Source organism: Cricetulus griseus, chromosome 2 (genome assembly GCF_003668045.3).
Source record: "Cricetulus griseus strain 17A/GY chromosome 2, alternate assembly CriGri-PICRH-1.0, whole genome shotgun sequence".
Taxonomy (NCBI): domain Eukaryota; kingdom Metazoa; phylum Chordata; class Mammalia; order Rodentia; family Cricetidae; genus Cricetulus; species Cricetulus griseus.
The window spans coordinates 393,177,745-393,249,833 of record NC_048595.1 but is presented as its reverse complement, the minus strand read 5'-3'; the positions used below and the strand labels follow the sequence as shown (position 1 = coordinate 393,249,833).

At 42.8% G+C, this 72,089-nt stretch overlaps 1 protein-coding gene across 2 annotated transcripts; it reads left to right on the top strand.

Moving 5' to 3' along the window:
• The first annotated feature begins 27,980 nt into the window (after window positions 1–27,980).
• Slc38a2 (solute carrier family 38 member 2) lies at window positions 27,981–41,276 on the top strand. Of its 2 annotated transcripts, XM_027396390.2 has the most exons (16): window positions 27,981–28,303; window positions 28,863–29,067; window positions 29,400–29,481; window positions 29,629–29,744; window positions 32,135–32,208; window positions 32,334–32,426; window positions 32,550–32,631; window positions 34,069–34,151; window positions 34,578–34,636; window positions 34,727–34,888; window positions 35,383–35,462; window positions 35,574–35,674; window positions 36,190–36,314; window positions 36,887–37,031; window positions 37,115–37,212; window positions 38,367–41,276. In XM_027396390.2, the coding sequence occupies exons 2-16, from the start codon at window positions 28,952–28,954 to the stop codon at window positions 38,463–38,465; spliced, it is 1,515 nt and encodes a 504-aa protein (XP_027252191.1). In that variant the 5' UTR covers window positions 27,981–28,303; window positions 28,863–28,951; the 3' UTR covers window positions 38,466–41,276. The 2 variants fall into 2 exon arrangements, with proteins under 2 accessions (XP_027252191.1, XP_027252192.1); XM_027396391.1 differs by lacking the exons at window positions 27,981–28,303; window positions 29,629–29,744 and having other exon boundaries at window positions 28,925–29,067.
• Window positions 41,277–72,089: the final 30,813 nt, after the last annotated feature.

The window sequence follows — 72,089 nt, the reverse complement described above, 5'->3', positions numbered from 1 at the left end:
GTTATATAGGCTGGGAAGGCCAGGATCAAGGTACCATCAGATTTAGTGTCTGTCAAGGGCTCCCCTGCTCCCTAATGGCACCTTCTTGCAGCACCCTCACATAGCAGAACAGTCAAGCATGGTCCCCAATGCCTTATAAAGGCACTCATCCAGTTCAGAAAAGCAGAAGCCCAGTGATCCAACCATGTCCTAAAGCTCTCAACTGTTAGTCTATCACATTAGGTGTTAAGTTACAACACAGGAATTTGGAAGAAACAACAGCTGAACCATAAGGGCAACTTGGGGATTGGTTTTTTTGTTTTTGTTTTTGTTTTCTCTCGTTTTCTTTTTTTCAGACAGATCTCTAGCCTAGGCCAACCTTGAGTTTCTTATCACCCTGTCTTTATCTGCTAAGAACTGAGCTGACAGACATGAGCTACCTTGCCCCAGTTATATGGTGCTAGAGCTCGAACCCAGGGTTCCTTCATGCTTAGAAAGCCCTGTACTGAGCTACGCCCCAACCTGAGCTACCCTGAGAAGCAAAGTTCTCTTGCACTTCCAGCCCAGGCAAGCTCCCAAGCCACAGGAATGACCCAGCAGATATCAACTGTCTACCCAGGCAGAACCAACCCACAGAATCCAGCTAAGGCACTGCTCTTTAAACCACTATGTATTGAATATCAATTGTTACACAATAACAGAAAAAATAAGATATACCAGAGTGATACAAACTGAAAAAAATTGAATAAAACAAATAAATCATACTACAAAATCTGACAATTCTTGACACAAAATTCCTTTATCTTTGAAAGGCAGGTATAGACAAACATTTCCACTTCTCAAACACTGGCACATGAAGATGCTGTTATTAACCTAACAAACACTGAGGCAGGCAGGCAAGTGGGTAGACATCAGGGTTAGGCCTTCTAAGCCACAGGCATGATGCTAACAAAGAAGGTGTTTGGACAAGGAAAATCAAAATGTGGTCTTGAAGAGGAGATAGAACGCAAATCACTGTTGCCCACTCACCACAGTAACTGGAACTGTGCAAATTTTAAAATATAAATAAAACCTTAGACACAATCCCAAGCCCCGATAGGCTGTACAAAAGCTGAAGGCTATACAGATATACTTAGACCCATACTTTCTAACACATTCTCAAGAGTCCATTGGAATACATTCCACAACATAAACAATGGACTAACGATGGAAAAATACTATTACTGGTTCAATTATTTCTATCTTAAGACTTCTGTAGAATGCCTGGACAAACTTTTCCAATTGGTAACTTTGGCCTCCTTGTTCTTGATGACTTTCTGCTTCTTTGACATAGCTACCTGAAAGCACTTTTAAACAGACACCCTCAAGAATATTCCCACATTTTGCTGGGTGGTAGTGGTGCACACCTTTAATCTCAGCACTGTGGAGGCAGAGGCAGGCAGATCTCTGTAAGTTGGAGGCCAGCCTGGTCTACAGATCGAGTTCCAGGACAGCCAGAGATACATAGACAAACCCTGTCTTGGTGAAAAAAAAGAATATTCCCACATTTTAAGATCTTTGAAGTTAGACACATATTGTATAGCTTCCTGTCTTCTATTCTCAATAAACATCTGTTGACTGAAGAACCTTCTCTAAGCCCTGCAGGAAGTTTTCCAGCTGTCCAGGAGTGATTCAAACCGTGTTTTCTACTGCCCAGACTATGAACACCAAGTGTGTATTTAACCTGAAATTTGTACATAACAAAACACTTAGGAAAGGCGCCAGACTCTTCCTGTAGACTCACTAGGGGTACACCAATCAGGTGTCTGGGGTGTCGTTTTATGTCTGTGTCTATTTAGGCCCATGTTGAATATTCCTAAAAGAACAGGTACCATGTGACACACTGCATAAACCCTCAGCAGCCCCCACACTGGGCCCTGAGCCTGTCCTGGGCATGTGGGTATTTTCCTCAGTACTCCTGTCCCGTTCCTCCAGCACAGCACTTCTGTTTCCTTCCAAAACTTGATCTCAGTGAAGATGAGACCTCACCTTGGGAAATGTTAGCACCCTCATCAGAATTGTTTTTCAAAATTTTTAGTTCTGCTGTGAACCGAAGGAGCTGAAGGCTCTTCTGTTCAAAGTGCTTGAAGGTTTGACATTTAAATTTATCTTAAAATAGTTTTTGCATGAAAAACCAAGAAAGGGAGGATTATGGTTTGTACCTTGGCCTGAACTTTTATATGAGTGGGACACAAACAGTGGCAGTGTTGAAGCTGACTGCAGGATTTGCTGGCTTTGATTAGGGCAAGAGCAGTCCAGGGTCCAAATAAACACATAATTCATACGACAATTTCTAGCTTTTACCTAACCCTCCACCCCACCCCCACCCCATCCAATCAGCATATCTGGAAATGTTCCTAAAGTCATTTTACTCTTCAGAATGACTGATTCTCCTCATACCCTGCCTGAATATTTCCACAAAGGAAGAAGACTTTGGGGAAGCAAAGATTGGAAAGGCCAGCGAATCCACCTGAGCAATTTTTCTGCAAAGGGATGACATGAAGTAACTTTCACTCTGAAAAGTTTTGGGGGTGGAGGGCTCCTGAATCATAGGAGTATCAGAATGATGGCTCTGAAAATATCTCATTTATACATATTCAAACACTCTATGCTTTTGTTGTTACTATTAGATTTTTCAATGCAGGGCTTTGCTGTGTAGCCTGAGCTGTCCTAGAACTCACTCAGTAGACCAGGTTGGCCTCAAACTCAAAGATCTCCCTGCCTCTGCCTCCCAAGTGCTAGCATTAAAGGTGTGTGCCACCATGCCTAGCTCAATATTTTTTCAAAAATACCATTTAATCTAAACTTTAATGTTTAAAGCATACTGAGGTGTCATCTAAATAAACTCCATTACAGGTATTGCTTCCATCTCTTAAAGTACCCTCTCCCTCCACCTGTATCAATGAATCTTTTTAATAATGCCTCCCGCTATAATTGGGAGATGGAACTGACTACTAGCCAGGATATAACAAGCTAGTCTTCAGAGACTACATCTGTGCAAATGAAGACACCTGCCACTTAGAATGAACACCCTGGCTAGCAGATTTTAAGAATGTATCATAAATTGAGCAACTGCCTGAGATATGGCAAAGCCCCACGCCCCAGTGATGCCATTTGACAAATGCAGTGGCAACCCTCACCATACCATAGAGTTGTGTTCAGGCTAAACCCCTACACCTCTTCTCTCAGAGCTCCCTCCGAGAGTGAACAAAATAGGCTCCTCAGCCCCGTGTCTCTGTGTGTGTGTCCACATTTTCCTATGTAGAAATTTCTAGATGCAAATTTTAACCAAACACTCCAACATACACAACTAAAGAAAGCAGAGTGGTTGCAGAGGCAGCCCATGTTTGTCTGTCTGTGTCCACATTTTCCTATGTTGAATATAGAAATTTCTAGATGCAAATCTTAACCAAAATGCCAACATCAACAACTAGAGAAATCAGAGTGGCTGTAGAAGCAGCCCAGAGGTGCTGTAAGGATTTCTAGCTCATCAAGTCTCTAGTTAGGGGCAGTGACCATAAGCAGCACATAAACTCTGCTTCTCCCCATTGCTAAAGAACATAAGGAAAGTGTGGAGTCAAGTCACTTTAAGGTAAGGGTGGAGGAAGGAAGCACTGAGGAGAGTAGCATTCCCACTGCTCTGCTGATGCTCCAAGGCCCTTAATCAGCAAAAGGAGAGATGAGACCATCTGTGCTTTACACATACCTGGAGCCCCCTCCATCTGGTGAAGGCAACCCTGTGCAACTTCACAGGCTGTGGTACCAGGAGTTCCAATGCAGAGAAGAGACGGAGAAAGACAGTAAGTCTTAAGGGTCTTTGGAAATAAAATGCCCCTTTCCTGTTTCCTTGCTCCAACCTGACAATTGTGAAAGGACTCAGAAAGGGATAAACTGGGTTGAATTTCCTGCTCTATCACTTACCAGCAGGTGAACCTTTGTTAGTGAGCCAATATTTTAAAAGCCTTGGGATAATGTCAAGGTATTGCTTACTTTAGCAAAACGAGGTGGTGAGGTGAAGAACAGAGCTGGGGAGAACATGTCTGTCTGTGTGTGTGGCTTGAAGAGGGAGGCCTAGCCGTTAATGCAGCATACGAGGGGCATGTAGCACATAGAAAAGCCATCTGTACTTCAGCTCTCAAATACATCCACTGTGGCCCCTTAGGCCACATGGAAAAGACACTCATGTCTGTCTAAACACAGGCCTTGAACTCCATACCCAGCCTCCCCCCTGAGACATGGGTGAACTGCCCATATTCCCATCTAGAAGCAATCCTGCCCTTGCACCATACAGCCTGCCCTTGCTCTAGCAACTATTCTCCTGTTCTTATAACATCACATTGTTATTCTCTAGTAGTTCATCCCAATAAACAAATGTGCTGCAATAATTGTTCATTTGAATAGAACTCTCCTGATTTACATATTCCTCCAGCCACTACCCCTTTCTCTTCCTTTTTAAAGAAAAACTTGATAAAAGTGTAGACTCCAGGTGTGCCAGTCCAGCTCCTCCCATTCCTTCTGGAAGACATCCTAACCAGCCTTCACCCACATTACTTCATGGAAATGTTCTTGTTCTAGACACCCAATGATGACTTCCATGTTGCTACCTCTTGGAGTCAGTTCTTGGGCCTCTTCTGGCTCCATTCAGCAGACCCTAGTCCACTTGGTCACAACCTCGTTTTTAAATCATTCAGTCCCTGTAGCTGGAGAGATGCCTTAGCAGTTAAGAGCACTTAGTGCTCTTGCAGAGGACTCAAATGCAGTCCCCACAACCACACTGGGCAGTTCACAACTGTGCCACTTGTTCTGGTGCGCTCTTCTGGCTTCCATGGGCACCTACACACATATGCACAGCATACCCACACACATACATGTAGTAAAAATAAACCTTTTTAAAAATACAAAAAAAATCTAAAGAAGCATAACTGCAAGGGAAATTAGGGACACTGAGAGACAACAGAACTATGAACACTATTTTCTTTGTATAACTCTACTTGGCACAGAAAGAGACACAGTGGCAGAGGGCTTAGATGCCTGCTAAGATAGAGTGTCACTTTCCACTTAAAATAATACATTTCAAGTAAGGGTAAGAAAATGTTCACAGGCTACTGTGTCTACTTGAATATTCAGAGTTCTGAAATCCTGTCTCATAGGTCTACAGCCCTAATGAAGAGGTCTTAACTGCTTTGGCCATGCTTCCAAGACTGCACAGTTAGGGCTTTCAAAACTCAATAGCCAGGACTGGAGAAATGGCTCAGTGGTTAAGAACACTGGCTGGGCCCGGTGGTGGTGACACACACCTTTAATCCCAATACTCAGGAGGCAGAGGCAGGGGGATCTCTGTGAGTTCAAGGCCAGCCTGTTCTACAGACAGGACAGCCTAAGCTATACAGAGAAACCTTGTCTCAAAAAACCGAGAGGGAGAGAGAGAGAGAGAGAGAGAGAGAGAGAGAGAGAGAGAGAGAGAATATTGGCTGTTCTTCCAGAGGACCTGTATTCAACTCACAGCACCTACATAGCAGCTTACAACTGTCTGTAACTCCAGTTCCAGGGGATCTGATACTCTCATAGAGACATGCATGCAGGCAAAGTACCAATGTCTATAAAATAAAAATAAATAATTCATTAAAAACGCTCAATAGCCTCCACTGACATGTAGAACTTTTCATTTCTTCCTTCTCCCAAAATTTTCAAGCTTGTTTCTTATTATATCCTCCATGAGATGATGCATGAATGCATTTTGTTTCCTCAGTGGAAATATAGCCGTTACACTGAAAATCACCTGGTGGTACTTGGAAGCAGAAACAAAGATGCTGTTGCCAAGGTAACCACACATTTTCCCAGTGTTAGGAAGAGCTACCATGTTTCCTATGCTCGAGGGAATACATATTATAAAAAGATTGGCTTAGTGCAGATGAATATTTACTACTTATAAAGAATACCATTTCTTTATAGACCTGTGAAATGTATTTATATTATTCATATGCCTGACAAAAACATCTTATCTTTTCAGCGCATCAAATCTCATCTTTCTTTGCCAACAAAATTGAATGTATCCAGTAATAACTACTATTTTCTGCTATCCAAAATATATCAATACATCTCATTTTATACATTAGAAGACATTAAATATTCAATTAGCACTTACTGTTTAAAGAAAGACCATCATGAATTCTATGTAGAAATGCATTCACAGGATGTATTCATCAGTTATGAAAACTCTTCCTTCACAGTAAAGTCTGAGAAATAGAGGCTAACCTTCTGAGATCTCAAAGGTTTCCCTGGAGTTTACAGACCCTTAGGGTAGCCAGGGACTGCAACAGCAAGAAGAAGCAGTCCCACAACACAGGGAACAAAGCAGAAGGCAGGACACTCACCCAAACATCCTTCCTCCCTCCCTCCCTGCTTCCTTTCTTCCTTTCTTCCTCATCTATGTACTGAGTTTCTCTGCACTGGACACTGTGACAATGCTGGATGTTTCTGTAGGGAGCATGTAGAAATCAGGGCTCAGCAGTAAGAAGCAGGCACTGTAGTGGGCTCATCTTTTCTTCAATTTCACTAAACTTTATTTTTGCAGATGTTGGTGCCGGTGAAATGCTCACTAGGGAGAGGCAGAGATTTGTTTCTATGCTACATTATTGTTCTCTCTCTCTCTCTCTCTCTCTCTCTCTCTCTCTCTCTCTTTCTGTGTGTGTGTGTGTGTGTGTGTGTAAGAGAGAGAGAGAGAGATTTGAGCTGAAACCCCTAAGGATTTAATATCATTACAAAGATTCTCAAAATAGGTAGAGACAAATTATTGATATTTCTCATGTTAGGTCACACTACTGTACAACACATAACTAAGTGATCAAAAGCTGTTTTAAAATTCCAGCACATGTGTAGAGTCACATCTATTTTTTTTAACCAATAAAAGTGAAAAGTCTTGTTCTCTTTCTATAGCCTTTGGAGAACACAATATGTGGGTCTGTAAACCTTGTCTTCCAATTTGTAAAAGCAGAGAAAATCATCATAGCCATCCCAAAAGATTGTATGTTTAAGTTGGTAATACATTTGAAAGAGGCTTTATATAAATGTTTGAAAGCTGTGGCGGGGGCTGTGATGGCAAATGCTTTTAATCACAGTACTTGGGAGGCAGAGACAAGTGGATCTACAGAGCAAGTTCCAGGACAGGCTCCAAAGCTACAGAGAGAGAAACCCTGTCTCAACAAACAAAAAATCAAAAGTTTCAAAGCTGGGTGTAGTGAGTGGCACATGCCTGTCATACCTGCATACAGGAGGCTGAAGCAAGATGATTTTTGTGTTTCAGTCTAGCCTGGGCTATATAATGAGACCCTGTCATAATAATTAATTAACTAATTGATTTTTTTTAAGTTTGATAATTGGAACAAGTGTTATTAGAGGTACAGTTATATCATGTGTCCTGGTGAGGGTTTTGTTTTGTTTGCTTATTTGTTTTTATCACCTTCTCATATGCTAGAGTCATGTGGAAGAAGCAGCCTCAGTTGAGAAAATGTCTCCATCACACTCACCTGTAGGCAAGTCTATGGGACATTTTCTTGATTGAGGATTGACTCGAGAGGGCCCAGCTCCCTGTGGGTGGTGCCACTTCTGGGCAGGTGGTCCTGTGTTACACAAAAAAAAAGCAAGCTGAGCAAGTCAGAAAGCATCTCTCTGTGGTCTCTGCTTCAGTTCCTTCCTCCAGACCCCTGCCCTGACTTTCCTTGTAATGGACTATAAGATATAAATGAAATTAACCCTTCCCTGCCTAAGTTGTGCTTGGGCATGTTTTTTTTGTTTTTTTGTTTTGTTTTGTTTTTTTGTTTTTTTGTTTTTTTGTTTTTCGAGACAGGGTTTCTCTGTGGCTTTGGACGCTGTCCTGGAACTAACTCTTGTAGACCAGGCTGGTCTCGAACTCACAGAGATCCTCCTGCCTCTGCCTCCTGAGTGCTGGGATTAAAGGCATGAGCCACTAACACCTAGGGCATGGTGTTTATCACAGCAATGGAAAGCAAGCCAGAACACTGTGAGTAACTAGAACAGCAAGATTCATGCTACCCATTTCAGAATGAGCAGGATTTCACAGAAATATGACTTTGAGCTAAAAGGACCTACTCTGCTCCCTTTCTTATAAATTAAATGGCTTAATCAGACTCCAACAGAAGTCCTAGGCTAGGGGATAAGCATAAATAATAATTGTCATCATTGGATTCAGTGACAAAATGCAACCAGCTCTTTTTCAGATCAGTGTTTATGACTGGGCAAAATAAACAGTGCTAACCCCTGAGCTGTGGCACCCGATTAAGTGTGGTGTCTCACTCATCAAGTCCTGGGTGGGGGGAACGCCAGGAATCCAGTCTGCACCCCCCCTTGCCATTCCTGGACGCTGGGATGGATGGGGCTTTGTGAGCCAGGAAGAAAGGTACCTTCTGAACAAAAGTCTCCAGCACAAAGCTAATTGTCACAGACCATTGGGCCAGCCTAGCTCCTGGGAGTGGGGGTGAGGGTAACTAAAGAAAATCCACACTTTTTTATTCCCCGCAAATGCAGCACAATCCACACATAGAGTACAGTCCTTCTAGCCAGAGACAACAAAGTCTTCTCTCCACTGAAAATACTATGAATAACTTGTTTGACAGTAAGCCACCCATTCCCCAAGCTGCCCACCATGCTGAGTCTCAAGTCAACGTCAAAGCCTACCAGTGCTATACGTTCCCCACCCTCTTATTCTCCAGCAGAGGCTCCAAGGATAATTCATTCCAAAGACCAGTTTTGACTTCTCTTAACTTTCAATCACTATATGTTATATGGCTGTAACACCTCTGACATGCCAAAGACAAATTCTGAATCTTTTTTTTTTTAATTTATTTACACTAAGAGTCATATACAGCAAAGAGCTGAATGTCTGGTTTGTTCAGGCAGACCCTCACTATGTAGCCACAGGATGGCTATGAAAGTGCCATCTGTCCACCTCCCCTTCTCTAGGGTGTCTAGAGTCACCAGTACACACCACCACAGCCAGATCTAGGCACATTCTTTACTAACACAAGCTTAAACATCCTCAAGACTTAGTACCCATTCTTTGCATTTGTGAAACTGAAGCACACAACTAAAGACAGGTAGCAGCAGGTATCAACTCCAGACCTAGAGCCTTGCATATCTATGTGTCTTGCTGTAGGGACCCCTCTAGACCCCTCTAGTTGCAATGAACAAGTGCCACTGAAGACTGCATTATCTAGTACTCCTCCTTGAAGTCACATGTTAACATCATATGAAAGAACATACTAGGATATGATATTGCCAATTAAAATACTTAAATACTTAAAGATCAGTTAAAAACATTCACATTTTATTCACCAGAAAACAGAATTTCTTCAGACAAATCTGAATTATTTGAAAGCAAAGCAAAATATACTCTCTCTCTCTCTCTCTCTCTCTCTCTCTCTCTCTCTCGTATACATGCACACATGCTCACATGTAGTCACACAGACTCTCACACTGTAGGCCCAAGCAATTGCAAACATCCCATATTCACAAAAATGTAAATAATCACAAGAGGCATCCACCACCTTTGGTCCTGAAGCTACAAAGCTCATGAAGGCAAATGTTTTAATCTTCTCTCAAGGAGGTTCTTTACTAATACCTACCCATGAGACTGACTCTTTATAATCACAGTGACTACTTCCTCTTAGATACAAAAACTAACTTTTCTAAATTCAGTTTCCAGGATAGCAGAATGTAATCATCTAAGCCAGTTCACCACATGAACTCTTATTTATTGTCAAAGATAATGTATATGAGAATACACGTGCAGATGTGCTCATATTTTATATGGCTTCAACCAAGATCCTCTCACTTGAAGTTAACTCAAAATACTATAAATTACAGTAAGTGGAGAATTGATTTTTGTTAAGTGACTAAGGATTACTGGTGCGTTAATTAACGTTGGTCTTCCCCCAAATTCTGCAAATGGAAAAGCAGAAGCCCCAGGTATTTACTGATAGAGCATCTGGAATTACTTTCTTCTGGAAATGTTGTATAATGAGGTGTTCACACAGCCAACCACGGTTCACCCCCTACTGCAGTGTGTGTGTGTGTCCTGAACCTCACCCTTTTTCAGTAGTGAGTTCAAATACCAGAACAGCTTGTCCAGGGATCGTCTTGACAGGAATGTGCTCATCTTCGAAACCTGGAAACCAAAATATGCTCATCCCTAGGAAAGACAGATCGTGCAGATACCAGGACTTGGTTGGTCATTGTTGTCACATGCCACAGGGCTGCTGGTTCTCATATTTTTACCCTCTCTCCAATATCGAACCCATCTCTTCACTGTTTGTGAAACAAAGGGCAATACAAAGGAAGTTGAAACAAGTCTTAACAAAACAGGGAGACGACCAAACTTTGGGGGAGCAGCAACCTGGAGTGGAGGAACAATTTTCACAATGGCATTGATGAGGCATGTGAATTTACTAGTGTTTATTATCAGGCCACAGTCCTCTAGTAGGAAAGGGTTTCTTTAATGGTTGAGAAGTTAGATTACGAATTCATGACACAACATGAGGGGTAAAGAGTAGACAAGAGACTGCAGCCAGCTTGTACCTCCATTCCTGCCACTAACCAGCAGTTCAACCTACAATCCATGATCTGCCTCCCTAGCCTCAAATGCATCCATTCATAATTCAGAATCCTTCCAAGTATAGCCTCTATCCAGGGACTCAGATGTTTGGGGGTTTGTTTTGGCTTGGTTTTGTTGTTGTTTAAATTTCATGAGTGTTTTGCCTGCATGTATGCATGTGCACCACAAGCATGCCTGCAAAGGTCAGAAGAGGGCATCAGATTCCCTGGAACTGGAGTTAAAAACAGTGTGAGCCACCATGTGGGGGCTGGAAACCAAACAGGAGTGCTCTTAACTGTGAGCCATCATCTCTCCAGCCCTGACTCAAAGGTTTTAGTTGAGTCTCAAATGTAGTGAGGAAGGAGCAGGGAGAGAACATCCAGTCTATTAAGGATTATACAAAGCATGAGAATACACCCTATTTCCATCTTAAAGTACTATTTGTGTTAGTGTGAGTTTATTGCTGTTTTTAAATGAATTAACTACTTCTTTCCTCAGTCTTAATTTCTAATCCAGTAAACTTTAAGAAAACCATTGAGGTCCTGAGTAATGTTGAAGAATGCAAGGGATTCCTGAGGCAGAAAGTTTGATGATTGCTAGTATAATCGTTAAAAGGACAAGTTCCAGAGCCAACTGCCAATTCAAGTCTCATTTCTGCCACTGTGTGACACTGGACACAGTCCCTTAGCCATTCTATGGTACTTAACTTAGTGCTAAGACTATCAGAGAAGTAAATATATGTATTATACTTAGAACTATAGCTACTATCCATCATTTTCTTCCCTGTCAGTCTCAGTCACCATCATTGTCCCCTTTCCCATCCCCACCTGCCCCACTGCCTACCATGTGCCTTTGTTCAGTTTGCTTGGCTTGGTCAAATCCAAGTGTTGCTACTTCTGCCATGGAGGGGGCCAAAGTCAGCATTGGTAAACAGCTACCACTTTCCTACCACTGCCCTCCAACAGTCCACTATACTTTGAATTTGTCCTTCATAGATGCTCCATCAGCAAATAACAACTAGAAAAATCAAGCCAGGCAACGTTTTTAAAAACATGCTATGTCAGATGAATTTGAATGTAGAGTAGAAAAGCTAGCCTTAGGAACAATCAATGAAACAGGAGGAAGTGGAGAGAAAATACAGGCAATTTCTTCCATTCCTTAAAGGAAAAGGTGCTATTTACCCAAAGTGCCTTCCAGTTGGAATTGGTTTTTTGTTTTGTTTTGTTTTTTGCCTTCATCTCCTTTATTAAATGTTTGACCTACTCAACAGCCCTCTTTCCATTGGTAAACAACACCAGCCATCAGCTGCTTTCTTGATGGACCAGATTCATATCATATTCATTTGATCTTGGAGGGGGGTCATGGATTTTTATGATTATTTATAATAATCAAATTATGATTATTCACAATCTCTTGAATCTATGACAAATATATATTTGGGGTGGTTCCAAGACCAGGTTTCTCTATATAACAGTCCTGGCTGACCTGGAACTTGCTCTGTAGACCAGGCTGGCCTCTGCTTCCTGAGTACCAGGATTAAAGGCCTGCACCACTACCACCTGGCTCTAATTTATATTTTAATTACTTATTTAATTCTTGCTCCTTGGCATGATCCTATTTTGTAGTTTAGAAAACTAGAGCTCAAAGAAACTAGCAAACCTACCCAAAGCTACAGAACCAAACGACAGAAGTGAAACTGAAATACTCAGGAAATTGAAGCATTTAAAGAGACAGGAGCATGGGTACACAGAGCAAAAAGCAGAATGCCCTGGTTGGGGAGGGGGGTGGAGTTACAACTAAACTAATTTTATCAGGGGGTTACCACATAAGCAAATGGGCCCTTGAGTGGAAATAACCTCCAGATTCCCCCCAGAGTCTACCACAGCCTCTGTGTTGAACCATCGAAGCTCAACCTATACATCTCAAATTACAATTTTTAAACCATTTTTAAAAAGTGTGTGTGTGAGAGAGACAGAGAGAGAGACAAAGATAGAGAAAGAGAGAGTGTGTATAAACAGGTGGAGGTCCTCTGACAACTTTCAGAAGTGGTTCTGTCCTCTACCATTCGAGTTCCAGGGATCCAACCCAAATCCTCAGGCTGGTGAGCAAACACCTTTACCCACTATGCTATGGCTATCTTGGAAATAAGAGAGATTTTTTTTAAAGAGTTATTTATTTACTTTTGGTTTTCTTAAGACAGGGTCTCACCTATGTAGCTCTGCCTTCCTGGAATTCAGTAAGTAGACCAGGCTGGACAGAACTCACAGAGATCCGCCTGCCTCTGCCTCTCAAGTGCTGGGACTAAAGTGGTGCAACACTACACCCAGCTATGTTTGTTTTTATTTTATGTGCATTGGTGTTTTGCCTGCATGTGTATCTTGGGTTGGGCATCAGATCTAGAACTGGAGTTAAGATGGATGTGAGCTACTGTGTGGGTGCTGGGAATTGAACCTAGGTCCTCTGGAAGCACAGCCAATGCTTCCATTAACTGCTGAGCCATTTCTCCAGTCCTCAGTTTTTAAAAAGGTACCCAGTATGTTTTATATTTAGACTGCTTCTGAGTAGGGTGTTTTGTAAGTTGAGAACTGTCTGCATTCATGTATGATGTCATTAAATATATATTTGGTCTGTCTAAAACTATCTGGCATTTGTCCTTTACCAACACTGCAGGGTATTTTAGTTTCTCAATATGTAAGTTTAAAAGGCACAGCCAAATCTAATGAATGTCAAACTCAAGTCCACTACAGTACTTTCAAACAGGAAAAAAAGAAAAAAGGAAGGATTAATTAGGATGAATAATCACTTGAAAAGAATACAAAGAGGAACTCTCTAAAACCATTAATCCCCCTGAATATGTTTAAATTCGAATTAACTAAAACACCACTGCTGAGGGAAAGTGTTGGTCCTTTATGAGAAAACAGGCATTGAAAGTATGAATGCAGTATTCTAAAAGGTGGTAAAGCTGAGCATTCAAACATGTTTCCCGAAGGGTGATCTATTTAAGCTAATAAACCCAGTGTGGTGGCCCACGTCTATGCCCTAGCACGCTGGAGGTAAAATCAGGGCTATCAGGAATTCAAGGTCATCCACCACAGGATGTTCAAAGCCAGCCTGGGCTATGAGACCCTTATTCAAAAAATATACATATATAAGAACAGGTGAGACAGCTCCACAGGTAAAGGTAGCTGCCACCAAGTTTCATGACCAGACTTTGACCCCCACAATCAATGTGCTGGAAGGATATAACTCCCAAAAACTGCAGTAACTAAAAGCACAAATAATCAAAGCCTGAGCAGAAATGGTATGGGATAAGTAGGGTGTTAGTGGGGGGTAGGGGAGGAGGGGAGGGAGAGGAAACTGGGATTGACATGTAAAACAATCTTGTTTCTAATTTAAATTAAAAAATGGAAAAAAGAAAGAAAAAAATCAAAGCTTGTAGGAGCACTTCATTTTCTACACAACCCCCCAATATAAGCAATACACACACACCAAATAAACTTTAACTTAAAATTTAAATAAACAATCTAACAAAATTCATAATCTTTTTATCTGTTTTTGTAACTCAATAGCTCTGCCGCATAGAACCTGAGTAAGGGAAATACTTAAAACTGTCCAGCTCTTAAAATGTGGCCAATGATAACGAAGAAATTAATTTTTATATTAGTTTTAATTCATTCATAATTAAGTCTCATAGCAATAAAAAAAATATCTGGCTGTACTGGTCTAAAGACCAATTTGTGGGTATAAGCCTTAGCTGCTGCACATAGGCTGTAGCTGAATCTCAGGCCATTAATTGGGAGATGAAATAATATTAGGTAATTGGACATACAATTTTTTTCATAAAAATTTTTTCAGAGGTAGCTTTTCTTATTTAGCAGACACCAAAAACTATCCTGGGGTTGGGGGAGGGCAGGCTGAAGCTATCCTTTAGCAATTAAGAAGCACTTACTACATTGCAGAAGACCTGGGCTGCATTCCCAGCAGCCACATGGTGGCTCATGGTGGCTCGCAACTGCCTGTACCTTTAGCTTCAGGGGAGCTCATCTCTCTTCTGGCCTCTGCCATCACTGCACACACATGGCACACACACATACACACAGGCACACACAAATACACATAAAGATCTTTAAAAACTACCATGTAAAAGAAGAGCTGTCATCTAAAAAACACAACATAGGAAGTGAGATATATACAGACTCAATATATGCGTCCCCAACATTAGCTATTTACTGCGGTAAGGATGGATAGACCCAGAGATAGTTGGATGAACAATCAGAAAACAAGGAAATGTGAAGAAAGAGGAAGTTGGGGTGGTGAGAGTCATACTGAACCAAAACTAAGCAGAGACTACGTTCGTGAGTGCAATCACCTCTTGTTTTCTGTTAGAAGTGAATGCTACATTATACCCTAACAAGATCAAGCTGATGAACTGTGTTAGCTCATCCTTTCAACAAGCATGGTTGAGCCCCATAACACCTGTCACTTCAGTACAGACAACTGTGATAAGCTCCAGGACATCAAGTGGAGGAGGAAGTGTGCCTGAAATACAGTTCCATGGACTGTACAAAAATTCTGAGGTAAAAACTTCTACAGGTGCCAGCACACAGTAGAGACTTCTAATGCAGCCTACGTCAGTCAGGAAAAGAGGCTTTCAGAAAGAAAAAAACAAAACAAAACAAAACAAAACAAAAGCAAACAACAAAAACCTATCTGCTTACTGAACCTTTCTAATATGTATGTGTCTCATGGAAATTTCCCTTTTGTTTGGCATTACATCACTGACCTTTTCAAGGGTGCTCATTTCTTGAGTACACATCAATCAATATAAATTTATTGAATGCCAAAAATCCAAGAGCTTCATTATCCTGGGTTGCTCACCATGTGCTAGAAGCTGAAGTTACCGGAAGACAAACAGATCACTGAAGAAAAATAAGTTCCCACATCAGAGACTTCAATAATCCTCCACATAAGAAAAATGTAATACTGCTTTGGAACACATGATTTCTTCACGATTTCTTTTTTAAATTGTGTGATTTTTCTATCCAAACTAAATTTAGACATCTATCCAAAACAAACTTCAGGAAGGCTAATAAAAGGAAACACACACACGTACTAAAATGTAACTTTAAATATTTCAAAGCGATTGAACCCATGAACAGGAAATCCTTTTCACTCTTTTGTTTTTGTAGTGGTGTTTTGCCTGTTTGTGTGTGTTCGCTCCACATGCATGCCTGGTGCCTCCATGGATTGGATTGGGCTGGATACAGACTTCCAGGAAACTCTTCTAGAATCATAGATTTGACAGTCTATAGTGAAAATCCGGTTGCGTTATTTACAAGCTGTATGGCCTTAGCAAGTTAGCTAACTTCTCCATGTTTCTCTTTGTGTGTGGGGGAGAGGGGGTCGAGACAGGGCTTGTCTGTGTAGCCTGGCTGTCCTGGAGCTCTGTAGACCAGGATGGCTTCCAACTCACAGAGATTGGCCTGCCTCTGCCTCTCCTGTACTGGAATTGAAGGCCTATGCCACCATGCCCAGCTTCATGTTTCTCTTTGTAATAGGTAAGTAACGAGTTAACAGCCCCTACTTTACAGTGTTGAATTAAATTTACAATAAGGGATTTGAAAGCCTGGGCGCTGTGTTGCACACCTGTGACCCCAGCAATTAGAAGTAGGAAGCAGGCTACCTGGAAAATTCAAGGATAACGAGCTATATAAGACCCTGACTTAGGAGAAAAAGAGAAACAATAATTTGAAATAGTGTCTACCCTGAGAACTAAGTATTATCTAGTCTCATTAATTACAATGCTTCTAATTCCAGGAAATTTTAAAAAAACAAATAAAATTCATAGTTCTGGGGAAGTTAGAACAAATGTGGGAAGAAGGCATCCTTTAGGTTCAGCAACTTTCGTCATTCTGTCCTTTGCTCCACTTGGGGGAGAGAAAAGGGCCTAGGGCACATCTGTGAAGAAATCTGAACTCATCAACACAACCATCTTGGAGACTTCTTCCCAGGAAAGACAAAAAAAGATTAATTTCCTAACTCAGAGGTATGTGTGTGTTGTTTGTGTTTATTTCCCTGTTCCTGTTTTTTTTTTATTCATTCCAAGACTTTAATGGAATGACTCAAAAGAAAAGCGGTTACAATTACTAGAAAGATCTAAAATGCCACCAGATGAAACAGTCACAGCATTTCTGTAATCCATGCTTCCTCCCAGATAAAGGCGGAGTGTCTACGTAATGTCTCCTCAACAAAGCGCCCTAAATCCTCACTGGGAACCATCTGGAATCACCCCGCAAAGCTTCGGGGAGTTCCTCCGGAGTCTGGGGATTTAACAGAACTACTGCAAGCGAGCGCCTGCGGGCCCCTGCTCTCTCAGGCGCACGCCCTGCACCGCACTGCTGCCCACGTCAGGACTACGAGTGCGAGCGCCTGCGGGCTACTGCTCTCTCAGGTGCACGCCCTGCACCGCACAGCTGCCCACGTAAGGACTACGAGTGCGAGCGCCTGCGGGCCCCTGCTCCCTCAGGTGCACGCCCTGCACCGTACAGCTCCCTACGTCAGGAACACGCGCGCCAGGGCCTACAAATGGGGCGGCTGCTCTATCTCCCGCCTCGGGGCGTGCCTACACCGCCCCGCGCGTCAAACTGCACCGGGCTTCGCGGCCCCGTGCGTGATTAGCCCCGTCTTCCAGGGCTCCCTAGGTTTTCTGTGTCGCTGGCTCCCCGCTGCGGCACCCAGTCCCTTGCATCCCTCCCGCCACGCACACCAGAGGAAGGCGGAATCTAGTGAGTCCCGTCACGTGGGCGCTGGGTGAGCAGAAGCGGTCTGCGCAGAGGACATCTGCGCAGTGTAGTGAGTGCCCGCGCTTCGCCGGCCTTGGCGCCCGCAGCCTGAGTGGAAAATTTTCAGGAGGCGTACTGAGGCTGCGCGGTGCTGGCCACTCCCCTTCCCTCGGGGGGCCTCCTTCCCCCACCCCCACCCCGGGGAACAGCCCCACCCCGATCGCGCGCGCTTCTGCGCAAGCCCCGCCCTCCCCGAGGAAGCGCGGCGCAGACCCCGCCTCCCGGCTCGCCCTTGACTTCCCGTGCTCCACTCGCTGGCTGGCTCGCCTCACGAGTGACTTCCTGGCTTCCTGAGGGGTGAGGAGCGGCACCCTGGCGCCTCCACCTTCGCCTGCGGGGCGCCGCGGCCGCAGCTCCGCCACCTCAGCTCCTGGATGGAGCAGGACGGAGGGAGGAGCGGTTGGGATGGGCGGCTGCGGCTTCATGAGGGGCCCCGATGGTCGCCTAAGCAGAGCTCGCCCTGATCTCACTTAACCATGAAAATTATCAGTGGTCATGTTCCCCATCCAGAAACATGGCTCACGGAGTTTGGCCCTGAGGCGGCAGTTATGAGGACCTTGACCTCCCCCACCCAGGGGTCACAAATGGGTACGCCATCCATGACATCCTTGGACTGTAAAGGGGTGTGTGGTGTACGTGGTTCCCCTTGAGAAAACAAATGAACGGTTTTAGCGATGGGTTGGTTCCGAACGGTTGACTCGGGTGAGTGTTGCTTGAATGCCTAGGCATAGGGTAGAGTGGCATTAGCTCCAGTTGTCCCCAAAGAAGTTGTACTTGATGCAGGCGTCTACATGAGACAACACTGTGCCAAAAGATTTCTGCCAAAACAGTTTCTGTGAGTAAAGATCTCAAAACCAAGCCCATGAATCCCCCCACCCCACCCCGGCCAGAATTGCAGTTATGTTAATTTTAATAAATTCTTAGCCTTGGGCAAAGAGAGATCAGGAAATTGAAGGCCAAGAAGGTAGTCCATTGTGGCCCCAAAGTAGGCCCAAAATATCGATAAATCCCTGTCCTTTCTCTTTGAACAAGAAGACTGCTCTCACATGTAAAACAAAAAAATTAGTCACATTTTGAAGAATTGTAATGACCTGAGAGTATTGGTACATTCGAATGCAGCACACTATTCAACAAAACGTACATGTTTGTAAGCACACACACTGCTTGTTTTCTTGCTTAGTTCTTTATTCTACATGTGCGCATTCTGTAAACCTGTGGACGTGTGAGAACAGGTGTGACATGGCTTTCACATTTCACTTTCTGACCCATTCACTGCTGATTAGCAGGTGTCAAAGGAGGTCCATTCTTTCCTACACCTAGCAAAATGGACCCCTGCAGGACCACTTGGAAATGTAAGTGATAGGCATTATAAAGCTGAATCAAGCCATCCCTCATCTTCAGGAAGGAGACAGAATGCTGAGACTACTAGGTCCCTAGAGTGTTTTCCAGTCTCATTAGCATTAAACATTTATACTAAAATATCTGTAATATTTCTAAATACCTAAATATTTCTAAAAAGGTCTTTTAAGGCTGTCTGGGGGCACTGGAATTTTATTCTTGTGGAGGAAAACATGAATTGCACACAAACATTGCTTACAAAAACATGGTTTCACTGTGTAAGATCCTTTTTATACATGATTGAGTTACTTGGTTCTGGTCAATGGAGTATGAAACACAACAGCAGTGCTGCAAGGCAATGTTGTCTTTCTTAACAACACTGACTCACAGAATTGACACCTCTGTCACCCCCCATGGATGTCTGCCCCTTGGTCCCCAAAACCACTCTAGTTAGCCTGTGATCCTATTGGGAGACACCCTCAGGATATTAAAGAGGTCAGAATGAGAAAAATACAAGTTACTGTCATGGTCAAAAGTTAACCTCAAAACTAATCTGTCTACAAACCTCCTACTACATGCTGTAGTCTAAGCCACTTTTCATTGCATATTGCATTTGTTGCAATTGTATCTGATTGACAAACCCTCGATGGTAGCCAGCACAGAGTATAGCCTGACAATTCTTCCTGCCACTATCCAATGCTTATCTATAGTCTCTTTCTGTGTGGAATTCAGGACTTGTCTTTGTGGGTAATACAGTATGACAGAAGGAAGAAACGTGCCTGAAGACCAGTTCATAAAGGCACCTTCTGCCTTGGTCTCTCCTCAGTCAGCTCCAACAATGGCTTATGGAGGAGCCTTAGAGAGGAACCAACTGGCCAGGGCTAACTTGCCACCACACGAGTGGAGGATGCTGAAAGGGATGTTTCAGCCTTTATCAAGATAGCAGGGAACTCGAGCCCCACTGCAGTCTGCAGCTTTGTGGTCCACCCCAAACCAGGTCACCCAGCTGAACTTCTGAATTCCTGGTTGGCAAAAACCTTGGGAAATAATAATTGACTGATGTTTCCATCCAGTAAGCTAAGATAATTTGTTAGACAGCAATTGATATCTAACAGAGTATCCTCCAACCTCAGAAACATGCCCAACCAGCAGAATGCTCACTTCTGTCACTCTGGACTTAGGAGCCATTTTACAGACATTTAAAGCCTCTTTTATTGAGCACCTTCTCTACATGATCCCAAGATTAGAATATACAAAGTGATGAGGGAGGTATAGAAAGGAATTTTCTAGTAGACCCAGAAGAGATTAATGTTGAAAAAAAAAACAGAATATGACAAAATGAATAAACCTGAAGGCCATTTTAGTCAGTGAAATAAGCCAAGACTTACACTGTAGGATCTCATGTGAAATGTAAATTAGTTGAACTTAAAGAACTAGGGGCTGGGGCCGGGCATTGGTGGTATATGCCTTTAATCCCAGCACTCGGGAGGCAGAGGCATGCAGGTCTCTGTGAGTTTGAGGCCAGCCTGGTCTCCAGAGCGAGTGCCAGGATAGGCTCCAAAGCTCCACAGAGAAACCCTATCTCGAAAAAAACAAAACAAAACAAAAAAAAAAAAAAAAAACTAGAGGCTGGATATCGTGGTTACATTTGAAGATGGCAAGGTACCTCATTAAAGTGCCTGGTATACAAGCATGAGGACCTGGGATTCCAGTGGCTTGCTGACCAGTCATTCTAGCCAATCAGTGAGCACCAGATTCAGTAAGAGATCATGTCTCAAAACATCAAGTGGACAGTGATATGGGAAGATACATCATATTCTAGCCTTTACAGATGTAAGCATGGATATACATCACCACACACAGAGAGAATGAATATGAAATTTTAGTTAAATTGGATAAATTCACAAGGTGTATAGTACACCATAGTGACTATACCTAATAACGATATGTTTTATTTTGAATATTCAAAGAGATTTTAAGTGTTCTTTCCCCCAAAAGATAAATATTTATCTCATTTATTAGCTTAAATGAGACATTTTACATGTAAATTTCAAAGCATCTGTCATAAAATGTATAGTTTTGCTGGGCGGTGGTGGCACACACCTTTAATCCCAGCACTCGGGAGGCAAAGGCAGGTGGAGCTGTGTGAGTTCGAGGACAGCCTGGTCTACAAGAGCTAGTTCCAGGACAGTCTCCAAAGCCACAGAGAAACCCTGTCTTGAAAAACCAATATATACATATAGTTTTATTGTACAATTTAAAAATAAAACAAGAAAATATGGAACTCATGGGAATAAAGGAAAAGGTGTGGATTGAGGAAGAGAGAAGGGAGGGAAAGTAATTTTACTATCTTTATATAATTCTAGTGTTTAAGTTTAAATGTTGAGTAACACTATCTTGGGAAAGGAATCAGGCTGTCATTCAATTAGATGAAATAAAGCCATTAGAAAGCAAATCTTAGCAAGTATTTCTCATATCTGTGGCTTGCAGAGAGTAGGTCTGAGAAAAAGAGAAAACAAGTGCCCATGACAGCAAGCAATCAGTCTGGTGTATGTGACAGATAGGAAGGGGAAAAAATCAAAATCAAATGTATAAATTCTGCAAACATTTTGCTGTTGGCCACCTACGTATCATGAAGGATATTGGAGTCAACACTGAAGAAAGACCTGGGAGGGGACATGCAGCGAGTCAAAGGTCAGAAGCAAATAAACAACAAAAACAGGCAGTATCCAGCCCTAATGGAAACACACACACACACACACACACACACACACACACACACACACACACACACACACAGACACACACACACACACTCCACCAACTCGAGACTTTAAAAACATTGTAGATGAGGGGCCAGAAAGAATCTAAGAGCCAGAGAATGGAAGGAGAGCTGTGAAACACTGTCTTCTGGACACGACATGGTCCTTCATCATGAATGCGTTGCTGTTGTGATTATCTGCCTGAAACATGTATAAGACCAAGCCAACAAGGTCAGCCAACACTCCACCAAGCAGCACTAACTGAACTCAGTAGGTTACAAAAGAAGAGGGGACCTGAAGGAGGGAGGAGGACACCAGAGTGCCTGGGGAAGTAAAAAGGGGGTGTTGGGGTGGATAATCAAGGGTATGATCAAGATACATTGTTCGCATGTATAAAGTCATCTAAATAAATGAAAGATATATTTAAAAATAAGGAACAAGCCAGATGTAGTGAGGTATGCCTTTAATCCCAGCACTTGAAAGGCAAAGGCAGGTGGATGTCTGAGTTCAAGGCCATCCTGGTCTACAGAGTGAGTTCCAGGACAGCCAGGGCTACATGGAGAAACACTGTCTCAATAAATGAATAAATAAATAAATAAATAAATCATGTTTTCATGTAGAAATAAAATAAAAATAAAACTGAGTATAAACCTAGGCTGAAGCACTAAGGCAAATATTTTTGAGACTATGTTCTTTTTTTTTTTGTTTTTTGTTTTTTGTTTTTCGAGACAGGGTTTCTCTGTGTAGCTTTGGAGCCTATCCTGGCACTCGCTCTGGACACCAGGCTGGCCTCGAACTCACAGAGATCCACCTGCCTCTGCCTCTGCCTCCCGAGTGCTGGGATTAAAGGTGTGTGCCACCAATGCCCGGTGAGACTATGTTCTTAAAGCGGTAGAGAGGAGACCGAGATTGGCAAGGGCACAGCCAGGTAGGTAATATTAAGTAAGAAACACAAATTTATTCTGACTATAATTTGAGGTTACTAGATGGCTTCAAGTAAGGGAAATAAATGGTTTCTTTAAATAAGAAATGTGAGCTGGACATGGTGGCACTGGCCTTTAATCCCAGCATTAGAGAGAGAGAGTTGTGAGTTGGAGACCAGCCTGGTCTACAGAATGAGGTCCAGGACAACCAAGGCTACACAGAGAAACCCTGCCTTAAAAATAATCCCTCCCCCCCCAATCAAGAGAGATTCTATTTATGTCCCTAGGTTTTCTGAAGTAGGATATGGACCATGAGCACACAGAATGGAAGTCTGCATGCAGGTTAGGATGTCTAGGAGGACAGTGAGCGTGACTTGTTGATAGTCTGAGGGAAAAGCTGATTTAGAATGAGAGTCCAAGATGAGTAAGTGGCTTGGGGATTGAGCCCCTTTATCCATCACTGCAACATTCCTCCAAATTAGCTGGATTAGAAAAGGAACAGTTTTGATAGGGAAATCAAGAGAGTTCTGCTGTGCTCTGTAAGGGATCTGATAGATGCCCTCCAGTCATGTTAGATAATAGGTTTCTTCTGTGTCTAGAGAAACTCAGAACTCTGTTCCTGCATTTATGAATCCAGGAGATACAATGATCAAATTAGATTAAGCTTCTTTACATTTTAGGAGGGCAGCAGGTAATAAGCATACACACATGTTCAACATAATTGCAGAGGCAATGGGTGCTAAAATGAAAAAAAAAAACATTTCATTTAAAGACAGACTTGAAAAAGAACTTGCTTTCATTAGTGACTGGGCTAGAGAGGTTTAAACAAACACTGCCCCGAAAAAATTAGAGCTTTTTCCACTGGTACCAGACAAAACAAAAAACAAAAAAATCAACAGTGTACAGACATCACTAAAAGGAGCATCCAAAAGCTCTTTATAGGGGAAGACCACTCTCAAATGAAATCATCAAATCCAGAAGAGCTAATGAAAAACGTGGCACTGAAGTTAAGTCTCTAAAGGAAGACAAAAAAGCATTTAGATATGTCGGGAAGGCAACGGAGCAAGAACAACATTCTAAGTGTTTTTTTAAATGGGAAATGATTTGTAATTGAAAACAATAAGCAGTACATTTTGGCAAAAGCACACAGTATGAAAGGGATATATTGACTATCTATTGATAAGTAGTAAACTATGCCAGGATGAACAGTTGTCACTTGTTTCTATGGGTCAAGAATCCAGAGTTCTGTGACAAAGGTTTCCCCTGGGGTCAAAGTTATCTCAAGGACCAACTGAGCAGGAAGAAGCCTCTAAGCTTATCCTTGACTCCAGCAAGCATCTGGAAGTCCCTGGTTTTGCCAGAGATAACAGTTTTTGCCACATGGATCTTCCCATGGGACAATTCAAGAGATGGAGGCTGGTTTCCCTTTAAGGAAATGCAGAAGAAAGCAAAAGAGAGGGAGCATAGTGAGAGAACAAGATGCAAGCCATGAACCTTTATTTGAAAGATTATGCATATGGGTGGTGTGTGTGTGCACGCTCGCCTGTGCCCATAGATGTTGGAAGAAGACATCAGATCTCTTGAATGGTGGGAATTGTAGATGGCTGTGAGCCACCATGAGGGTGCTGAGAATCAAACCTAGGTCCTCTGAATGACCAACAAGAGCTCTTAAGCACTGAGCCATCTCACCAGCTCTCATGAAATCCAGTATCTTTTTGTAACCAGGGTTCAGAAGTGAGGAGGTTGGAGAGATGGCTCAGCAGTGAAGGTCATGTACTGATCTTTCAGAACACTAGAGTTTCTCAGCACCCATGTCAGTAGTAGCTCACAATAGGCTCTAACTACAGTTTCAGGGGATCCCATCCCTCTGGCTTCTGTGAGCTCGTGGGCACCCCCCCCACTCAAATAAATAAATAAGTCCTTTTTTATTTTTTCAAACAGGTGATGTGCTGTTATTTTTGCCAAGTAGAGCACCATTACTAGGCCCAGTTCATGTTTATGGAGAGAGGATTTCTAAAAGGGAAGAGACCAGAAAGTAAGATTCACAGGGTCCATCATTGGCAGGGTGGACTTACAGGCTAGGCCAAATCATGGTTATAGATGCTAATCTCAGAAGAAGACTTGCTAAAAATGGAAAGTAGGGAGAAACAAACCCACTAGAAGCTGAAGTACTGGATAAACAAGCTTTTGAGGGTCACTCTTCGGTCCAACTGTTTAACTCATTGGGAAGGTCAACTAATTACAGCTTCTCAGAAACTAAAGCACTTTATTTTATAAGATAATAATGGTCAAATAATTCTACAGAAGGCAGCTTTCTGCCCTCATTAAAAAACTTCCAACAACCATGCCAGATGGTGGTGGCACACGACTTTAATCCCAGCAGAGGCAGGCTGATCTCTTAAGTTATCCACCAGCCTGGTCTACAGAACCAATTCCAGAACAACCAGGGCCACACAGAGAAACCCTGTCTTGAAAAACCCAAAAAAAACATCAAACAACATCAAAACTTCCAGCAACCTGCCTTGACAAGTAAACTCAAGTAAAATCTGAGCTACCATGTGGTTGGTTGCCTTTCCCTCATTAGGATAGGCTATCAGATAGCTCTCAGACTTCTTTGGTCCTGGCAAGAAAAAAATTCTCCATCACAAACCAAGTGTGGTTGGTAAATGCAGCAACCCCAGCTCCAGGTGTAATTCCATCTCCAGGTGTTAAGGAAAGGGAATAAAGAAAGTGGATCCTGAGTTCCGGCTCAGCCCAAACGAGATATGTTTTTTGAAATTTTGGTTCAAAAACACTCCCAAGTAAATTTTTCATCACAACTCAAAATGAATCATATTTGTCAAAATGCAAGTTTCACAGCAAAATGCTCACTCAGTATTGCTACAGACGGGAAATCTATCCTACCCATTGAAAAAGAATGTAAGCTGGTAGACACCCACTGAATTCATCAGTCTCAACCACTTGGTCCCCTTTTGCAGTTTCAAAAATGCAGACCATCAGCTTTACAACATTGGGGCATCCAGTTTCATTGTGTCTCCTGCCTTCTGGACAAAGAAGAACTGCAAAAATCCAACACAGTTGAGGTCTTGGTTGGAAAACCTTCATGTTAGATATTTGTTTTTAAGGTTCATTTTTAGGTGTATTGGTGTTTTGCCTACATTTGTGTCTGTGTACCACGTGTATGCTTCGGCCACAGCCACAGAAGCCAGAAGAGGGCTTTGGATTCCCTGGAAGTAGAGTTAGAAATGGTAGTGTTGCAATGTATAAATTGTTACACAAACCAGGCCACTTTGGAAAGAAGTGCCATTAATAATTAAAGTAGGAGTGTCTAGGCTAGAGTGGGGTCTTCCTGGGAAGTAACACAGTGTCACCAGGTTAGGGCTGGCTACCACAATAGTATCATGTGAGTTATGAGAACCAAACCTGGGTCCTCCAGAAGAACAGCAAGTGTCCTTAACCAGTGAGCCATCTCTCCAGGCCCAGTAATGCATTTTTGATTGACAGGAAGAATCAAACTGGTGATAGAAAAACCACTTTTTGTTTTGTTTGGCTATTTGTTCAGGTTTGTTCAGGTTTTGGCCATTCAGAAAGTAGTCAGATCAGTATTTCAAGCCTCCAACACCACACAGACACACACACACACATACACACACACACACACACACACACACACACACACACACACACACACACACACACGATTTCACAGGTATGGCTCTTCCCTAACCTGTAATATGAACCATCAATAAGTCCAGAGGACAATAGATCTAGTTGTATTGCAAATTGCAGCCATAACCACCAAAGGAGAGAACTTCCTGAACTCCTCTTACGGGGGCAGAGATTTACCTGGAATGAAAAAGTGGTTTAAGACCTTTTGATTTTTATCAGTTGAAACATGATAGGAAGGAATTTCCCAGGACTCCTCTGGAGCCCACCACCAAGATTTTCTGACAAGAGTAGAGCGGGTGTTAGTAGGGGTGTAGTTGGAAATAAGGTAATCAAGACTTTTCAGCCCTGATTATATGTCAAATTCCTAACCTCTCCCATGCAGAGTTCCATCTCCACGGGGAGACTGTCAGCACAAGACTACAAACACACTTGAACAATCTGAGGATTGTACAAGACAGCACAGGTTTACAAAGCCCTGCACTGCACGGTTTAGAAAACAGCACTGTGAAAAGAGCTCTGAGGAGGGATGCATTAAGGCAGGTCCCGAAAAAGGCTTTCCTGGGTCTTAACGACTAAGCCTAGAGTGACAGTGGCACTTGAGAAGGAAGAGGGGACGTGCGGCATTGAAGTTAAGACTATTGTTTAAGTGTGATGGGCTGGACCGGAGTAGGAGGGTGAGGAACACAGGGTGTAGAGGGGAAATAGGGTCCTGCCCCGTCAATCACGAACACTGGCACAGGCCGAAGGCACCTCAAGCCTTACGTGCCACGGAAGTAGGCAGCGTTACAGATTTCCTCAGGAAAACACTGAAGGCAAAAATCGTGATCACACCCAGTCCTTTCCTCTGTGCTCAGCCCAATCTCTCCCACGTCCCCCAAAGGAAGAGAGCACTAGGTCAAACTCGTTTGCTTATTCCTTCATTCAACTAGCGTTTCTCTACCCGAGGCGGGGGTCTTTGTTCAACAGAAAAGGAAGGGTCCTCGCCTTTCCGGCAGCACCGAATATTCTAGTCTAGGGGACCCCTGAGCCGCCGGACTCCGCAAGACCACAGAACTAGCAAGGGATCCGGGCTGCAGAGAAAGCTCCAGGCCTGCATTCCAACAAGGGCGAGCTCGGTGGAAGTCTGGGAGCAGCTTTCAGCTTGGGGTGGGGTGGTGGCAAGAGGGAGAGTGTCCGCCAAGGGGGACACTCCCAGGCGGCCTCAGAAGAGCTGGATCCCCCACTCCCCAGCCCCGACCCCTTTTCATGGGGGTCTGACTTTCTGTTCAAATGTAATCCTTCCCAGTGCGCTGACTGTCGCACGTGCACAGCAAAGTCTATCCCCGACACGGCACTGCGAGCCGCCCTCATCACCAGGCTAGTTCCGGAGAGTGAAAGCAGATCTAGGTGGAAAGATCGAGAACACAATCCAGCCATCGGGGTAGCGTGGCAGCGCTGGCTCAGGTTCCGCGGAGAAAACCCTTCCCGTACATCTTAAGTCACCGGCTGGAAAGGGTTTTAGGGGGGCGGGATGGGGGTCCGGGTGTCACCCATGCCAATGTGTCCCCCCGAAACGCAGTGTTGGTGACTGGATGGGAGGGAAGCGTCTGGGAGCTGGCTCCTGAAGGCAGCCGCGCGCGGGGTGGCGGCCACCCACGGGGCTACGGCGCACCGGGACACGGGGATGCCGGGTGCGACTGGCCCCCCGAGTTGGGGTGCGGGGCAGCGGGGGGGGGGCTGGAAGGCGGGCCGGAGGCGGAGCCCAGGTGCTGTTGATACACAAAGAGGAGCGAAGCCGCCCGCCCCGCCCACTGACGCGGCGCCCCCGCCGCTATAACTCGAGCTCGCGAGGCAGCTCCTCACCGCGCCACGCCGCCGCCACCACCCTCGCCGTCTCCCCTCGGTCTCCGCCGGAGGATCGTGACCGCCATTCCCCTCTTAAGAAAAAAACAACAAAAACAAGACAAGACAAAAGACAAAAATAATAGCCTAATTAAAGTCAACCTCTTCTGCTTGTTGGATTGCGGGGATCTTTAGGGGATCTGTCGCTGTTATTTTCGTCTCGTTTTTTTTTTTTTATTTTTCCTACGATCTTTGGGTGATCGAGACAGCCTGCGGGAGACGCTGCCGTGTGGTGGGCCAGCCCGGAGGGAGAGCGCCGAGGTGAGGCGGGGGAGGGGCGGTGGCGGCGGGAGTGGGGTTTGCGGGAAGGCTAGCAGCCGGCCGTAGCCTCCCGTTAAGGGGGAGGGGGAGCCACGCGCGGGCGAGCGGGACCGCTGGGCTGCTACGAGCTGGGTCTGGTGACCGGATCGTGAAGTCCGGGCACGGGGCGAGCGGCGAGGACTTGACAATCGCCCCTCGGTATTGCATCAGTTCCTCCCGGGGCAGAGGAGGGGCCGGGGAACGGGGACCCACGGCGGCTGGGAGGGCTCGGCGTGCTGCCTGTAAACAAGCCCCGGCCGGGGGGGAGACACCGGGCTCGGCGCCGAGGCAGCTGGAGGGGGCGCTGCGGCGGGCGCATCTTTGTTCTCGCGGTCCCCGCCGTCGGTACTTTTCCGCCCCTCGCCGCGCCCCCGCCCCCCTCGCTCGCCTGGTACTTTTCCACTCGCCTGGCGGGGGATGAATCAGCCGCGCTGCGCCGCCCGGCGGCGTCACGTGGTCGGGGGCGGGCGAGCGAGCGGGCGGGCGCCGCAGTCCTGACGCCGCCTCTCTACCTTCGCAGGCAGGCAGGCAGCCTCGAGGGCCAGTGCACCGCCAAGGACAAAAGGAGCCCCGCGCCGGACGCCGTGTACACTTCCGATCCCGATCAGCATGAGGAAGACCGAAATGGGAAGGTTCAACATCTCCCCGGATGAGGACAGCAGCAGCTACAGCTCCAACAGTGACTTCAACTACTCATACCCCACCAAGCAGGCTGCTCTGAAAAGGTGGGAGAAGTGCGCTTTGCAAAAAAAAAAAAAAATAGCTTGTACACATGGTCGCTTCAGGGCTGGAGGGATGGCTCATCGGTTACTGTCTAACGATCACACCCGGGGCTTGCCCTGGGGCCCCAGCCGCTTGCTCACATAGCAAGTAGCCTCTTAAATTACCCGGTTGTTACTGCACGACTGACGGTATCTGAGACCTAGCCCGGGTGATTACTCCTTAGGGATTAACTACGAGGTCCGGTAGCAGAACCAAAGGGTTGTTTTACTTTATGTATATTAAAACATGATTTTGCGTATCCCTCAGTCAGGTTACACTTTTTTTTTTTTTTCAGCCATTATGTGGACGTGGATCCTGAAAACCAGAACTTTTTACTTGAATCAAATTTGGGGAAGAAGAAGTATGAAACAGACTTTGTAAGTTAAAAATGCTATTATGTGCCTTGGCTTTTATGGAGTAAAAGAATAGTGTTACTTTGAGATTTCAAATCTAACTTGCCCAAAGCTGGTTTTTCTCCTTTTAATTATTGTTATATGTTTGGTTATCGTTTTCCCTCTGTGTAGCATCCAGGTACTACTTCCTTTGGAATGTCAGTATTTAATCTGAGCAATGCGATTGTGGGCAGTGGAATCCTTGGGCTTTCTTATGCCATGGCTAATACTGGAATTGCTCTTTTTATGTAAGTATGTGTAAGTAGTGAGCCTGCCGTGCGGGGCAGTTAATATGATAAACCTATCTTGGCTCCAGAAAACAGAATTTACAGTTCAAATAGTGGATTAAAAAAAAAAATCGTTTAAACGTAACGTAGGAGAAATCCAGCATCAAGAAAGCAAGTTAGAGGATTGGGTAGTACTTAAAACTGACAGTTTAAAGAAATATTGAGGAGTCTAGAGTAACTGTAATGTTTGATTAAAAACAGAAGCCAAAATTATAGTAAGTGAAGTGGCTCCAAATAGGTTTCATCAGTTGACAGTCTCCAAACCTGTGGCCCTTACAAACATAAGGAAAAGAAAGTTCTGGATAAAGGTGTGGTGATATTTACCTAGCCTAGAACATACTGGTTTTAGCACGAGTGAGTCATAATCTTCTGGATGCTAAAAAGCAAATTCACTTTTTTTTTTTTTAAGAAAATGTTTTTCCAGATCTGTGTGATTCCTGAATATTTTAGATATGAACCTACTAATTTTTTTTTAAGTTAATTGGCTGATCCTCTGGTTTCCAGAATTCATGTTTGGAGGTTGGGAAGTGGTAGTTCTTACCCATTTTGGGGTATCTGACCCTTAGGGGTTATTATGATTGAAGAGTAATGAGCTAAAAGTGCCAGTCAATGGTAGAGTACTTGGCCAACGTACATGATGCTTCTTGGGTATGATTCCCAGTGCTATCCAACAGGAAAGCAGCAAGAAAAAGTGTTGTTCGCAAGTGCAAGAGGTATTCACTTGTGTCTTCGGTTTCAAACTGCTTGTAGATGACACAGTTCCTATAGAAGCCTCTCTGAGGTCACTATAATCTTACACAGAGATGAGAAACAAACACGCACTCACTGTGCAACTAACTGTCCCTTCCCTTTGTGACAGTTATGTTTTGCTTAGCTGATGGCTACCTCCCACTCAGGTTACTTTCTCCAGCATGATAAAATGGCTTAGCTTTGTGAAATTCCACACTAATGTTAAGACTGACTTTGGGTACCAGAAGCATAAGGGTGAGGATTTGGGGAACATTTCTTGTCAAAGTGAAGCTTCAGGAGGAACTTTAGATACAGAACGTCCCGAAATTTCGGTTTTTGGTGAGAATCTGAATGGCTGGACCCAAAGTTAAGTATTTGATACCCTTCCTAGCTCTTGCCATGAAAACTGGAAACAAGTTTTAAAATGCTACCAATGTGGTTATCGGCAACTCTGTTTCATAACTGAAAGTAAAACTTAACCATGTTACCCTTGAACTTTTGGAATTCTACTTTAATAGCTTACTATGTGTTTAATTAACCATTTTAATAAATGGCTAAATGATACCAAGATTGTGTGAGTTTTTATTCATCTATATTTAGATTATATGTAAAGGAAGTAAATGGACCAAATGCCACATGCTGAAATGGCTATAGTTGACCTTTTAAAGGGAGTTAGTTTTGAGGTTGAAAGTAACCTCAAAGGGCATGACATCTACTGTTATAAAGTCTGTCTGTGTAGGACATAGTACCTAATTTGTTTTAATTTTATTTTTTATTAAATTGACCCCCCCCCAGGTCAAGTGAATAGTGTCACCTCAGAACTGAGTGTCCTAAGTCATAGCCTATACTTTATGTGCTGGTGCCCTCCCTCCCCCTTTTTTTTCCACCTTACATAGTGTATAGTTTGCCCATACAAGGTCAAATTTTATGTGGCTATCTCATTTGCATGTTTGCTGGTTTTTTTCCCTTTTTTTTAATGTCTGCCATTGAAGAAGGAAAGTGGAACTTGACCGAGAAACCTATACCCTCAAGGAAAACTGGTGTTAGAGCCCCTTACTCCTTCCTTATGCTCCCTTTAGTTTTCCAATCCAAGTGGAAGAATGGAACTGATAACTCACTCATTCTAGTGTTCAGTAGGGTGGTAAATTATTTTGTGTCTTCACAGCGGTCACTTGTCTGATTTGTTAGTACATTTTTTTTAATAGTGTCTGACTAAATGTTCGTTCCACTTCCACCAGTCTCATTTCTCTCTGTCTGGTCCATGGGGTCTTGGCCTTTCCTGACCCATCTATTGAATGGCATAAAAGCCTTGTGGACAGTTTAATGGCAAGTTTTCAGTGAAACTATTAGGAACACATGGAAGATATACAGATGAGTATGGTACCAGAACCAGAATACCAGTGTGTACCCTGGGATTTGGGGCTGAGTCTCCTGTGTTGGACACAGTATGGACATTGCTTTTAATACTCTGACGCTCACCTGATAGATAACCTTCGAGAGTTAGTGTCAGTCAAGAGGCAGGAGAGGGACCACTGCCAGTGCTGTTAATAGACTGGGGGGGGGGTGTTGTGAAATGGATAGCCCTGCTTATTTATAACTTCATTCCTTTTCCTTTTTCTCAGAATTCTCTTGACATTTGTGTCAATATTTTCCTTGTATTCTGTTCATCTCCTCTTGAAGACTGCCAATGAAGGAGGTACGGTAGCATTCTTAATCCCACCCCCCCCATCCCCGCCCCGTCCCCAATAATTTCTGGCTATTCTGATGTGGCATGGGGTAGAGCTCCCAAAACATTTCATTTCTCTGTGTTCTTTATTGCAGGATCTTTATTATATGAACAGTTAGGCCATAAGGCTTTTGGACTGGCTGGAAAGCTAGCAGCCTCTGGATCGATTACAATGCAAAACATTGGAGGTAGGTGTTTTGAAAGGGCACTTTTAGGTAGGCTTCATTTTGATAGCACAAGGCAGTGACAATGACTTTACTGTCACAGGCCACATTTTGCACTTGTAATGGTTTAATTTTGTTTTCCTCCAGCTATGTCAAGCTACCTCTTCATAGTGAAATATGAGTTACCTTTGGTGATCAAGGCATTAATGAACATTGAAGATACAAATGGGTAGGTGCTCAGTAAGGTTACTGCATAGAAACAATTGCAGATACTTTTTTTTTTTTTTTTTTTTTTTTTGGTCAAGTTGGATATAAAACAGTTCATCAATAAATTTTCCACACGTATTCTTGTCAGTACTTAGTCCTGACAGGGAAGTAAGTGCCCCACAAACTGATGAGTGCTTTTGCAGCAGTTTGCTCTTAACTTGGGGTAGCAAATAGACAAAACTGGCTGCAGAACTTGTCTAGTGCTTGAATTTGTCTCTGTATTGACATTTGTCACAGCTGCTGAATATAGAGCTAGTTTAAGACAGGTTTGTTTTTTTTTGTTTTTTTTTTTCCCTCCCAAAAAACCAATCATACTTAAAATAGTTAATGAAGAAAACCAGAAACTGTCCAGCTGTGCTCTAGAACTTTGTCTTCCAAGCAGAGTTACCCATTCCAGGGAGGAGCACGGCCTATGTAAACAGCTGAGGCCCATTTGCTTCCCAACTTGTACACAGTTGCTCCCTCAAAGCTAAGAAGTGTGGCTCTCCACGGTGCCCTTGGAAACTTGGTTGAACACACTGATCTTTCAGCACAGTTTTTCTGTGGGGCCCTTGTTACTACCACGAGTGGAATGGAATCCATGGGGAGTTAAACCTGAAAATAGTGCTTTTGAATGGGCTTTTTTTTTTTTTTTTCTTTTTTGCAGACAGGGTTTCCCTGTTTAGTTCCCTGTCCTGGACTCCACAGAGATCCACCTGCCTCTGCCTATGGCACAAAATGTGCAAGTGCGTGTACCTCTGTGCCCAGCAAGAATAGGCCTTGATTACTTAAAAAGAAAAAAGAAAACAGTGCTAGAACTTAGGGAACATGTTTAGTTTCAGAAAGGACCTTTTGACTGTATTTTTTTTCTGGCATCAAGGTGGGTCAAGGTGCTATAATGATAGTCTGAAATAAATTCTGATTGAGTGGGGATTTGGTTCAGTCTAACTTGGGGTGAGGAGAATGGTTGCCTGTGCATTTTTAATCTAAGCAGAAATTTCCTTAATTGAAATGATTAATGAATGTACTTGCCTGAGGAATCTTGCTGTGGCTTTAGGAATTACAATCGAGAACTGTAATGTACTGTTTTTCTCGAGTCTGGAGAGATAACCTCTCTGGATGCATAGAGCAGCCTTGTCCCCTATGTTAGTATCAAGCTGCAAGAAGTCATTTATGTTATGAATCAACTGGCAATCTTCCCAGAGCAAAGTGTGGCACAAAAGCTGGTGTGCTTTACATCCCCCGTCTCCGTGTCCAACCTGAGTGAACGGCTGCTCCTGAAACAAATGGTTACAGACTTAGTCCTGTCTGCTCCAATAAGGGATGCTTTTTTTTTTTCAAAACTGTTCTTTTTCACGTGTGGTGTGTTATTTCTGAGTTAGACATGTAGTTGATTTTTGGCTTTTCTCTCCTCCTTCAGACTGTGGTATCTGAATGGTGATTATCTGGTCTTGTTGGTGTCCTTGTTGCTTATTCTTCCATTGTCGCTGCTGAGAAATCTAGGTGAGCCAAACACATTTCTGTTTTTTTGTTTTGTTTTTTTCAAGACAGGGTTTCTCTGTAGCATTGGAGCCTGTCCTGGAACTAGCTCTTGTAGACCAGGCTGGTCTCGAACTCACAGAGATCTACCTGTCTCTGCCTCCCGAGTGCTGGCATTAAAGGCGTGTGCCATCAATGCTGGCCTGGCAATCCAGCAGTTTCTGAAGGGTGCTGCGGTGAGCCTCTCACCAGCTACTTAGCAGCCTACCAGAAATGACTGCAGGCTAGAAGATTACTGTTTGTTGGATGGCAGTGGGACAAGACCCTTTTAAAATGTAGCAGTGGAGCGCCCAACTGGTCATAACACTCTATCAGTGGCCCTGCTGTCTTGCGCTCTGTGCTCTCCATCCCTGTTGATTAATCCAAAGCCCCTCTCTTCCACCTCTCCAGGGTACTTGGGGTACACCAGTGGTCTCTCCTTGCTGTGTATGATGTTCTTTCTGATCGTGGTAGGTAATGGTTTTCCTTTTAGAAAATGTCCCTTTAAAGCTCTGGCAAAGGACTCAGCTTAACAAACAAACAAACAAAATACATTTTAGGTGATTTGCAAGAAGTTTCAAATTCCTTGTCCTGAAGCTTTGATGGTCAATGAAACTGTGAACGCCACATCAGCACTGGCACTCCTGGCATCTAACGTGACATTAAACGCCACCACCACAGCAGATTGTTGCAGGCCACGTTACTTTATCTTCAACTCACAGGTAACCAGTTGCAGTCCTGTTTTCTTACAGGAATTGTTGTTGTTGTTGTTTTTATTTTTTTGGTTTTTCAAGGCAGGGTTTCTCTGTGTAGCTTTGGGACTAGCTCTTGTAGACCAGGCTGGTCTCGAACTCACAAAGATCTGCCTGCCTCTCTTCAGAGGAATTCTTAAGGAAGGATACGATTAAAAAAAAAAAAAAAAAACCCGCCCATTAGGAATTTTAAAGTATCTCTTTAAATTGAGGCTGGGTGACAGATGCTTTTGTGGGGGGTGGGGAACTACACAAAAGTTTGAGATTCTCCCGTAGGCCAGGAACACAAGTGAAATAAGTGCGTGGCATCAAAGTAGCACATTTCAGATTTGATACCCAGAATGGGAGTTATCACACAAAAGTGAATTACTTTGGGCTTTGGTTTTTAAATCCTCTGAAGCCCAGCTGGGAGCTGACAAGGGTGTGTCACAGGGTTGTAAGTATAACGGTGTGTCTTTTTTCAGACCGTGTATGCCGTGCCAATCCTGACGTTTTCTTTTGTCTGCCATCCTGCTGTCCTTCCCATCTATGAAGAGCTGAAAGGGTAATTGTCTCTTCTGACTGCATGGATTGGGAACGTACTAAAGCAGTGGGTGGGTGGTAGCTTGCTAGTTTCGTTGGCCAACACACTCTGCTTTCTTCTGTGCTCGCGCAGCCGCAGCCGGAGGAGGATGATGAATGTGTCCAAGATTTCGTTCTTCGCCATGTTTCTGATGTATCTGCTCGCTGCTCTCTTTGGATACCTGACATTTTATGGTAAATAATGCCTAACCTAAGAAAGACTCATTTGCTGGAGTGAAACTGATACTGTATGTGTAGTTTTACTGTAAAAAGTCCCAATCTGGTTTAAGCTGTAATTCTGGGCTTCAGATTTAGAGCAGATATGAGCCACTTGGTGACGGTTCTGTGATGTCCTTGCCTCTATTGTGCTCACACTGCCTCTGTTCCCCTCTTTAGCGTAACTAACATAACACACAGCGTGCATGTGCACGCACAAACACACTAAACCAGAGTGGGATTTAGGTGCTTAGCCCCTGTTCTTACTGGAGGTCATGTGGCTAAATCTCGGTATTAGAAAATTTTTCCTCCAATGTTACTTTAATTGCATTAGCCATAATTCCAGATTAATCTTATCAGCCTCTTAGTTTACAGTCATTTTGTGAGTAGCTAATCATTTTAGTGCAAATTTCACTGTAAGTTAGCTTTTCTCCTTGATCCCCGGAGAAAACCACACTGAAAGCTTTTTTTTTTTCTGGTCTGTGTCCCCACAGGACAGGTCGAGTCCGAATTGCTTCATACCTATTCTAAAGTCGTGGGAACTGACATTCTTCTCCTTGTTGTCCGCTTGGCTGTGTTGATGGCTGTCACCCTCACAGTACCAGTGGTTATTTTCCCAGTAAGTAACCACCTGCTCCTGCAACAGCTGTGATGTGTCTGCCCGTGGAGGTTTAAGGAGGGAAACTCACAGCACAGCCATGTTAGGGATGATTTGTCAGGGGTGGAAAATACAGTGTAGTGTGGTGATATTTTGTTTATGATCTAATAAATCTTGCTTGAAGATTAGAATGCAAAGAGGCAGGCAGTGGCGGTGTATGCCTTTAAATCTCAGCACTAGAGAGGTATATAAGAGATATGTAAGAGGTATATAAGACAGTTTTGGGTCTCATGTGGCATTCAGTCTCCAGCCATGCTGAGGGTTATTGGAGACAGGACAGTCCTTTCAGTCTAAGGTAGAGGTAAGAGCTAGTGGCTGGCTGTTTTGCTTTTCTGATCTTCAGCTTGAACCCCAATATCTGTCTCTGGGTTTTTACAGTGTAGATTCGAGATGACCATGTGGCAGAAAACAGGAGAGAGTTATCAGTTCTCTAGAGAACTGTCATGGATATGTTCTAAATTACTTGGGAATTCTTTGCATTAATTAAAGTTGGATTGTTAAATAATAAACGAAATTCTCTTTTTTTTATTCAGATCCGGAGTTCCATCACTCACTTACTATGTGCTGCAAAAGAGTTCAGTTGGTGGCGTCACAGTGTCATCACTGTGGCTATCTTGGCCTTTACCAATTTGCTTGTCATCTTTGTCCCTACCATTAGGGATATCTTCGGTTTCATTGGTAAGTTTTGATTTATGTACCTGGGATATTAAGGCTTAAGATAGAGACTCAAGTTCTCAAAGGATATAAACGTCCTTTTACAGGTGCATCGGCAGCTGCAATGCTGATTTTTATTCTTCCATCTGCCTTCTACATCAAGTTAGTGAAGAAGGAATCTTTGAGATCCGTGCAGAAGATCGGGGTGAGTGAGCAGTGACTGTCGAGTCAGTAGTGATTTTCAGTCTGTCTTGTGACATTTCAGTAATGAAGCGCTTACCAGGAGAGATGGCAGAGGGAGGTTGAAATTTGCTGTGCAACAGATAACGTAATTGCAGAAAGTTTATCAAAGAAAGATTGAACAGTGTAGAGGAACTGACATTATCTGTGCTCTGTATGATAGTTGCTAGTGTGCACATCAAGTGTCTAGACTACAGGAAGTTGAGGTGTGTTTAGTTAAATGAGACAGCCATTCAGAGCTCTTCTGCATTGAACGGGTTCACGGGTGTATTCATTCTTAGGTTTAGTAGCATCTTGTTTCAAAGGGGAAACTGCTAAGCACAGGATTCTGGCACCTTTGGTACCAGAATCCTAGTGGAATGAAAGACTGACTACCAGCCCTACTGTCCACTACTATTCTGATATGAAGAATGAGGTGTTAGGAGTAAATGGGGGTGAGCTTTTCTTGAGGAGACAAACTGTTAAGCACAGGCAGTACCTGCAAGCTGAGGTGTAACGTGGGGTATTGTGTGAAGGTGTATTGCTGTGATTGGTGTAATGAAATGCTGAACAGCCAATAGCTAGGCAAGATGTACAGGCAGGTTTTCTGGGGAGAGGAAGAAGAGGAAAGGAAACAGGAGGTGCAAGATGGAAGAGAGATAATGCCATGTGATAGGACATAGATTTATAAGAGCTGTTTAGGGACAAGCCTAAGCTATAGGGTGAGCTTTCATAATTAATAAGTCTCCATGTCTTTATTTGGGAGTTGGTTGGCAGGATAGAAAAAGACTCATTGCAGTCCAACTCCTTAAGTCTATGAGTATTGATTATAGGGACATGGGTGAGGAATTACAGGTGTGTGAGTAGCTGTAGCACTCAAGAAAATGTCCATCCTTATTCCCTCCAAATCTTAAGATTCAGGCTTGGTTTTGTGACATGCCGCTTGCCCTTCAAAATCAAAACCTGCACATACAGTCAGTCCAACTCTGTTTCAGCAGGAAAGCTTTTTGTTTGAGGGAGAAAGAATGAAAAATAAGAAGTTCAAAAAGATATCAACAACATAGGCCTTTTGTGCTACAAGTTTGATCACTTAAAGCAGTTGGTAATGTTGTAACGATGTGTTTTCTCCTCTTCTTCCAGGCTCTGCTGTTTCTCGTAAGCGGCATAGTGGTGATGTTTGGAAGCATAGCCTTGATTGTTTTGGATTGGGTACACAATGCCTCTACAGGTGGCCACTAATGGCACCACTCAAACTCAATGGTCCATCTGCCGCCAGTGTTGAGTCAACACTCAACTTGCTCAGAAATTTCACCTGATGCTTTTGGTTCACTTCCTTTTGAAGTGCAGATTCCTCGCTGGTTCTTCTGGATGCAGAATAAGTGGAACTTCTGTTTCGTTTCGTTTTTATTTGTTTTTTATTTTTTTTTATTTTTAAAGAAACTTATCTGTGTGTTAGGGAATGGATATTAACAGCAAAACCACGAGTCTTGGGTTAAGGGAAGTGACTATTTATTCCATTCCAGAGAATGGACGAACTTTTAACTTTTTATCAAGCCACATGCTTGGCTGTGTCATTGTTTAACTTGGATATTTTATGATTTTACTTGAATGTGCCTAACGGAACCATTCGATGTGAAAAATACTTAATTTACAGCAAAGTATTGAAATAAGCATTGAGAAAAACACTTATTTTTTGTACCAAAAAATACTTTAAAAGACCTCAGAAGCACTATTTTACTTTGAAGAAGTTGCATTTTTTGAACTTTATCCAGAACCAGTTGTCGATAAACTCCGTAAAGCAATTTCATTTATATTTAAAAATGAATATTAGTATTATGAAATTATTTGCCTTTTTTGTAGGCATTATAAGCCAAATACTTTTTTACCCAAAATCATTTTCGGGAAAATGTTAAGAAAAATTGTACCATGAATTAGCATAGTTTTGTTTTGTTCATTCAAATTTCATTTAAAGGATAATTGGTAGCTGCTGCACCAAATCAGGTGAACACTGTTCATTGCTTTGTTTGCCTCCAGATAATTGGTTCATTAAAACTAAGATGTTTATGTCTTCAACCTATTAGGCTGAAAAACAATGCAGATATTTCTGTTGGAAATGAAATAACTGACTTTTGAGGTACCAAATAATTAGTGCAATTGGGTAAAACAGGGTTTATTCAGTTGCGTCTGTCTCCAGAGTTGTATTGTCAGCTCTGGGTTAAGCTTTGGGCCTGCCCTTTAAAATACTGCTTCCAGAAGTGAAAATGGGCACCTACTGATGGCAGTAGGTCAGAACTCTCCAATAGGAAGTACAACTTTCGAATGCTTACCCTACTGGAAGCGTGATTTACTTGACAACACATGGCTCAATTGTGTTCCTGCTGTGTGTCTACAGTAGAGGTCTGACCCACAGGCTGCACCAAGGCCAGCACACTGCGAGTTCTCGTCAGAAAGACCACTGGGTTTCCCATGCAGTAAGCTTTTTAAAAACTCGCACTGGATTGTCATCTCATTCTTGTACAATGCAGAATTATTTGTTTACATCGAACAAATGATTAGTTAGGGGAAATAGTACAACATGGTTGTACTTAGTTTCTGGTCCAACTGCATGCTTACCTTTCCATTTCAATTCCAGTTAAAAGTGAAAACATTACTTTGAAGCTTGGCTTTAGGAGCACATTTATTGTATGTTAACGGTGTATGGTGAATATATTAAAAAATGTGGTACTTTGCTCATCAGGCATAATGTTAAGATCTAATATAACATAATTCCATTAAGTGGTTGAGGGAAGCAAGTGGAATCATCAATTGGCCATCTGACTCTTGAGGTTATCTCTTGAACTAAATATTTTTAGTTTGAGGCACCAGGGTCAGAAATGTGGCACACATGGTTTTTTGTTACACAGTCTTGTATATGTGGCTAAATTCATAGTCAAGATGTGTCTGCTATTCAAGACACCTGCAGACCGGAAGACATCTAGTAGTGCTTCATTGGGTAAGACCAATGGTCCATTTTGTCCCAAAGATGAAATCTGGGGACCATCTAGAAGCAGAGGCAGTGAGAAGACACTCTACCACGCTGCTTTCATGTCACTCAAATCCAGAACCTCACCTGTAGTTCAAGAGTTAGTATTTCTGCTTGAAGTCCTGGAAAGAGTTGCTGATGAGACCTGCCAGGGATGCAGAGAAACAAGCATCCAAGAGAAGGTGCCATGGCAACCAGGAAGAAGTAAGTGGAAGAGAAAAAGATCCTGTTCACAGCCAATCAGTGTGGAGAGACTTTCCTAACCTTTTTGTGAGGGAGCACAATTTAAGGTTCAAAACGAATTTTTTAGGCCAAATTCCAACACTTAAGGCTATTTTATCAGCCTTGAGGTTCCTAAACTGAATTCCCATCCATGAGCAGTCTTCAGTATTAAAACCACTGTCCTGTCACCTCATTTTGCATTGCTGTCTTCCATGGACATTTCAGTTATAACTGTACTATTTATAGAGCAGCATTAATCCATTAAAGCTAACCTATTTTTCAATATTTATGATAAACTGTACATACATTGTCCATATGTATTTGTAAATAGATTGTATATACTGTTGGAACTGGGTCTTGGGTTCAAATGTATATATTCCCGTAAGTTTCTTAACTGCATTTTGATGAACTTACATTATATATAAGCCCCCAAAGTACTTGTATAGAGAATCCAATATTACAAATTGACATTGTGTATAAATGCTGAAATTGAAGATACTTGTTTAAATTGTATTTGCAATAAACTGATCGGACATCAACTTAAGTTCAAGTCCTATTTAAATTTTAAATGAGGTCTAAATTTTCAAAATGCAGTAGCTATAACATGTTACCTGAAAACATGTCAAAATGTGATCACAATGAAAGATGTGAGAGCCTTGGTTGTGTATATAGTGTAAATGTCTCCACTGTACTGTTAGAGGCTAACATGCCACTGTGGCTTGTTGGCAAGGAGTGCTACACCGGTTTCAATGAAACAATGTATGTTTGTTTTAACTGAACTAAAATAAATACATACTTAATCCTGACTGTAGTTCTTTTTCTGGTAGTGGGATGAGGTATATCAGGTGCCTTGTAAAAAAAACTGCCCAGCACTCATGAAGTGTCCATATAATGGGATTCCAGTTCTGGAAGACAACTTTGGTTTACAGAGCTTCCTGAGATTACAGAGTTACTGTGTAGTCGGAGATGTAGGCTTATCTCTGCTGGAGATAACCACCTTTTTCTAGTATGACAAAGTCCACAGCAGTGCTGTTTGGTTTTAGGAAGCTACCCTAGTGCACACTTAGAAAAGGAAGGTTGGTTTTGATGGGTGTGTGTTGTGTGGCAGCATGGTTCTTTAGGAACTACAGATAACTCGAGTATGGCCTGGAACTTACAGGCTTAGGGCATATAAAGCAAAAATAGCTTAAGAAGCTCCCATAGACAAAGCCCTGAGATATGAATGTCCAAATTTGCAATGTGATTACAAGATGTGACAGAGCTCTTAGGTATTTAACAGGCATTCACTGGACACCTACAGTGCGGTTAACATGGAATGATGATGGCGGTCAACATTGGTTCCAAGATCAGGCTTTCTGTTACACTACATTTTCAATACTAGTTTATTTAAAATTACAGATATATGTGGGTAGGTCTCAGTATGGAATGGCACCCTATTCAGTGAGCCAGCCATTTCCAGGTGGTTCCACAAAAGCCCCTGGAATATTCAAGAAATATTCTTAAAGAACTAAGGCTGTGTGTCTTGGGTTGGACACCCTCTCACCTGGAGATGTGACTGATTAATTGATTGAAGGAAGGGGAAGGAAGCTTGCTACTTAATTTAAGCAGAAAGTGGCTGGTAGAACTTTGGGCTAGGGTGTTTGGGTCTTGCAGATATCAAAAGCAGCTTGTTGAGAGGCCAGAACAGAGTCAAGCCTGTACCCTGGTCTCCAGATAAAGGTGGCAGGGCACCTTCATTCATGCTGCCAGTCCTGAATAGTTTACACAGGAAGGGTGTGATGGTGATGGTCTAGGAACTATGACACCGGTGTTCCACTGTTGGCACCATTACTGAGGATCCATGAAAACCCTTTCAGGCCTCACCAGTGTGGGTGGCTCCTGGCAAGGAAAACATCACCTTGTATATCTCAATAAAACAATCCCATGAGAGTAATAAACTGTTCTTTGGATTTCCTTTTTTTTTGAAGACATTCACACAGGACACCAGCTTGCTTTTATGACTGACCCAACTCATCACCCCTGTTTCTAGCTACCTCATCACCCGCCTCCCCCTTTTCCTATTAAGTTTCACGCCTTCCTTTTCAGGAGTTTATCTGCAGTTCAGCAATGTACTCCACATAACTGACAAATGAATCAGTGCCCCTTATTCAGTCTTATAGTTGAAGGGAGGCTCACATTTTTTGAAGCAAGAATTTATCTTGCTTGCAAGATAAATACAGCACATGCTGTAAAATTAGAGAGTGATTTAAAAAATAAAAATTACAGCTGGGTGCTTTCTCGTCAAACCCATGATCGGCCTCCAGGTGGCAGAAGTTGTCTTTGACCTCTACCACTGAAGTGGTTTGTTCAAGTCTCAGTCAGATTTGTCAGACCCTCCCAACTGTGAAGAAAGAGTTAACCCAATGAGTCTGCTCACTGACCCTTAGTGATTCCTAGGAATTTGTCATTGGAAGGTTCCTTATGTTAGCGTTGAGGATTTTGTGACAGTCACCTGGAGTAACAGACATGCCATACTGGTTAGTCAGGCTGCTTTGCATGAATACCAAGTTAAACGATGTGCACCTGGTTTCATTGTCAGGGGTCTTGGTTTTTGCCAAGTTGCACAGAAGTGTGTTCATTTGTAAGCAGCCCTTCCCCCAGGGAGCCTCGAGACTTCGTCTGTCTGGTGGTTTCACACTCACTGGTGTCCCATAGTCAGGTGAAAAAGAAAAAGAGCTCCCCTATGTGGTCTCAGACAAGAAGTGTCTGAGAAGGCTGTGCTGGGCTCTATGGCAGAACAGGTAAAGAAAAGGCACAAATGCCACAAAATCGTAGATGATCCTCAGTGGACAATGACATCATTAAAGAGGGCTACCTGGGCAGGGAGAAATAGGTTGGGGAGACGCCATAAAAAAATAAAATAAAAAACCTGTCCTTCAATTACAGTTAGTCTGGAAGATATCATAAACCAGGCTTCACAGTCAACCATTGCTCAAGGATTTGGGGAAATATTCTGGATCCTGAATATATACATGTATATGTGCATACATACATATACATATAAACTTTTGGGGCTACAGTTTGATATTTTTACTAAATATGTAGTAGCAACACACACACACACACACATACACACACACACACACACACACACACACACACACACACACACACAGAGTAATTTTTTTTCAAGGCAGGGTTTCTCTGTATTGCTTTGGAGCCTGTCCTGGAACTCACTCTATAGACTAGGCTGGCTTCCAACTCATAGAGATCCACTTGCCTCTGCCTCCTGAGTGCTGGGATTAAAGGCGTGCGCCACCAATGCCCAGCTTATATTGTAATTTTTAAAATTAAAATATAACTGCATCAGTTCCCCCTTCCCTTTTATCCCTCCAACCCCTTCAATATCCCCCCTTGTTCTCCTCTAGTTCATGGTCTCTTTAGGTGATACTTTTAATGCATAGTACTGTATGTATTTCCCTCCCCCCCAGTACTGTATGTATTAATGACCAACTATGTACGTGCAGCCTGCTGAGTCTCTTTAGTGTTGTTTGTATGTAATGATTTCAGGGCTGACCACACAGCTCTGGATAGCTAATTATGAGGCTCATCCCTGGGGAAGACTAATTCTCTCTCTATCTAAGCAGCTATTAAGTGCCCATAACCAATATTTTTTTAAGTCTTCACTTATTTAATTTTAAATGTTTGTGTGTGTGCCCGAGTGTATTATGTATGTGCACCATGTGTGGGAGGCTGAGAAACAAAACTGGGTCCTCTGCAGGGGAAGGAAAGGTTCCCAACTACTGAGCCATCTCTCCTTTTTCAAAGTGCGATATCTGAGCAATAGGCAATGAGAGGAGCCAACTATATCAAAGGTGCCAGTTTCATGGAGGCATCCCCAATAAGCAATTTGTTTTTCTCAAGGGGAAACATGGCCACCCTGTTCTGCTGAATTACAAATGTTATGATGGTTTCTCTGACCTATTGCAGTTTGTCATGAATTTATGCTATACTGGAAGCCAAAAGAAACTATTTCTTTTCCTTTTCCTTTCATTTGCTTTATATTTCCATTTTTGAGTGACTGGAGTCTCAGGAGAGGTGGAACTCACAGTTCACAACCCTTCTGCTTCAGACAGAGGGTCTGTATTTTTAAACCGATCCCTAAATAGAAAGATCCAAAGAAGGAAATATGTGGACTATGAAAATCTCTGCTGGAAATGTGAGGGCCTCATACATTTGAAACATTCTTCTCTCATGAACTGCTCCAAAAGGAAATGCTTAGTATGGACAGCATGCGTTGAAAGCAAGGAAGCAAGCACACATTCCTTGTTGCTTGTGGGGGAGAGACAATGAATAACATTTTTTAAAAAGTGCTCTTTGTTCTCAGAAAAAGAAAGCACATACAGACAGGAATTTGCTCTCAAAGACTCCAATTCCAAAAAGCTAAATATGATTTTCCTACAGCATCTTTGGGAGAAGGGTTCTCAACTCTGAGAGAAGCAATAGTTCTGTGCTCCATGTCTCTATGCCCCTGTCTCTCTAGAGAGTCCTCCTGGTTGGAGGAGACAGTATGACATTATGGCTGTTGGGAGATGAGTTTGAGTTCTCCTTTGCTATTCCTCACCAGTGGGAAATTAAGCAAGCTCCTTAGCCTGTGTTATGCCTCAACTGGTATGACTGGTAACAAAATTGAACAGACCTTCCATGATTCTGTCCTATGTGGCAGCACTGTGTTGAGAGTCTCATTCCACGCCCCCCCATGCCTTTTCTTTTTGTTTTATGTATATGAGTGTTTTGCTTGCATATATGTCTGTGTACCTCATGTGTGCAGTGCTCAAGGAAGCCAAAGGATCCCCTGAAACTGGGCTATAGACAGCTGTGAGTTGCTTTATGGATGCTGGAAATTGAACCCTGGACCCCTAGAAGAGCAGCCAGTGCTCTTAACCACTGAGCCATCTTTCCCACTCCAGAAAATGTTTTTCCACCCACTTTTTACTGAAGGAACTTATGAGGGATGGAGTTCCGAAGCTCAGATTCAGATCCCATGGTATCAATACCTTCTCCTTTAAAGTTTTAAACATCCAGTGTTTTGGGTTGTTTGGGATGTTAAATAAAGAGCCTATCACTGTGTCTCATACTGTGGGATATTTGGGTAGCTCTGAAAATAAACTGCAGTTCATTTTTCTTTCCTTTTTTAAAGATTTATTTATTTATCATGTATACAGTGTTCTGCCTGCATGTATGCCTGCAGGTCAGAAGAGGGCACCAGATCTCATTGCAGATGGTTGTGAGCCACCACGTGGTTGCTGGGAATTGAACTCAGGACCTCTGGAAGAGCAACCAGTGCTCTTAACCCCTGAACCATCTCTCCAGCCCTACAGTTCATTTTTCTAATAAACTTTAATGAAAAGGCAAGTCTCACAATGTCACAAGTACCTAGTACTCTAACCCTATGAAGTTCAAAATGGCTGAAACAAAACAGCCACCTTGTTGGCTTTATTAGCTTACAGCCATGTTTGCTGCTCCACGGAAGGAAGAGAAGAATGATATACAAGGTATTCAAGATGATGATGATGAGGAGGAGGAGGAGGAGGAAGAGGAGGAGGAAATATATGCTGGATAAGCACAGAGGCAGACAGAAGTGACTATCAATGTTCTAGTTCTCTGGTGTTTGTAGGACAAACTTTGTCCTAAATTTGTACTTCTAAGGGACACAAAGTAATTCGGACACAAATGTAAAACTCAGGGCCCACAGGACTCTGCCAATTTTCTATGGTTTTCTTTACCTATAAAACTGGAAGTGTCATAAAGTTTGACCTAACATGTACTAGTCAACATTTGTCTCTATCCACTCCTCTAGTCTGTTTGATGGGGTGTACATAAACGTGCAGAACCCCGAGTTCATCATCCCAGGCTTTGAGGAAGATAGGTGTTTCCAGTCTCAATTCCAACGTTGGTCTCTTGTCCCAAGGGTACTGTGAAAGTGGCAGGTTCAATTGAGTTGTTGAATAACTTTGAATTTAGGAATTATTTAGTCTCAGTGTAGTTCAATTAGAGAGAGGGCCACACTGGTTATAGAAGATGAAGGAAACCAGATCTGGACTGGTGTGTTATGGAGTGTCTTAGAGTTGCTGCCAGTCCTTGTAATAAAGGCACAGGTTCACCTAGCGTGGTGGCACACACTTGTGATTCCAGAACTTGGTAGGGGAAGCAGGAGAATCATGAGTTGAAGGCTAGCCTGAGCTACATGGTGAGGCCATGTCTTAAAAAAAATAAATATTGTGGCTGGAGAGATAGCTCAGAGGTTAAGAGCACTGGCTGCTCTTTCAGAGGACCTGGGTTCAATTCCCAGCACCCATATGGCAGCTCACCCCTGTCTGTAACTCCAGTTCCAGGGTATCTGACACCTTCACACAAGCATACATTCAGGCAGAACACCAATGCACATAAAAATAAATAAATCTTTTTTAAAAATTAATACTAAAATGACCTTGTCCTGTCGTTACCTGGCCACCATGAGGTGAGTGCCTGGAACACTCCTACCGTGCTGAAGGGAAGCCTCAGAAACTAAGTTAAAGCAAATTCTTCCTGGTTTTCAGTAGTTTTTTCTCAGGTTTCTGTAGAAGCAACAGGAAAGCAATAGAAACTAGAAGAGAATAAGAGTTGTTGCCATTGCCCCCTGACTGTGGATCTCAGGGGCAGCTGGAAAAGGTTTTTAGAAAGATTGAGACAGGTTTGCAGAATATAGGCTGGGAAAATCCCAAAGCTGCTTTAAGCAGGGCTTGGTGTGAATCTGTGGAAGTCCGGAGGACATATACCTGCAGGAACTCAGGTAGTGACTGTGGGAGCCAGGAAGACATATACCTGCAGGAACTCGGACGGTAAGGACTACACAGAGGATTCTGGGAGCAGGAATCTCATGGGAATTGGCTAACAGGGCATGCATGCGAGGAACCTGGAAACAAAACAAACCCTCATCTTTATTTTGTCTCTGTCCTGAGACTGTATGAGGCTGAGTTCAGTGAGACAGACTAATGACAGCAAATACCTGTATAGCCAGTACTTTACCACCCGTATGACCAGCCCTTTACCACCTGTATGACCAGCCCTTTAACACCTGTATGACCAGCTCTTTACCATCTGTATGGCTATTCCTTTAGCATCCATATGACCAGCCCTTTGGCATCTGTATGGCTATTCCTTTAGCATCTGTTTTATCATCTCTTTACCATCTGTATGGCCAGTCCTTACCACCTGAACCATCTCCCCAGTCGACACATACCTGTAACCCCAAAACAGGCAGGTTGAAACAAAAGGGTCTTAGGTTTGAGGCATTTGAACTATTTATCAAGACACTGTCTGTAGGCAGACTCCCCACCCCAACCACCAGCCAGTTCCCAGATAATCACACTGACACTATTAATTGTGAAAGCTCAGCCAATAGTTTAGGCTTGTCTCTAGCCAGCTCTTACAACTTAAATTAACCATTTCTATTCATCTGTGTGCTTCCCTGAGGCTTGTTTACCTATGAACTTCCCAGGTTGCTTCTTCTGTGTCTGGCTTGAGACTCCCCAGACTCCACCTTTCTTCTTCCCAGCTTTCTCTCTGCCCACAAAATCCTGCCTAGCCATTAGTCAATCAGCTTTTTATTAACAATGAGAGCAACACATTTTTACAGTACACAGAAGAATTATTGCACAGCATTTCTCCCTTTTTGTCCAGTTTAAAAGGAAATGTGGTGATATCTTGTTTGTACTCTAAATAAAGCTTTCCTGAAGATCAGAAGGCAGGGCTAGCCACCAGCTAACCTTAGAGGTCTGTAGGTCTGTACAGACATACAGAAAGTGAGATGGCTGGGTGGAGAGAGGAATATAGGGGAAAGGAGAAAGGAACTTGAACACGGTCTCTTTTCAGCTGGGAAGTTGAGTAGGTAAGGTGGCTGTGGTTTGCTCCTTTGTCTCTCTGATTGCTCAGAATTTCTCCCAATATCTGACTCTGGGATTTTATTATTAAGACCTATTAGAACTCGTACTACAAAGAAGGCTTTAACTATAACATAGTAAAACTATATATAACAGAAACAGTTAACAAGTAAGAATTACAACTATAATATCCAGTCCATTTGTATTTGGCAAAATTAGACAAAATATTCTATTATTTATCTTATCTTTGTGGGTCTAAATTTTTATATCTAATTTACTATTTATCATAACTAAGGAAAACTTTTTTTTTTAAGATTTTATTTATTTAGTATACAGTCTTCTGCCCGCAAGCCAGCAGAGGGTACCAGATCTCATTCAAGGTGGTTGTGAGCCACCATGTGGTTGCTGGGAATTGAACTCAGGACCTCTGGAAGAACAGTCAGTGCTCTTAACCGCTGAGCCATCTCTCCAGCCCCCAGGAAAACTTTTTTTTAAAGATTTTATTTATTATGTATACAACATTCTGCTTCCATGTATATCTGCACACCAGAAGAGGGCACCAGGTCTCATAACGGATGATTGTGAGCCACCATGTGGTTGCTGGGAATTGAACTCAAGACCTACGGAAGAGCAGTCAGTGCTCTTAACCTCTGAGCCATCTCTCCAGCCCTAAGGAAAACTTTTTTTTTAAAGATTTTATTTATTCATTATTTATACAACATTCTGCTTCCATGTATATCTGCACACCAGAAGAAGGCACCAGATCTCATAATGGATGGTTGTGAGCCACCATGTGGTTGCTGGGAATTGAACTCAGGACCCCTGGAATAGCAGCCGGTGTTCTTAACCTCTGAGCCATCTCTCCAGCCCCTTAAGGAAAACTTTTAAGTCTAATTATGTAGTCTTTAACTCCATCAAAGACCCCAGAAGTGTGTAATGTTACCTAGCAATGGTCTGCCTACACCTGTCTTTAAAAAAGTGAAGCAAAACCTGACTTAATGAACAATAAGTAAGACAAAAGGCTTATTGGCCTGGCAAAGGAAATTTCAAAGCACTCAGGCCTTCAGACTGTGGAGTGGTTATTGCTGGCTGGTTCTATTCAAGCTTACAGTGAGGATTTGGAAGAAATGAATATACCCTTATATTTAACCTAGAAAAGGAGCATTTGAAAAATTTGGGCTAAGGAAGGCACAGATTCTAAAAAAGATTCAAACCATTATAAAGAAGTGGCTCCCAACCAACTGTAATGTAGTCTGGTGCCCACTGTATACATAATAAATAAATAAATAAATAAATAAATAAATAAATCTTAAAAAAAGAAGCCAAGTATTGTTTACCAGTTTAATAGAAAACATCAAAACATGATGCCTGGTACACTCAGTTGGGAGTACTGCTCTGAGAATATAGCTCTCATGTTCTCAGCTCACACAGGACCACCAGGGAAATGGTTCTATGTGCTAAGCCATTTAGATACCCAGAAGCCATGGCAACCAGGGTCCAAGAAGCTCAAGTTTGTGGCAGACCTTGCCATTACCCACAGGAAACTGGTTTTGTGGAGACACAGAATGTGAGAGCTCTGGGGTCATGGAGGCAGACTATAAGACCAATTTCAAAGAAAGGCTGGGCCAGGCCTTGTGCAGCAAGGCCAGAATTCCTTCAGGCAGCTAGCTAGTTAAAGATGCCAGAAACATATAACATTTGCTGGGGAAAGTTTTGGGTAGTCAACGGAGCCAGCCTACACAGCAGGCCATGGATGCCTGAAATGGAGCTACAAGATGTAATGTATTTCCCTCTGATCTTCAGTCTTGCTTTGGGCCATTCCTTCATTGATATTCTCCTATTCCTCCCCATTTGGGATGGAAAGATCTGCTTTGTGCCACTATATGTTGGAAGTACGTAGCTTGCTTTTTAAATTTAACAGAGGCTCACGGTTAAGATTTGGCTTTGCCACACATGGTACTAGAAGTCTGTAATCCTAGCAATTGGAATGTTGAGGCAGGAAGACTGTAGCTTAAGGCCAGCCTAGGCTACCTACTGAGACCCTGTCCCAAATAACGAAAACAAGCAGAAAAAGACCTGGCTGCAAATCCCACATAAGCTTTGATTTTACGAAGTTTTGGAACTGTAAAAATTATAAGGACTCTAGGAGAAAGAGAGACAGGGTTCATTTGCTTTATGAGTTTTGGGGCAGGGCAGAGATGGAAGCTATGGTTTAAGGTGCATTTGGGTGTCAAGTTGACCAACAGTGGATTCAAGGTGGTCAGTTTTGATTATTAATTTAATTCGATTAGTATAGAGCACCCGTGGGTCTGCCTGTAAGGGCTCTACTAGAGAATACCAGCAGGTGGACTGAGGTCTGCCCTGAATGTGGGCAACATCATCCTACGGGGTTGAGGTGCAGACCGAGTAAAAGGTTTTAAAAAGGCTGGGAAGCCAGCCAACTGAGGCATTCTGTGTCTATTTTCTGGCTATCACAAAGTGAACTATATTCTATACCATGCCCTCCCTATAGGCTAAAAATCTCTGAAATCATCAGCCGAAATAAATATTTCCTCCCTCACAGACAGACAGACAAACATAACAGCCTTAAGGCTTCCTCGGATGGTAAAAGATCTTCAGTCCCTCTGGACTGGTCATGGAATCCAGGCTTCCTGCGGGCACTGCTTTCACCCTGCCAGCTCAGGCTGCTTAGCTTGGACTTCGTTGACCTCTCATTCCATTTCTGACATCTGTGTTGTGTCTCCTATGACAGCGCCCTATTGGCGTTTGACGCTTCTCAGACTCTGGCATTCCTGTAATTCTTGGAGGACTCTGCAGCCCACAAGCCACTTCTCACACTGAAGCCACATCAGGTTTTCCCCAGGACCAATGTAGTCATGTCACTTCTCTCCAGTGTAAAATTTCCTTCAGTGTAAAATCTCTCTCTCTCAGCATAACGTCTCCAAACCCTGTGGCCCTTCATGACCAGGACTCCTCTTGCTCCCTAGCTGGGTGTCACTATGTTCAACCGTGTCTGAAACATAAAGAATTATTTGCAGTGGTCAGTACCCTCACATTCACACCTCCCCACCTTTGGCCATGTCTGAACACTGCTACTGCTCTTCCCCTGTTGAGCAATCCCAATTCTTCATCAAAACTGAAGCCACATATCACTTCTTCCAAACACTCTCCTCTAACTGCCCTCCATTTGACCTCCTAGGCTCCCGCTGTCTCTTGTGTTCCACCTCAGTACCATGTCTGAGCACATGCCTCACGGCCCTCGCTGCCCTCCTATATGTCCTCCTTCTCAATCAAGTCTGGGATCAAAATGCTACAATTTGGGCTGGATAAATGAGTAGTTAAGAACACTTCCATAGGACCTGAGTTCTATTCCCAGCACCTACACTTTAGCTGCCAGCTCCTCTATCAGGGAATCTGTTGCCCTCTTCTGGCCACCATGGGCACTGCATGTACACGGTGCATAAATGTACACGCAGGCACCCCTCCCACACGCATAAAATAAAAATGAATAAATCCTTTAAAAAAGCCATAATTTAAGATGAGAGGATTATGGAAAGTGTTGCTATAGATGAGATAGTAATAATTTAGTCCAGCAACAAAGGGTTAAAGAGAACCCACATGGGCAGTGAACTCTGACCCCTACCCTAGCTATGTGAGTATGAGGCCATACATCTGACACGGGGACAGTCCTAACTGGGGGAGGATAGTATTGTGGAAAAATACACAAACCAAAGTATTCATCAGGTGTGCCCCTTAGAGGAATGAAGTGTACTCACAATGTTGTGTAAGTATTACCATTGTCTACCCCTAAGAATTTCCTATCATCCCAAACAAAATCTTACTAGGTTCCATTAAAGAGGGACTTCTTGCCTCACTTCTCTTAGACAGGTTTTATGTTTTGATGTTAAGATGTTCACCTCAGACTGATGTGTTTAAACACATGGTCCCCAGGTGGTGGCGCTGTTTCCGGATGCTGTGGAGGGAGTGGGTTGGAAAGCTTGGGGGTTGAGGCTTAGGTCCTGTCCTGACCCTTCTTTCTGTTTTCCTGAGTTATGAGGAGGTGAAGAGTCCTGACTGTATGCTCCTATTGCTATGGAGCCATCTGCCATCATGACTTCCTTCCCTCACGAAGGACTCCATGGCCCACACCATGAGTCACCGGGAGCCCTTTCTCCCCTGAGTTGCTCCTGTCAGTTATTTTGAAAAGTAGCTAATACACTACCCGGTTACCCCATTCAACTTTTTCCAGGCACTTATGTGAATGCCATTTTATTTGTTTGTGTCTAACCATGTTTCTAGATTCAACCATATTGTAATACATTTCAAAATTCCATTCTTCATACCAGGCATACACCTTTAATCCCAGCACTTGGGAGGCAGAGGCAGGCAGATCTCTGGAGTTTGAGGCCAGCCTGATCCAGGATGGGTTCTAAAGCTACACAGAGAAATCCTGTCTCAAAACAAAACAAAAAGAACCAACCTTCATTGTATGTAAATATTATATTCATGTGTCTGTTTGTGTACCAAATTTTGTTCATTCACCTGTGGATGGACAAAGTAGATGTTTTCTACTTTTTGACAGTTGTGAATCATGCTCCAATGGGGCAGCTGAGATGGCTCAGGCGGTAAAAGTGCTAGTCACTTAAACCGAACAACCTGAGTTCTAAGCCTAGAACCTACGGAGAGAAACAACTCCACAAAGTTGTCCTCTGACCCTCACACAAAAGTATGGTGACATGTGAGCCCACACATACATCATGTTAACACACACTAATAACAATAATAATAACAAATAAACTTTGAAGAGTAATGTTACAAGGAAAAGCGGCATACAAACACCTGCTTTCTTCTTCCTGCAGGAGTGGCATTTCTGGCTCCTATGCTAATTCTAGGTTACCTCTTTGGAAAACCATTGCATTGTTTCCTGCAGCAGCAGCACCATTGCACATTCATACCAGCAATGCATGAAGGTGGCGACCTCTCCATCTCCTGAGTAATACCTGCTTTGCTTTCCTTTGTCTATTATAACCACCCTGCTAAGGGCCATTGAATAATGACTGTCTTCAGCTTCCTAGATTTGATGGTATAATCAAGGAGATCTCTGGGCAGGAAGGAAAATGTGTTTCTTTGCTGAACAAGGCTTAGAAAACTAGAGGGTATGTTAAAGGGGGCGGCAAAGAAGAGGGGAAGTGTGGACAAGAAAGGTTTGGGAGTGGCAAGCAGGGGGAAGGGGAAAAAATAGTTACAGGGCAGAAAGCCAGTGTGGCATACAAGAAAGGGACTTTTACAAAGAGAAACATTAAGGTAGGCATAGTGGTATGCACCTATGACCCCAGGTCTCGAAGCTGGGGACAGGAGGATGGAAAGTTCAAGATCACTCTGGGTTACACAGTGAGATACTGTTTAAAATGATAATAAGTTTCCAAGTTTTCTCTCAAAAAAGAATTTGTTCCTGTCTCTGTCTCTCTGTCTCTCCCTGTCTGTCTCTCTCTGTGTGTGTTTGTGTCTGTGTGTCCAGCATGTGGGAGGTCAGAAGACAACTTTGGAAGTTGGTTTTCTTATTTCACCATTTGGGTCCCAGAGATCAGTCTCAGGTTGTAAGGGTTGGCAGCAAGCACTGTTACCCACAGAACCATCTCAATGACCTTTATTTTATTTTCTTAAAAAATGATGCTGTTTACAACCTTCTGTAGATTTGGGGCAAACAGAGGCAAAGCTTAGCATGTGCAGATTCCACTTGTCTGGGCATCACACACATACCTGTTCTCCAATAATGCATTCATCAACCTAGGACTCCTAGCCGCATCAAGCTGCATGTACCCTTTGCTCCAAACAATACAGTAAATTGCTCCTTCCTAGAAATCTTCAGTAATTACTCTTTTGTGGTTAGTTTCCATTCAAACATATCCTAGAACATAATCTGAAAACTAGAGGCAGGGAGCTAATCCAGTCTAAACTGGTTTGGAATTCATCTATAGAAAGGCAACTGTGTCTTTTGACTAACCATTTAGAGAAAATCTCAATGTGTAGTATTAAAATTGGATGCATCTTGGGAATGGGCAAACTTACAAAATCTAAGCCTGTCAATCAAAAAAGAAAACTATGAATTACCTACTCTTGGCAACCAATTCCTCATCCTGGACCCCTTGACAAGAAGTCCCAACAGTAACTGGGCTCTTGAGCAGCACATCTTCTCTGTTCTTTCCTTTGGATAAGATGTCCTGTGTCTCGCTGTGTGCTTTTCTTAAATCTTTGAATAGGACACCAAGAACTCAGACATCTGGTCAAAAGCGAAACCCCTTCCAAACACCAGTATTCCCAGGTAACCCCAAAATACTAAGTTGTGCACACACTTTTTAAAACTGTGTCCTAGTATGAAAAAATCCAGTGCTATTCATAAAATACAGCTCACTGCAAAACTTGGAAAATCATCAAAAATGGTGTTTAAAAATAGGCGGTTGAAGATAAACTTGTATTTAAAAATATCTCTGTAGCAGCCCATATTACAGGCTCAATAAACACTTATTATATGAAGGAACAAATTAAATCTGAGTGATAAACAATTTATTCAATACCTTTTTCCCTTTCCTGACACAAAATAATTCTATAGGAACTGGTGAAATGAAAAAGAGTGGCCCAGGATGATTCAAAGTCATGATCAGATATCAGTGTGAGCAACCATAGATCACTGAGATCTTTTTTCAAGATTTACTTATTTTGGCCAGGTAGTAGTGGTGCACTTCTCTAATCCCAGCACTTGAGAGGCAAAGGCAGGTGAATCTTTGTGAGTTCGAGGCCAGTCTGGTCTACAGAGTGAGTTCCAGAACAGTCAGAGATACACAGAGAAACACTTCTGGAAAAGACAAAAAAATATTTATTTTTTGATTTTATGTGTATTTTGCTGACATGTGTCTGACTATGCAGTGCCTGAAGAGGCCAGAAGAGAGGATCTTCTGAAACTGAAGCTACAGACAGTTGTGAGCTACTACATGGGTTCTGGGAATAAAACCTGAATCCTTTGGAGGAGCCAGAGTTGCTCTTAATCCCTGAGCTAGCTCTCCAACCTTGATGAAGGTCTTTTGTGTACATGAATGCACAACTTTGTGTATAAGAATATCCTCCCCTTGGATGATTCTTCAGTGGGACAAAACCTGCTTTGGAAACAGCTTAATTAATGCTACCTACTTTAATACCTCAGGGTTTGAGTGCTAGTGTTTACTTTGCCTTCTTCAGTCAGTTCATCTTATTCCATGGATGAGAATTGGTGGTGCTATGGCAACCAAAGACTTGTATTTCTTATTTTTCTCACTACTGTGATGGAAGCAACTTAAGGTTGGAAAGATTTCTTTTGGCTCACGGTTTCGGAGAGTCCTGGTCCACCATGGTGGAGAAGGCAACGTGTAATGGCAGGGTTAGTTCTTCAGTGGTCAGAACTGTATCCTCTGGAAGATAGGACACACACAGAGCTGACCCCGAATGAGGTGTGGGTATCTCCCTCAGAGGTCCACCTCTAGTTGCTTACTTCAGCTAGCCAACTTCGGCCTCCACAAGGCTTCACAGCTTCCACGTTAGCTCAAGAAAAAAACATTCAAAACATGAGCCCGTGGGGGGACATTTTGGGTTCAAACTACCAAACACCTCAAATTCAATGGCTCAGCTTAGTTGAGATTTGATGCACATTCAAGCTATTTGCTCTTTGTGGAAAACACTGATGAAACACAGTTCACTCCACTGGTCTCCAGCAGTTTGACTCTCCTCCCATCTCCTTCAGTACACACACACCCCGAGGAACACAAACCATGAAGACTCCTTGCAGAGGACACTTGCATCTAAGATGACTGTTCTGGTCTCTGTGTGGAGGATGGCATTCCATGATATGACATAAGGTCTGGATGTAACACCTCTCCAAGTCCTGAGAAATAAAAGCACAGTTCTTCAGTCCTTGATAGACCACACCCATGTGCACACGGGCAGCATACATGTTTGAAATGCTTTCTCTGAAGTCAGAGTCTGCACCATGTCTAATTCTGCAGGGCCAATTGCAGGAAGGCTGGCAACTGTGAGGTAGAGTAGATTTCTTAATTAAGTTCCCATGCTGCTCCCCCTCCACAGGCTCATTTTCACAGGCCTTGAATAAACACTCAGTGAGATTCTGTTTTTTTTTTCCTGATAGTCTCTTGGCTTCATTAGAAATGGAAATAGTAAATACGCCTTTACTGTGTCTAAGGAAGATTTCTTAGCTGGATTCCTACTCATAGTGGGCTAGGTCAAGAGTCATTTTCAATTCTGAACAGTTCTCTGCTTATAGGCTAGTGGGCCATTTATCAGCACAACTCTCAAAAATTCAAGAATCTTCTTGTATTCATCCAGTCAATCCCTCTGCCAATAGCCACATTCACAGACTCGTCATGACATATAGTATATACCATTCTATATAAACGGTTCAACCATTTAAAAAGTATAGCTCAATGGGCTTTGGTATAGTCACAGCATTGTACGATAATTAATAATTATAGATATTCATTCCACAAAGAACCTCCACACTCTTCATTTCTCGCCACCTTAGCCCCATCCCACCCTTACTCTACCCCCAAGATATAGGTAACCACCAATCTGATGTATAACATCCATTAAAGCTATGTTATACAAACTGAGTCATGGGTGGCTTATTTCACTTAGCATAGTGTTTTCAGGAGTCGTCAGTATGATGGTGTGTCTGCATTTAATTTGTTCACTAATGAATATATTCCATTATATGGATATGTTTCATTTGCCCATCAGTCAAGTGACATTTGGGTTGCTTCTACATTTTGGCCATTATGAATAATGTTGCTATGAACATTTTTGCAGCTTTCAGATGTACATCAGTTCTCATTTCTCTTTAGTTGTTGTAAAATGGAATATGCTATTAAATATCACATGTTGTTTACCCTTGTGGAGAACCGAACCCAAGGGCAATATCTCAGACTCAAACATGTTTATCCTATGTGTTTCCGAGGCCTTTCCTGGGGCAGACTGCCCCTATGGCTATTACAGGGAGAAGGGATAAGGCAAACAGCCAATGGTAAACAGCCGAGTCAGCTGTTGTTTATTCTACAGCAACAAAACACTGACTGTGAAACACCAAGCTGGACGCTCATCCACAAAGAGAATACTTTCCAGCAGTCCTCAGTCAGGAACTCCAGGACAGCAGCGGAAGCAGGGCTTCCCTGGCATTTCTGTTGGATAGTGTAAGCAACTGACTTGACAGTGTTTTACTATTCATCTGCTGCTTCCATCTGTCGGCTACCTGCTGTTTTTCTTTTACTTTTGCTTGTTACGTCTTTATGTAATTTACTCATTGGAAACCAAAGTACCGGTCTCCTAGCCTTCTCCGAGTTTCATGGATTTGCCCAATCTCTCTCTCTCTCTCTCTCTCTCTCTCTCTCTCTCTCTCTCTCTCTCTTTCTTTCTTTCTTTTTTTCTTTCTCTTCCTTCCTTCCTTCCTTCCTTTCTTTTTTCTTTTTGTTTCTCTTCTTCATTCCCATCCCCCATTACTTTGGGACTAACTTCAGAGGGAGAGCCTGAGTCATTGGCCAAACATTTATAATTAATATTAAGTCTCTGAGTGGTTATTTTAAAAGTGGCTGTGTGACCGGTTGGGACAAAAAGCCTCCATTACAAGCTACCAACAATATTTGAAGAACACATAGCAAAGAACTATAAGTAAAAATGCAAGCCTTCCTCCACCTCCAACCACTAATTCAGTTTTTATTATTGTTTTTTTGGGGGATTTCGTTTTTTTGGTTTTTTGAGACAGGGTTTCTCTGTGTAGCTTTGGAGCCTATCCTGGCACTGGCTCTGGAGACCAGGCTGGCCTCGAACTCATAGAGATCCACTTGCCTCTGCCTCAAGAGTGCTGGGATTAAAGGTGTGCACCACCAACGCCCAGCTATTGTTTTTAATCTGAACCATTTAAGCCAATCAAAAAGCTAGAGCAGGTGCCACTTTCGTCCATAGGGAGGTAGTTAACCATGTGTCCAGGGACATCCTGACTTGGTCCTTCTTGTAGGGATGTGTGACTTTGCGATCAGAGTATTCCTCTATGCCACTTTTTATTGTCTGAGATACAGAAATGGTTGTCTCTTGCAGTGCTAAACATCATTTCTGGATTAGTGGACATGCTCTGTTCTCCGTGGCTTGCAAACCTGTTAGTTCTTTTCTGAGGGCCTTCCTTTTTTTTTTTTTCTTTTTAAAATTTATTTTATTATTTTTGTTGTTTGAAATCAGATCAAGATTTGTAGCCCTGGCTGCCCCAGAACTCTACATGTAGATCAGGCTGTCCTCGAACTCACAGACATCTATCTGCCTCTGCCTCCAGAGTGCTGGGATTAAAGGTGTGCACCAGCACACTTAGCTTCATCTATTCCTTATGCTACCTTGTCAAACACAGCCATCAGCAAGCAGGAAAGCCCATCATTCCATTTTGTGATCTTTTACTGTAAGGTCACATAATAATAGCCATATGCCTTTTACATTACTTCAGGTGCCTTTTTTTTCTGAAGGTTTTGCTGCTGCAAGCCTGCACTCTCTGAAGGATTTTCATCCATTTTATGTCACATGCATCTCACTTCCTCCAGTGTTTGCCCATATACTACCCTGTCTAGGAATTTCCTGTCATGGTGTCATAGTATGGGAATTTAATTAGGACAAATTTCTATGGCATTCAAGACAGGCTTACTTATGTATGCTTTGGCCAAACAAAACATGATCAATGAATGAACAAAAATCCCCAGAACACCAGCAGTTTTATTTTACCTAAGTTAGTTTCTTGCTTAGGCGACATGTCATTAAGTTAGTGAGAAAGTTAAGTTAGCTTGGGTTGTAAAATTCTGCTCCACACCACACTCATCAGACTGGGGGCGGGGGCAGGGGGTGGGGGTGGAGGAAGACCACAGATAAACCCAGCTGCAGTGTTCACAAGAAACAATATTTTCCCCTAGATACAGGAGCCTGGCCCTATGTCTAAGTAGCTGCCACCTACTGCTGTGGGATGTCTTTCTGTATGCTGCGAATATGTGTTATTCTCATTGGTTGATAAATAAAGCTGCTTTGGCATAAGGCCAGGCAGGAAATCCAAGCAGAGATACTGGAGAAGCAGAGCAGAGTCTGGGAGATGTCATCCAGCTGCCCAAGTACAACCGGTAATGCCATAGTCACATGGGAATACTTAGATTAATAGAAATGGGTTAATTAAATGTAAGAGCTAGCTAGTAATAAGCCTGAGCCACCAACCAAGGATTTATAATTAATATTATGTCCCTGAGTGGTTATTTTAAAAGTGGCTGTGTGACCGGGTGGGACAAAAATCCTCCATTTACAAGCTACCGACAATATTTGAAGAACACATGGCAAAGAACTATAAGAAAAAAATGCAAGCCTTCCTCCACTCCCAACCATTAATGTAGTTATGCCTAGAGAATAAAGACTGATATTAAGACAATCTAGTGAGAGCCAGGTGTGGTGCTGCAAGCCTGGAATCCCAACTCTCAGGAAGTGGAGTATTGAAGTCAGACTATGCTCTGCTGTAAGTTTCTCCCAAATTAAATAAAGTAGTGTTTTTTTTTTTTTTTTTTAAGAAGGCCTACACTGATCTGATCTGGCCACCTGCTGTGTGTATCAAGGACTAATGGGGCAGAGAATTTCCCATTGTCATGAATTCTGCAAAGTCAGTGAGACACACAGGTATAGGGCGGGACACCAGCACCTACCAATCTACTTTCTCTATGAATTTTCCTCCCTGGATGTTTCATAGAAGAGAATTCAAACAACATGTGGCTTTTGCTACTATTATCTTCCAATTAACACAATGTTTCTGAGACCTCACCATTGCAGCATGCTTCAGCACTTCAGTTCTGATTGACTTTTAAGAAAAGTTTAATTGACTCGAAAAAATTTGCGTGATTGTTCAGTGTATGTTGTGATGTGATGAGCAAACCAAAGTAATTACGATTCATCATTTCTTTGTGTTGGGAATGCGTCATTCCTCTGTAAAACTGAGTGGCATTCCTTGTATTAATGTATTATATTTGTTTTGTCTATTCACCAGATGATAGATATCTGATTGTTTCCACTTTTCTGGGCTGTGTAGTTGTGAATATTCAAGTACAAGATTTTGTGTGCCCCAGGCTCTTGACTTAGGGCACACACTGAGGGGAATTACTGGGTCACATGGCAATTCCACTTCCAGTTTTTTGATCATCACTGTCAAACTGTTGTTTAAAGTACTTGTGTACCACGTAGGACACCAGGCATAGTGATACATACCCGCAATCTCAACACTTAGGAGGTAGAGTATTGGGGGCCAAGCTATGCTGTTATGTTATAATCTTTTTGTACACTGTGAAGATATGTCTTTGCTAAGCACCTTTTGACCGGCTTAATAAAAAAAGCTGATTGGTTGGTAGCTAGGCAGGACGTATAGGTGGGATAGCATGACACAGAGGACTCTGGGAAGAAGAAGGGTGGAATATCAGGAGTCACAAGAGATGCAGAGAGAAGCAAGATGAACGTGCCGTGTTGAAGGAAGGTACAGCCACATGGCAGAGGGTAGATAAGAAATATGGGTTAATTTAAAATGTAAGAGTTAGCTGGTAACAAGTCTGAACTATCAGCTAAGAATTTATAATGAACATTAAGTCTCTGAGTGGTTATTTGGAAGCAACTGCCTGGACAAAGAGAAACTCCATTTACACTATGCCCTGATGTAAGTTACTCCAAATTGTAACTTGGAAACTGTAAAAAGTGGTTTCTCTGAAAGCCCACTCGGACCTATCTTCTGGCCACCCAGTGTGCGTATCAAGGACTGACAGGAGTTTGTATGTCTACCAACAATACAAAAATTCCAGTTTCTCCATCCTCACCAGTATTTTTATTGTCCAGATTTATTTGTTGTCATTGTTGCTATTGCTTTTCATGTGTGTGTGTGTTTGTATTTGGAGCAGGGTTTCCTTATGTCACCCAAGTGGATTGTGAACTCCCAGCATCCTAAGTATTAGGATTACAAGTGTATACAACCATGCCCAACCCAATGTATTGATTATTCCTATTCTTTGATTGTATTTTATACTGAATTTGCCTTATATCATTAGACTGTTGAAGTTGGGCTCTGAGATAGGATGAATAGAGATCTTGGTGGGGTAAATGCACTTGACAGGTACAGATTGGGGCTAGCTGGCTTGGAAAGTGATGCTAGCTGGCTGATGACTGTAGTGCTTCCGTCTTCTTACTTGGGACACAGGCAGGGGTGATCTCTGGGAGAAAAGCCTAACAGAGTCCACCATTCCACATGCTTACTTCTGTGTTTATGCCTTATGCTATTGGAACACTCGGAGATTTGGAAATTTTAACTGTTACCCATGGTTCTTCAAGACACCAAGGTTCTGGAGAAATTGCAGCACTGGAGACTTCAGGGAAACTCACTGGGAAGAAGAACAGATAATAGTCATAGAAGCAGATACACCATGAGAAAACTAAAAGATTGCTGGCAAATCTCATCAAGGTGTAATGTCCAAGCTATCCCAGCTGCCTATAGAACATCTACCAACAAATAGGGCCTTTCATGCTACTACGGCTGGGCTGGGCTAGGGTGTTTAGACAAGGGCAGCGGGTGGTTACTGAAAGTTTTGCTTTTAATTTAATAAAATCTTTATTTTGCGTGTATATGTATGTATGTGCATAGCATGCATGCAGTGCCCATGGAGGTCAGAAGAGGGCATTGGATTCCCTAGCACTGAGTTACAGACAGTTGTGAGCTACCATGTGGGAGCTGAGATTTGAAGCTGGGTCCTCTGGAAGAGCAGCCAGTGCTCATAACTACTGACCCATCTCTCCAGCCCCCAGAGAGTTTTATTTTCAAAACTGCTGTGTAAATAGAGCAATGGATTCCATGGACAGAAAGTAGAATGGCTGAAAAGTAGAGTTGGGGAGAAGAGGGGCGTTTCAGGGTTGTTGTGTAGAACAGGGCAGAGGCAAGGATGGCTCAGGAGCAGTACTGGTAAAAACTGAGGTCTACTGAAGCGAGTGCCAGAGCATTAGACACAGGTACAGTGGTTCATTAGCACACCAGATGTCATGGGAGGATCACTTTCAAAGGCATGTCTATCAGGAGTGACCACAAATGGAGGCAGAAATTTTAAAATGTGCCATACATGAAGGCTTGATGGGTCATACCTCTGGGTTCAGGTGTCCCTGAGGGGTAAAGACAAACAGCTAGCATGGCAAGTGAATCATCTTTGCCTATTTTGTCTACACAGCCCTCAGTTTTCTGGCCATGGAATTATGACACTATCAGCTGAAAAGAATTCTGTTTGGACCCAGGAATCTTCTAAGGTTTTACAGAGAGTGTTATAAACTAATCTAGACTCTGTCTCTATTTACTAAATCCTAGAGCTCTTCACCATTTGCCAGTTTCTCAATTTCTGGAAGAATCCATTGCTTAAATAGAGCAATATATGGCAAGACTCATGTATGCGGTTAAAGAATAGAGGTGGAAATTAGAAACGGTTGTTTGATTTTATCATCCTAAACTTTCCATGTCAAATATATAATGCCAGGTTGGCATAACTTTTTTTTTAATTTAAGGATTTTTTTTGTATGTGTATGGATGGATGTTTTGCTTACATGTATGTATGTTCACCATGTGCATGTAATACCCAGGGGGGCAGAGGAGGGCATTAGATGCCCTGGAACTAGAGTTATGACATGTGGGTGCTAGGAATTGAATCAGCCAGTGTTCTTCACTGCTGGGCCACCTCTCCAGCTCCTTGGTATAACTCTTAATAAGGAGAACGCTCACTTTCCCCTGGGTTCAAGGAACACACATTGCTTCAGATGTTTCAACACTGTAAGTGAAAGGTAAGACAATCAGACATTTCCATCCAGGAGAGTTGGGACTAACTTGTTAGGGTCCTGTTTTACTGGAAAAATCTTAGGTGAAGACATTCAGAGATCCTGGACTTATAACCTTCAGGACTATTTTTTGGGGGTGGGGGGCTCAAGGCAGGGTTTTTCTGTGGCTTTGGCGGTTGTCCTGGAACTAGCTCTTGTAAACCAGACTGGTCTTGAACTCACAGAGATCTGCTTGCCTCTGCCTCCCGAGTGCTGGGATTAAAGGTGTGCTCCACCAACGCCCAGCTCAGGACATTTATTAAATGCTACAAATCCAGGACTAGGGAGATGGCTCAGTGGGCGAAGTGCTTGCTGTGCAAGTGTGAGGACTGAGTCACAGCCACAGAGACAAGAGAATCCCAGAAGTCATCAGCCACAAGGTAGAAGGTGAAGACTAACACCCACAGTCGTCCTCTGATCCCCACATGTCTGCTGTGACACTCATACACTCATACCTATGTAGGGAGATCTCTCCTACATACCTACACATAGGAACACACACACTAAATAAATAAAAAGAACAAATCTTTTAATCATCTCATTTCTGGATCTTTTAAGGAAAAAAAAAACTTTGTACGGCTCAGTCCTGAGAGATTCTGTTTTACCTTTGCTCTGAAAAGCTGTGTGCTCACTCAGTTGGTGACACTCAGAGGGGTAAATTTGAGTGAAATTCAGATATTTTCCAAATTTAAGTTTGAAAAGCATTGTTTCTTTTATGAAATCCATTATAAATCCCCAGCTTATTGATATCATCTAATTAAAAGATAAATAAATAAAGTGCCAGGCATGGTGGCACACACCTTTAATTCCAGAACTCAGGAGGCAGAGGCAGGCAGACCTCTGAGCTCAAGGGCAGCCTGGTCTACAGAGTGAGTTCCAGGACAGCCTGGGCTACACAGAGAAACCCTGTCTTAAAATAAATCAAGCAAGCAAACAAGCAAGCACCACTTGAGATTTGACGCCACGCCACACTGCAGAGTGAACGGCTGGCTGTGCTATGCTGAGACACAGTTCATCACCCAACAGAATTAGGAAGTGTGAGTCCTCTCGATGCCCTGCTGGAGTGTCACCAAAGGCTTTGGCTTTCAGATGTCATTTTATTTTGAATCCTCATCAGAGACCCCAAAGCTAACTTATCTACAATTCACAGATGAATAAATGGAGACTTAAAGGAAGCTACATAAGTTCCCAAAGACACTGTGGAACTCAAATTTAAGACAAGATCACTCTCATTCTAAAGTTTTTTTGACATTTGTTTGTTTATTTATTTATTTATTGTTTAGTGTATGTGTGCATGCATGCATGCCACAATGCATGTGTGGAGATCAAAGGGTAACTTTTAGGAGTTGGTCCTCTCCTTCCAAGATCATGTGGGTCCTATGGACCAAACTTAGGTCATCAGGCTTGGCAGCAAGTGCCTTTCCCCACTGAGCCGTCTCGCCAACCCCAAAGCCTATGTCTTTATCCACTTCATTATAGTATATTTAAAGCTACAAACTTAAATAAGGGAAAAAGACATCTACAGGAAAATTTGCCAAGACACTTCACAGATTTAGAACTTAGCTACTGACAAATTAGATTGTATAAAATAAAGTTAGTAATTGATGAAAAAGCAACAAAATATCTGTAGCAAAAATGGCATCTGTAAATTCCATGTATTATTTATATTTATTTCTTCTAGAATCATTCCTCTGCCTCTGAGACTTAAAAAAATTACCTAGTGTACACAACACAGAATATTATCATCATAACCATGTGTAAGTAAGTGTGTCATGCATGTACACAATACAGAATATGTCATCACAGCCATGTGTAAGTGTGCCAGGCAGTTATCCTTAAGTACTTTTATATTTTTATGCAATAATCACCATTCATCTTCAAAAATTCTCTCATCTTGCAAGCTTGAAAATCTACATTAAACTGCTTTTAATCCCAGCACTTGGGAGGCAGAGATAGGTGGATCTCTGTGAGTTTGAGGTCAGCCTGGTGTACAAATGTGCATGACCTGGGCAGCATCTAATCTGGTTCTTACAGTGAGGTTGTCTGGCAGAAGACAAGTTGCTGCCCTTTAGTTGCTTTCACAGTTATCCCTCTGTCTTCATCTTTTAACAGCTTAATTATAATCTGTACTCTGTGTGTGTCTTTGAATTTCTCTTGAGGAATGTCCAGGCTGCTGGGACATTTATATTCATGTTTTTCATCAAATTTGGAATTTTTCTTGTCATTATTTTTCTTTTCAACTATTTCCTATGTTATCTTTTTCTGTTATCCTTCTGTGGCTCTGATAATGCTTCCACCGGCCTGCTTAATGGTGGCTGAGAAGTCCTATAACCATCCTTGCAGAAAGCTATTGAGAAGAAATACAAGGACCCTCCCTTTGACTATCAGGCCATTGAAAGAATGGACCCAAAGAAACTGGAATTTCACCAGGAATCTCTGTCTGAGCTCAGACAGAGAGTGAACTCACCTCCAGGAAAGATTTGCACCTTGTCTTAGGACCTTGAAGAAGAGACTGGAGTTGAGACAATGGGTGGAGGGGAGCACACATTTACTGTAACCTCTTTTCTGATTTTGTTGTCTTATTTTTTCCAGACAGGGTTTCTCTGTGTGTATTCCTGACTATCCTAGAATTCACTCTGTAGAGCAATCTGGCCTCGCACTCACAGAGATTCACCTGCCTCTGTCTCCCGAGTGCTGGGGTTAAAGGTGTGTGTCACCATGGCCAGGCGACTGTAACTTCTTAAGTACACATACCTCTTGCCTTCTATTCAAGCCCAAATCTCATGCCAATATCCCCAAACCAAACTGGAAAGGTAAGGAGGTGGTCATTGGATATCTTTGTCCCTCTTCCTAATGTGACAGCACAGAATAATTCTCCCTTTCTGCTTTTCACTGTTAATTTGACTCTTATAATTACCTTATTGAGCCTAGCTTGTGAAGGAAATAATTACAAGGAATCCAAATATCTTCTATCAAAAGAGTGATCCCTGGAATGTAACCTTTGTAATGTTATTTTGAAACCTTCCCCACCTTGTAAAATTTTCTGTTTACACAACTTCTGCATTCCCAAAAAACGTGACCACCAGGAGAGACCAACTTAAGTCCCCATTTCTCCCTCATCTCACTTGAGACATTTTTTAAAAGCTGCCCAACCTTGAAAGGTTGAAGTCAGATCCCAGCCACCGAGACAAAGATACAGTTCCTTCTTATCAGGATAAAACCGAATCACTGTCCTGCTCCGTGTGCTTGAAGCAACCACCTTTCTGCAAAAGTAAAAGTTGCCTTGCAGACTTGCTTTCACTTTGTCCTCATCATTTTAGTTTCACTTTCCTGTTGCACCAAGTTGGGGGTGGGGTTATTACATCTTACAGGTTAGGGTCCATCATCGAAGAAAACCAAGCAGGACCTTGAAGCAGAATACTGCTACAAGAACAGAAGAATGCTGTTAACTGGTTTGCTCTCCGTGACTTGCTTAGTCTGCTTTCTTCTACAACTGAGGGCCACCTGTCCAAGGGTAGCACCGCCAACAGCTTTCTGGGCCCTCCCACATCAACCATTAATCAAGAAGACAGCCCAAAGACATGACCTAAGGTCAATCTGTAGAGACAATTCCTCAGTTGAGGTGCCCTTTTCCTGAATGACCCTAATCTGTGTCAGGTTGACCAAACAAAACAACAGAAGAACCTCAGTGTACTCATGTTCTTTGTATGTTATCAGTGGGATCCTTGGCATCAGATTTTATTTCCAACAATTTTGGGGTTCTTCCAGAATTCTAACTCTTTTTTTATTTTATTTTTAAAGATGTATTATTCATTCAGTGCCCTGCCTGCATGTATTCCTGCTTGCAGGCCAGAAGAGGGCGCAGGATCTCAGATGGCTGTGAGTCACCATGTGGTTGCTGGGAATTGAACTCAGGACCTCTGGAAGAACAGCCAGTGTTCTTAAATACTGAGCCATCTCTCCAGCCCCCAAGATTCTAACTCTGTTTGGGAAGAAGTAAAGAACCCTAACTTTTGGGAGACATGTCCCAGAAACTTATTGTAGTAAGTTCATGGTAGTGTAGACAAACAGTACTTCCTAGATAAGTGTACTAGTTGGTTTTCTGTGTCAACTTGACACAAGCTAGAATCACTAGAGAGGAAGGAGCCTCAGTTGAGGAAATGCCTCCATGAGATCTAGATATAACACATTTTTCTCAGTTAGTGATCAGTCGGGGAGGGCCCAGCCCGTGGTGGGTGATGCCATTCCTGGGCTAGTGATCCTGGGTTCTATAAGAAAGCAGATTGAGTAAGCCAAGGGAAGCAAGCTGATAAGCAGCACCCTCCATGGCCTCTGCATGAGCTCTTGCCTCCAGGATCCTGTCCCCTGTTTGAGTTCCTGTCCTGCCTTCCTTCAGTGATGAACAGTAATGTAGAAAGTGAGCTAAATAAACCCTTTCCTCCCCAACTTGGCTTTTGGTCATAGTGTTTTGTTGCAGCCACGGAAGCCCTAACTACAACAATAGGCAATGAATGATACAGAGACAGAAAGTCTCTCAGCAAAGTAGCAGAGGGCCCAAACAAGTGCCCCAGCTACTAGGCAACTCTGTGCATAGACCAAGGTAAGAAAAACTCATGGGGTCCAGTGTAGGGGCGCACACCTTTAATCTCAGCACTCAGGAGGCAGAGGCAGGTGGATCTCAGTGGGTTTGAGGCCAGCCAAGGCTACATAGAAAGACTTTTTCCTCAATAAAACAGAAAAGGAAGAAGAGGAGAAGGAGGAAGAGAAAGAGGAGGAGGAGGAGGAAAGCCATGGAATGACAAAGTACTGCCTTGGCCATTTTAGAAGCTGAGAGTGAGAGAGAGGTGCAATGGATTGTGGAGAGCTGATCCGCAGTTCTGTAGTGTTCAGTGACCTCATCAGCTCACCCGAAGTCTAGGTCTCTGGATGGAGTCTAGGGTTTATACCAACATGCCCTTTGTCCTTGAGTGGACAATCCTCAGGAAAGAAGCAACATAGATGAACAGTTCTTTCCCCAGGGACTTACCGACTTTTCCAACCTATTTGGACAAATTCTGGGACAACTGTTAGAAAAGCTAGAATTCCCTTCTCCAGTTCACCTCATCTGATACATAGATGCTCTTTTGCTGTCAGAGACCCCTAAGAAAGAACTCACATGGATCATCTTTGCTCTCCTTTATTTTCTGGATCATCAAAGTTTAAGAGTCTCCCCAAATAAATTAGAATTTGTTGAAAATCAGCTTTGTTATCTGGGACACTTAATCAGTAAAGGAAAATAAAGGTTGGGTCCTGAGTGAATAGAAAGGATTGCTAATTCACCTCTTCTTCCTTCTACACAGAGAGACCTTAGAAATTCCTGGGACTAGTTAGATACTGTAAACTCTTGATACTCTTTTTAAAAATGTGTATTTGTGTGGTATGTCTCTGTATAGGTATCTGCACAAGAGTGCAGGTGGAGGCCAGAGAGGGCATTAGATCCCATACAGATGAAGTTACAGGAGGTTGTGAACTGCTGTGTGAACTGAAGTTGGGTCCTCAGAAAAAGCAGTAAATGCTCAACCACTGAGCTGTCTTTCCAGCCCCTTGATAAAACTCTTGTGTGCACAGGACTAAGGACCTCTATCCCGTTATTGAAAGCAAACCTGGGGGTCTCTTATGGCACCAGTGGAAAGCAAGCCCAGGACCTTTAACAGCCTCTTATTTCAACCTCAGAGTTAGCACTTCTCTCACTTGAAAAACCTTTCCCCTTATTTGTGACTGTAAACAGGGAGTGACTCTGAGATCGTAATTGTAGAACATGAGATGGGGGAAAGGCAGCCTACAGCTTTCCTATCTAAACTCCTAGACTCTGTCACCAGAAGATGGTCCCAGATGCATCCAGTGAGCAGCAAAACATCACCTGTTAGCCAAAGTAAACAGATAGTTGATGTTTGGCGTTCCCTGATGGTTAATGTCCACCACCAAGTTAGTGTTATCCTCAGCCAGAGGGCGGAAAAATGGTTGGCTGGCTCTAGAGTTTGCAGATATAACATCATACTTGTAGAAAAAAAAATGACCTCCTTTACTCCCCACAGTTCCCTCAGTCCTGCTGAATTCTCTGTAGGGAGTGAGGCCCTGGGAGCGTAGAGCTGATAGAATATCAGCCTGACCTTGAGGAAGCTTTATTCCAGGAAGGACTCAAGCTCTTCACAGCTTTTTCCTCCTGAGCTCTCAAGGGAAAGAATCATAATGACTACCCCATGACGGATGGAGAAGAGTTAGTCTTCAGTGAATCATGCAAACTACCTAATAATTGGTTAGCACAAATGTGTGAATTATTCACTCTTAACCAAGTCCTAAAATTCCTGAAAGAGAAGGAAGGAGCAATCTATACTAACTCCAAATACACCTTTAGAGTGGCCCAAATGTTCGGAAAAATCTGGACAGAATGGGGCCTCATCAGTCATAAAGGCCAGGACTTGGTGTGTAAGGAGAGAGTCAAAAACCCTATCTTGTCCCCAAATTCTCCTCTTCCACTTCTGGCTTCTTCCCCCTGTCTCATACCCATAAATGTTGCAAAGTCTTTTAGGAATGACCCCACCTAGGTACCAATCACTGTAGTTGAATACCTGAGTCAGGGTATGGAGGCACAAATGCTTGGCTGAATGGGTAAAACATTCCTTTCGCACACCCAGTAAAGTAACTGACTTATGCATGTGTGCTGGGAGACACAAGGCTCAAATAGTTCTCTTCCCAGGAATGGGACCAAGTGGAATGGCATGCACTGCATGATTTCTCTTCCAAGACCAGACATCTAGGGCTTGGTCCTATTGTTCTCCCTGACAGAGCCACTATGCTCTCCCTAGGTGCGGGGGGCGGGGGGGGGGGAACAACTGCCTCCAGTGGACAGTGTACCTGGGCATAGTGAAGTCCAGTCTTTTAGAGTGATGATTAACCAATCAGCCCTGGTGGTCACAGGAGCGGACATCTGGAGGTAATGTGGAGGACCCTTATCTGAAGTCTTGCCTGTCCATTGCAGCATGATTTGATCTTTAGTCTAGTTGGCCATCTCTTATCACTATTCATGTAGACACGCCAAGCCAATCCAGGAGAGCTAGTGACTCCAGAACTCTCATTTGATCCCCATTTGTACATAGACACTAAAGGAGTACCCCAGGGTGTCACAAATGTATTCAAAGCCAGAAACCAAATATCTGCTGGTTCTGAGCAGATCTTGTGGGGGTGGTTGGCCATTAATAAACATGTAGATTCTATTAGCTATATTTATCACAACCAACAAAAGTTTGTAACCTTTGGGATGCTGACAAAGGAATGGGTGAGCACCTCAGCCCCATGAGTGACATGGCTTGGGAGAATAGGTTAATGTTAGAAGGTGGAGACTGTGTAATGTTGGTAGGATAATGTTGTACCTTTGTCCCAGATGGGACCCTTACTGAAGGTCCCAATGGCCTCCCTAATGAACTAGCAGAAAATCCAGGGATAGATAACCCCTTTACTATCTAATGACACAATGGTTCAGTCACTGGAAGGGAAAACGACATCATTTTACTATCCTTGAGTGTAACAGTTAGAGTCATGAGTCTAGGAGGGTGTGACATAGTTCCCCATGCTCCAGACTTAGTCCAGAGACTCAGTTTTGATTGCACAATGTCCTTCCTGTCCCTAATCAAAGTCACTTACCCTTACCAGAGACAAAGGAAAAAGTGGCAAGAGTTGATGGTAAAATTTGAAGGAAAATTTGCTGGTATAATAAAGAGGGGGTAATTGAAGGAAATAATTACAAGGGATCTAACTCTCTTATATCAAAAGAAGGACCTCAGGAATGTAATTTCATAGTTATTTTGAAACCTCTTCCACCTTGTGAAGCTTATTGTCTACAATGGTCCTGCTCTGTCCCCCAATGTGTTCCTGAAACTTGATGGTCAGGAACAGCCGGAAGCAGCCAGTCTCTTTCTTCATTTCCTTCATCTCCTAGTCTCAGATTTTTAAAAAGCTAGCCAACCTCAAAGAAACATGAAAGGCACAGTTTCCTCACATTAGGGTGAACACCCATCACATCTCTGACTCTGTGTATTTGCTACATTGACTCACCAACATAGCCTTTTGCAGAAGAAAATGCTGCCCTACCTGTGTCCATCCCTCTGTGTTCTTTGTATGGTATTGACTGGGTTCTTGGACTCCAGGTTTTATTTCCAATAATCACTAAGGTTTCCTCCAATGTTTTCTTTCTGTACCTAGAACTGGACGATTTTCCTTGTCCTATCTGCAAGTACATGACCAATACTTCCTTCTGCTTGTTCAAATGTATTTTTGACCCCAAGTGATTTTTTCTTTCATTTTATTTATTGTACTTTTGTGCTCAGTTTCTTTTTAAGTTTCCATCTCTTTATTCATATTTTTGTTTTGCTCAATTGTTTTGGGTGTGTGTGTTGGTTTGTTTGTGACATTCTGCATATCTTCTTTTAGTTCTTTGACTATAAGGTGCCTGCCTTATAAGGCAGGGGTTTGAAAGTATGTATCTAGTAGATCTACCATTAAATGGTTTTCAAGGACACCTTTCTGTTCACCCCCTCCCCACTTGAATGAGTTTTTTGTTTGTTTGTTTTGTTTGGAGACAGTCTTGGGAAGCCCAGGGTGGCCTGGCACTATACTAGAGGATTATCTTGGAATCTTGCCGTGCTGCCTCAGCCTCCCAAGTACTCCCACACTCAGCTAATGGATCTTGCATCTCTCTCTTAGCTTTTTCTCTCTCTCTTAGTTCTCTCTCTCTTAGTTCTCTCTCTTAGTTCT

Bases quoted from the DNA above. Each gene is read 5' to 3' on its own strand.
- Slc38a2 (XM_027396390.2), top strand. From the start codon at position 28,952: ATGAGGAAGACCGAAATGGGAAGGTTCAACATCTCCCCGGATGAGGAC. The intron at 29,745-32,134 runs GTAAGTATGTGT...CCTTTTTCTCAG, and splicing joins ACTGGAATTGCTCTTTTTAT to AATTCTCTTGACATTTGTGT. The intron at 37,213-38,366 runs GTGAGTGAGCAG...CTCTTCTTCCAG, and splicing joins GATCCGTGCAGAAGATCGGG to GCTCTGCTGTTTCTCGTAAG.